The sequence below is a fragment of the Diadema antillarum genome, unplaced genomic scaffold, assembly GCF_040938485.1.
Source record: "Diadema antillarum isolate AM-2024a unplaced genomic scaffold, OU_Dant_1.0 seq00000647_RagTag, whole genome shotgun sequence".
Taxonomy (NCBI): domain Eukaryota; kingdom Metazoa; phylum Echinodermata; class Echinoidea; order Diadematoida; family Diadematidae; genus Diadema; species Diadema antillarum.
The window spans coordinates 7027-67974 of NW_027271561.1; the positions used below are offsets into that span (position 1 = coordinate 7027).

The following is a 60948-nucleotide window of genomic DNA, read 5'->3' on the forward strand; positions in this document are numbered from 1 at the left end:
TGGATGAATAGGAGAGCATGTACTTTAACTTCGACTTTGACCCTTTCATAAGTTTACGCACTTGAGTAATTTTCAAGGTATGGAGAAAAAGTGCAATTTCTGTATTGAACAGTAAATTGTTATCATTTTCATCTGGCCTTTGATTCATAAGAGAATCACTGTCAGGCAGAACATACATAAATATGTACTAAGTTTAAAGATTACTTGAGCCGCTTCCGAGATATGGAAAAAGTAGTAAGTTCAGCACTTTCACTTGATCTTTGACCTTTTGACCTTTGACCTTCTTGGCAAAAAAAAAAATCCCAGAGAATCTCTAGTGGGTAATATACATGCATACATTAAGTTTTAAAAAAATAATCCTGCTGGCATTGCATAAATATAAGGAAAATAGTAAAATTTCGAAGTATTGCCCTTGACCTTTGACCCCTGACCTTTGACCCCATAAACCCCAAATTCCCTAGCTAACTACTGACAGTCAGTACATGCATGTATACTTTGTTCCATAAAGATACTTTGAACAATTTCCAAGATACAGAGAAAAAAGTGAAATTTTAACATTTTACTTGACCTTTTGACCTTTGACCTTTTGACCTCATGACCCCAAACTTTCACCAAAGAATCTTAATTGGGTAATACATGTATACACTAATTTTCAAGGAAATATCTTCAGGCATTGCATAGATATGGGGGAAATAGTGCAATTTTAAGCATTTGACCTTGACCTTTTGACCTTTGACCTTGAGCATGTGCACCCAAAAGTTGATAGGCACAACTTCACCCCCTAATACACATACATGCCAAGTTTCATTAGTCTACCTCAAAAGGTTTTGATAGTTACCCTGTCCACAAAATTCATTACGGACGGACGGAAGGACGGACGGACGGACGGAAGGACGGAAGGACGGACGGACGGACGGAAGGACGGACGGACGGACGGAAGGACGGACGGACGGACGGACGGACGGACGGACGGACGGACGGACAACCCGAAAACATAATGCCTCCGGCACCACTTCGTGGCGGAGGCATAAAAATCATTAAGGTATAATGAAAATTATCAAAAATCAAAACAAATCATAAAAAAAACCTTTACACCACGTCTACAGGCCATGAATTCCCCTCACAGCATAGGCCTATACCGCAGGCCCATTGTCATGTCATTGAATTTCCTCGGTCTGTAGAATTCAATCCGCATCTATAATGCATCCTCGCCAAGTACTAGTACCTTACATGAACATTCCAGCTGGGCTTCTACATTACTGCACAAACATCCCTTCGCCAAATCCATTGTACCTTCAAATTCAGCTTCCTACTGGGTATATCCGTTTGGTCATTGGTGTGAAGTCAGTGAATCTTCTCGTTCAATGACTCAAGGATCGTGTCCAGGTCTAGGTTCGAATCCTAAACCTTCTTGTGGAAAAATCCATCCCAGAATCCACCACGTCATAAGACTATCATGAGTAAGGCTGTCAGTGACATATTATATATAATTATATACATAAAAATGGTTACGCAGTTCGTTATTCCGAAGGGACGTTGATCCGAAAATGGAAAAAAAGAAAAGAAAAAAGGTTCATAATTCCGAATGTTTGTTAGTACGCACCTTCTCTTCATTTTCCGATTGAAAAACCACATTATATATATATATATATATATATATATATATATATATATATTGTTGTTGTTGTTTAACGGGCCTTGAGAATAACGAACATGGTTGAATAATAACTGTGTACTGTGGTGTACTTGGCAGGTCCTTGTCGCCTTTTATTGAACATTGCATTCACAATGTATATCAAGGTAAATGGAAATATGTATATGTGGCCAACATCGTCTTTTTTCTTCTAATGATGTCCTTTAATTTTGCGATGATGTGTCATTGACAGTAAATCTCTTAAAATTCAGCTCTGGAAGTCAAACAGACTTTACATTTGACAGACCTGTCCTCGATGGGTTTGAGCAAAACCTGCCTCACTGAAATTCGGGCTCACTCTCATCAATTTTCACTCTGAATCACACTGTGGAATCTGTGGCAAAAAAGAGAAAAAAACATATAGCTGCTTCATGGCAAAGGTTAATCCACAATTCGCTCACGAATCGTGCGTCAGCACATGAAAACCACATAGCTTCAGCCCTTTGCACTTATATCAAATGCTATGTGAAATGCTCAGTTCAATTAGATAAAACAAACAAACACACTGTGAAGACGTAGGAGTGCAATTCGTGATTTACCATTACTCAAAAGCCAGTATGTAATGCATTAATGACAGGTGTACAATTATGTTATTAGTTTTCGATTTCTTGACTTACAGCACACGTCAGTCTAGTAACTGTAAGCCTGCGATTTACTGTGATGACTGATATTCCAATTGTATCAATTCTTGATGAATGTCTAGCTTAATTAATGACGCATTTTCAGTAAGGCTCGTCGTCTGGAATCCCCTGAAATGAGTTTGCAAGTCTTCAGCTATTGATGAATGCATTTCATTGTACATAAACGTTTCTAGTATTTAGAGTTTTCGTTGTTGTTGTTGTTTTTTGTCTCAGATCCTTACTTTGATAAACACTTTTATTTCTTTTATTCATTGTACACATGGGCCATGCATGGAATCTGAAGGTTTCTTGTAAGATCTATACTGTCCATTCATGTTCTCGCAACGATCAGGTTTTCTTAGCGAAATTCTTTGGAATTAAGATTTTAATATCACTTTTAACGGGGCAGGCTTAAATCTTGTCCGCTCCAAATGCAGTCACAACAAATATAAAAAGACTGGAATACAATACGTTTCTATTTAAAATCACGTCGAAGTAACCATCATACACATCAGTCTTAAGTCTGAGTTTGAAATGAAACTTTTGAGCCGTGGTCCTAAACTGTTCCCACGTTCTGAGGGATAGGTCTGTTCGCAATCCTGTCGTCTGTTCATAAAGGAACGCTGATATTTTTGCCACAAGAAAAGCAAATCTTTCGAAAATTCACCTGAATCTTTAATATCCTTGTCAAGAAATAGTCAGCATTGAAACTGCTTACACAGAGAGATTTTGTGTGTCCAAATCCATGAAAACGTTAATAACCATTTTTGTTTTTGTTTTTCAAGGAAGACGCGAGCCATGTGCTTGCCGTTTCTCTGAATTTCACCGTATTTATAAAATAAAACAGCAAAAATAGTTAATGTGATCTACCTTGTTTCAAATTCCCTGATTTGGGGGGATTAGTCGAGAATCATTAATGACCACAACTGGCATGAACATGGCCTTAAAATGGAAGGAACTGTTTGAACAATTTATCAAAGACGGTAGTGTCTTTGGTAGCTGGCGGTTGAGGGATAAGTGGTTATCGTGTATGGCTTTTACCAATGTTCATGTGAGCCACAAATACATAAATACCTGGTCATGCTCTTCCAACATGTCCAATGCGGTTTCCCGATACGAGTGTTATTCATTGTAGGTTATAAGCTTGTGAACAGATTGCCTGGAAGGGAAACATTTCTCTGAGATTACCATTATTGATGGTAATAGATGGATTTTAAAAAAAGGCAACGAAACAATAGAAAAAATAAATCAAAACAAAATAAATAAAATAAAACAAAATAAATGTCACAGAAATCTAACAAAAGCTGTTTTACGGAAAGTTCAATGTCTCCTGAAGCTGGGGGTGCCCGTCCACGACGAAAAGCGATTAGTTTTGCCAAATTATTTTCAACTGGTTACGGAGCAAAACTGTTTTTTCCTTTATACACCCGTCCACACACACATACTAACAAAAACAAAAACAAAAACAAACGCACAGACATGTATAGGACCTACATACACGCATCTATACATAATTACACACACATGTGTATATTACTTTCGAAATAATACATAACTTTTTACGGGAAACATGATGGAGATATGCTATTGTCTAATTGTCTCGTTCCAAAATAATAAACCGTTTCATTGAAAGAGTTGTACTGTCTCCACTCACATGCAACCACTCCTTACATTGCTGCAACTCCAACATCGAATGAAATGTATATATATTTTTGTATTCACTTGGCAATATCTTAATTGTTAATAATTAACACAATTGGTCCATCACAGCAATTTGATTAGAAATAGTTCACAACACACGCCCTTGTTGGCATCGACATAACTATTCTGGCAAAATGCTGCGAAACGTTCACACACGTTTAAGCTCGATTCAGTTTTGTGTATTCATATATAGCACCATTCTTATTTCTAACCCAGCAATATCTATGAACGTATGGTGCTCAATTTATTCACGAAGGAATATGAAGTTTAATTTAAAAGCAAACAGAAATAACCATGCAAACACAGGTCAAGCTGTAAGTGTGAGCAATGAATAAATATTATCTTGAAGTTGTCTGTCTAAGGGGCAGTTTTGTGCTTTGCAACTCGTGTATGATTGGATAAGGTGTATTAAGCGCCATGGCTACACTAGACACATCCATGCCCATTGCTATTTAACCCGGTTGTCCCGAAGCATGGGAGTCAATATGCCAACTTTTTAGACATCTCACGACAAAACTTCATGTTACTCATCAAGCGTCAGTTGATTGATTTCATCAGGTATCTCTAGAGAGCTTCTATAGAGACAATTACACCTCTCTTCGAGCAAGCAAGTTATATGGTATCATTGCTGGCTGTGCTTCAAAACTGACCCGAAATATTATTACGCGATCTACATGTGACCGCAAATTGTGCCCCGAGGAGTAAATCCAATGCTAAAATTAATCCCACGAGGGGTGAGTCTTTAGATCTGTTGGCAAATTCCTATCTCGACCGCTTCCCCTTGAACTTGTTAACAAGCTGAAGCTATCAACGTCAGCAGCGACAAGTATAATTATTGCTATGTAAGATAAGACACTAGCAGGCAGGATTCATTCACACTTTTTGAATAATTTGTATCAACATTGACATAGCGTATATAGTGTTGCTTGGTGTTAAACCAGTTTTATTTATTTATGATCCGCAGATCGCAATATATAGAAGTATGTAAAGGTATATCATGACTTTATTGTTAATGATTTTTTTTTCTCATCCTGTTCATGTTTATAGTCTCAGAACGTAACTGCGGATGATGAGTAGTCTTTCTTTTTTCTTTTATTTTTTTGATCGAATCGTGGCAGAGAAACAAAAAGTTATAGCGAAAGGTCAAGACAATACATTCCCATTAATTCATTTCACCACAAAGTAAACTGTTCCAAAATTCTTTCTTTCAACAGCGTTTCGATATGACGTCAGTGTAATAACCAAACAGTCGATCCCCTTAAATCATTTTACCACATGCAATGTAAACTGTTCCAAAATGCTTTCTTTGAACAGTGTTTTAATAATCACTTATATGGTAATAACCACTTAACATGTCTACAGGATGTGATTAAGGAATCACTTTCTTGGCATAAGATTCAGCAACTTGTAGTATTTTTCAAAGGCTCTCACTTAACAAATTGCTTAAGTAGCAGATTCCATTATCCCAATCGCTGTCGCACTTTGGAGAATGCGGTTTTACGTTCGTCCGTTCAAGGCGTCACTGGCAACTACTTCGACATTCTGGTGAACAGTTGAATGTCTAGTGAATTTGTAAGATTTGTAAGATTTGTAAGATTTTTATTGACTCTATCGACCCCCTCTCGGGGTATGAGAGTACAAACATATTTACAATATATGAATATAAAAATATAAGTGATAATGTACATGTACATGTGAAAATAACAGATATAAATAAACATGTTTACAAAACAAGGCGTAAAGGACGTTTAACTACTCTACCACTACGTGTACACACATTTAGTTCTACTTTACTTGCTACAAAACTACTGTCTTTCTTCTCTGGTTTTGAAGAAAACTGAAACATAATCATTCTGACAAATTTGGCTAGTTTTTTTCAAATGACAAGCATTAGCTGAAATGAATAGTTTGGCCATATGTAGTAATGCACTTGGTCTATACTGGCCGTCAAGCTACTTGGTAAATACAATAGTCTCGATCTCTTTGTGGAAAAGGGGACAAAACAAAAATTCAATGGGGAGGGGGAGAGCTCTCTGGTCAGACAATTTTTGTAAAATAATTGTCTACAAAGTACCTCAATGATGACGGTGAAATATATAAACGCACAAGACAATTATTTGGTGTATTTTTTCCTTAGTCTCGTACAGGGCTCGGCCTTTTGTTTGACGACTTGCACTTCACCCCTCGGTCGGTAGCGGCCACATGAGAGATTCATATCGTAATGTACACCATCTTCATATCTACCCGATTGGAAGTTGTCTTCATGCCTTATATCGAGATCCACACTGCTAATTCACTCTCAGCAGGAACACACTGAAGCAGCATATAGATAACGTACCGAACAAGAACTTACAACTACATTTCTATGAAACTATAAGACTCTACAAATTGTAGCGCCTGTTTAAATCACAAGATGTATAGAGGATGCGATATCAATGGCAAGTGGTATAGATAATGATAAAGTCACTGGCAGAGCAGCCCTGTATACGTATTGCTCAAGAAACAGCTGTTACCATAAGAGCTGTTTTTACAATGACCAATCGTTTTTCTATTAATTTGTTGTGTTTTTCCTTTTCTTTTGGTATGAGTTGGCCATTATAGCCATGTATGCACGTCGACGCAATCACATGCTGACGTTTGAGCAAAGTCATGACATTTCAATGTGGTACGACTCGGCAAAGGGTATAATGTCGATAACCACTTATCTTTATAAAACAAACGTTCCCTCCTGATGACGCTGAATGAATGAACTTACCTACCGTCTATAAACCTGTGGATTCGAAGCACACTGGTCTTCATCTCAACGCGTTTCACAACCGCCAAGTGGTTCACCAGCGTGATAAATAACAATATCCATCTTGCGTGAATTATTATTTTTTTTTTTAGATATCACAAACTCCAGCGTCATGATTATTGTCGTTTTCTTGTTACACGTGTATTGAATTCGAAGGAATTCATATTCTCATGAAAATGGGTGAGAAAGGTAATTGTCCCCTATTGCCGTCATTGACAGATGGCTTTATGATTTAAAGAGACAAATATACAATGGCTTTCCTACAAAATAGTACAAGAATGAAGATATTTCAATGTCATACCGCATTCCACGAGTAGACATTTTCATATCATCTTTCTTCATTTTTCGGGACTCAACTGTAAAATGATCTATGCGCGTCGACTGCCCGCAACATTGCCGGCACTTTCCAATCTAATTGGTATATCATTTGTAATCATTGGTATCATGTTATTATCAGAGCAGAACTTTGTCTGCCCTCCATTAGAACAACGGCTTCAATTACAGAACGTCCAGTCGTCCCACTATGGCTGGATTTTTTTAAAAGGAAAGAAATATAAACCGAGAAGGAGCTACACCCAACATTGCCCAAAACGAGAAGTATTAAATGCTTGGCTTTATTTCAGGGAAATTGAATTTAATCGAAACCCGACAAACGATACGTGATACGAACATTCCATTGCTTGCCAACTCGTCTTAAATTAAATGGATCACATTTTGTCCAAATTGAAATCTGGCTGTATTTCAGAAATGTACCAGTACAAGCGAATTATGTGAGACCCAGTGCATGAGTTTGTGGTCAAATGGGTAAAGCAGTTGAACTATTTTTTCGAATAGAGCGACTTTTCCCGTATATTATAGAGAGAGAGAATAAAAAGTTGCATGTGCATTGGGATGCAGATATCATAATTGACATTTGAATAGTGAAGTGAAGGATGTTTGAAGATGCCTGAAGAAAGATACCAGTCATTATTGAAATCATAACATTAGTACGTCTAATTCTGCAGTCGAGTAATCAGAGTGTTCGAAGTGGTAGTCACTGGTAGTGGTTGTCATGCAACGAAAACATGGTACAACTTTTACTGACGATAATGATATAGAAAATGAATGATATCGTTAATTGAACGATCTCATAACAATACTGTAAAAGCATCGGTGCTAGTGAATGCATACTTGCAAGTAATTAAGTGGAAAATATAAACATTTCAGCGTTTAGAAGGATATGTTACATGCTATTAAGCTGTTAAAGTTCTATATCGAAGTGATCTGAGCCATGTACAATATCACATCCAGTTGGCACAGACACCAAACTCCTTTGCAGTGCACTAGTACTATTTCAGGCCTTTTCATTCCTTTTTTTTTTTCCTTATTGAGATTATGTAAATTATCGAGTTCATATTCCGCTCAAAGCATAACGTTCCACGAACAGGTTCGTCAGGTATTATGGGTGCATGCGCAACTTTAGGTCCTAACTAATGATGGGATTAAAACGATACGTGTTTCGGTGCGTCTTGGAAATATCAGGTTTGCTCTCGAAATAGCATGGCGTGGGCAGTGGGTTAATTCTGCTGTATTGAACAACAGTAACTACAGCATTAAGCACAAGAGAAAGAAGACAGAGAGGAAAATGTTTGAAGTCATGCGGGGGTGACTCTGAGGTTTGACTCACGCGAGCGTCCTTTCCAACCCCCTTTCTCCCGGAATTTCCCCCCTCCTCTCAACTTCCATGACCCGGGAAAATCAAAATAACGCAAAGAGTGGGAAAACAAAACAAGGGCGGTGTATTTTTGGCCAATCCACAAAGGGACATGAAGTCGAGGTGACGATCATTTCGTAAAACTCATGTCACTGACATTCGTCACTCATTAATGTCAGTCGACGAGGTTTTTGCGTATGTGTGTCAGATTTGAAGTTACCCTGAGGATGTTACCGATTTAGGAATGGTAGTTTAGTGGGGGGGGGGGGGGGTGGGGATGGGGGGAGGTGGAGAGGGGGTAATAATGCTCCTTCCTACCATCACATAACGGGGTCAGCCATCCTCGTTGAGGAAGGGAACGCTAACGGAGGAGTTTCGAGGGATGAGTGATTGATATTGTGTCAAATAATATGATGCAAATGAACATTTTTATGATTAGTCATGATTCTTCATGGCTGTATGTTAATGCCACATGACCCTGAAGCAAGTATTTCATGGTTCAGCTGTTGTTATTTTTTTTTCGGTAGGTAATTTTCTCGATGCAAATATAACATGATATGTAAACTATATGTGTACAGTTGGAATTAACGGACAACTAGACACAAGTAAATTTACACAGACAATTATGACAGGTATAATAGGCAAACAAGACAACCCCCTCCCCCGGAACTTTATCACCTTGATTCTTTATAGGCATACCTGCGTTTCCGGCAGACTGAAACGAGGTAACACCTGGGAAGATATAAATATTCGAAAATGAAGGCAGATCTAACCAATACACAAGAAACTAATAGTGATCGCATCGAAAATAGAAAGAGGCTATCTTGCATTTTGACTATATCGAGACTATAACGGTGAACTATATATGAATGGGCAGAATGCTCTCCGTTAGTCTTTATTATTGTTAACATTGTTTTGTGATATTCTTCTTGTAAATTTTGTTTCTGTTCGTGTACTTGTTGTAGATTTTATTCTGGTGTCTGTTCTTCTTGTTGTTCTTGTTATCACTGTTTTGGGAAAAGTGCTGAGGAACTTTACATAATGTACCTGTATCGAGCTATTGAAGTAGACGAGAAGTATTTAATTAAGAAAGGTGAGGTACCATCATGTATGGGAAGCAATAATATCATACAGCATTACAGGTCACGGAAACATAAAAATGAAAAAGAAGACTGACTACTGATTTGCTAAAAGATTTTGTGTGGCTGACCAAAAAAAAAAAAAAAAAATCAAAGTACGGCACTATATAGTACGCAGATCAACTTTTATTGGAATTGATGATTACAGTTCGTCCGAAAAAAAATGAGGTTCGTATTTTCGAACATTCGTTAATCCGGAAAATAAAATGAAATAAGATTCGTCATTCCGAAGGTTCTTTAATCTTCCGAAAATACGAACCTCATTTCTTTTTTCGGATGAACTGTGGGAGAATTCCATAAGGAAGAATCTTAGTTAGGCGAGAAGACCAATTATGTAGGAAGAACACTTTCTACAGTGAAGTCATTGTCGACAGTTAACATTCTCCGATCATGTCGTGCTTTTGTGGTGAGGGCAGCAACCACTCCAGATGACTTGCAGTGGAAGAGGCGTGGTATTTATAGAGCGAGTTTAGATAATAAGGCCATGGAGTTCACTCTTAGAAGGGTCGTTTAAAGGACAAGTTCACCTTCATAGACATGTGGGTTGACTGAATGCAGCAATATCAGTAGAACACATCAATGAGAGTTAGAGGAGAATCGGACATTCCGCTCAAAAGTTATGAATTTTTAAAGTTTCTGCTCAGTCATGGCTGGATGAGAAGACTACTATAGCTTGTGACGTCATATGAGTACAACTACATAAAGAAAGTATAAAGAAAATTCAAGATAGGCCTATTCTCACTTTTCTCACATAATAAAAGAACACTCGACTTCTCTCTTTCAGAAGTCAGGGGGAATAATATTACCCTAACATAAGTCAGTAACAAGTCGAAGAAATGTGCACTTTATTCAAAAAGTCAAGTTTTGTGAAATTCTCTTTTTATTTTCCTTATATCGTTGTACGCATGTGACATCATACACCGTAGTAGCCTTCTCCTCCAGCAGTGATTGCACAGATATTTTGAAAATTAATAACTTTTGAATGGATTGTCGGATTTTCCCCAAACTTTCACTGATGTGTTCTACTAATATTGTAGCCTTCACTCAATCCACATGTATATGAAGGTGAACTTGTCCTTTAAGTCCAAGATAGACATCAGTTGCGGGCACCGGCCGGGGTATTCCTTGCACACGATTCGATGACAGTCGAATGTTGCTAACGACCGATACCTTTCGCCGTGACTTGATTTTTCATGGGTTTCTTATAGAGTCCTATTCCTGGATGGATATAGCCTCTTTCAATACGATACATGTAAGAGATAAAGTTCACGGGGTTAGATTGCGAAAGCAAGGAACGACAGATGCAATCAGCTAATTTCTGTTTGACATGATAGTACCATGATGTTTTTATGAGAGGTATAGCATTCACCCAGGGTTGAGTCGGGGGCTGATCGCTGTAACGTGCCATCCATGACGCGGTAAATTGCTAAACTTTGAGTTTCAATTTAAGCTAAAAACCTTAAATTTCTTAAACACTATTTGTTCATCGCGTGGGTAAAGAAAATGACGCAGTAATCATGGTAGTGACTCTGGCATAATGATTCATTTTCTTGACACTCTGGCTCTAAATGACCACCTTACAAATCTTACTTTGTGTCTGCCGTGAATACTGTATAATTATCTACAAACACTTTCAAGTACCGAGCTGTAGAGTTTATGATCGTCGTCTCAGAGAGTACTTAACATGTTCTTATACTGACTTCTGAAATGCCCATATAGACTTAATACGCATGCCACTAGGTTGCCGTGTGGAACAGGTTAAAAACTTCGAATGGGGCATCCGATCACCCCTTATTACTATTGTTAGTCTACGTGGATGCCTTGCAAAGACAGAAAGTAGGGGTTGGGTCCGGAAATTGGTTGGAGACCTTTAAAGGCATAATTTACCATTTGCAGATGAAACAAAAAAACCAGTATTAGTGCTTTGAAATAGTTCTAAAATGTGAGTTAGGGATAGAAACAACCACTGTAAAAATTTGAATCGCTAAAATCAATGTTACGTACTGTTAAATATTCAAAATGTGAACAATAGTTATGATAAAAATGTTTCCAGACTAAACCGTATACATTTTCGGTTTATTGGAAAATTCGCAGATATCTCCTCATATATTAGGCTTTATCGCGAAAATTGTATGTGATAGGATGTTTTGTGGTACAACAGACCTACACACTATAAATATCGTATTTTGAAAATTTTTAAAATCACTGTTCCCAAAGGTAAACAGGACCTTTAACTTCAACCCATAACAGTTGAACAAAGTGATACAACACTTTCAGAGCAAGCCGTTGGTTGCAACATATTAGTATGTATTTCCCGACACAGATGATAAGTCCATAACACTCTTCCTTGCGAAACAAATTATCGTGATGTAAACACACATTATTGATGGCGTAACTCATAAGACATCTACATCGGTGCGCCAATGCTCACTTTAAAATTAATGTTTTCCGTTTGGTGTTTTAAAATTTTTTTTTCATTAATTTTTCTCTGTCTTAGTAAATTATATTTCTAACCGTTGGGAGTTTTCCCAGCCTTTCGTTGATCTTTGTAGTCGACTGAGGGCGGTATGCTCTCTTCTCGTCTGCGTTATGACGCCACGCTCGTTTAGATTTCGTAACCTTGTAATTACCGATCCGATGATAATTTAGGGCTTGGTTCAGTTTAAAAAAATGCAGGGAAAAATGTTCTCATTATCTGAACTTAGAGTGAGACAAAATATCAAGCAATCACAAGCACGTTCTTTTTTTTTTCGCTTACTTTCAACTTACGAAGCAAAGTATGTCATCAAAGTTTTTGTTCGTTTCCTATTTATTTTTTGTTTGTTTCAGATTTATTTATTGCAGCAACAACCAAAGGAAATTTTGTGAATGACGCCCTGCGATGTACGTACGCAACAAGTGTCTTCCAGACGAGCAGATTACTTCTTCTGTCGATACCGTATGAGTGATCGACTGGAAACGATCAAATGCGACTCAATCGATCGTCTGACATCCGCGAACAAAGAGAGACGTTTCCGGGATCCACGCGCCGACGCTGGTGCTATCGTCGAACGTCAGTGAGCGCCGGGTCTTGCTAGTCTGATTCTTCAACAGAGCTCGTCCGCTTCGAAGCCAATTAGCTAGAAAATAACTTGACTCGCGGATATTATTGGTTTTATATCTTCATGAAAAGAGAGAAAATTTTCGAGGCACGCCCTTCTTATCGCGATTACGGAGGTCAATTCCTCGGAACAAAGAAGCAAAAAAGTGCACTTGACGTTTAGTTGCCAAGGAAAGGAGTATCATAGGCCGTTTTTGACTGATACTGCTTTATACCAAGTACCTCATCGCCGTCAATGGGCAGAGCAGCAGTCAGATGATGTATCGTAGAACTGTTTTGGTGCTTGTCTAGCCTTCATTCCAGACTCACAACTAGATCCTTTGCTGGACAATAACCACCACGTAGACTTGGATCAAGGAAGCAGCGGAAGTAAAACACGCGGGTGTCGTGATTTATTTCAACATTTTGGAGTGTCTGTTCTTTTATCGTCAAGCTTGTATGCAAGTTAGAGCCGGATGCAGCTCGTACCGGTGAGCCGAGTTAATTACGGGGACGGAGGTGGGAGGCCCTATTTCGGAGGTCAGTACCCCAGGTACGGGGCCAACCGGGTCGACCACAACAGGCCACCGAGTTTGAACTTCGGCGCCTGGGCCAACAACATCGAAGGACTCTGGGGAAGGACCAAGAACAAGTTCAGTAAAGGTAAGTGCGCGGAAACTCACTTGTTACGTAATAATGCTTGTACCTGACATTATGTGAGATGGACAATAAAGACATGCAAAAAATACAATCTTATCTAGTTCCCGTAATTTTGAAACAGCGCTACGGCACGAGCGTTTGACCTGAGCGTCGGCGTGCATGTGCCGTGTGTGGATCTTGCAAAACAATTCTTGTCTTATACAATATTGTTGCTTTTTAACGTGTTTTCTGTGTAAACAACGAACAAATATGGTTTGCCATATATTTGTGTGTACCTGTAGATATCCCGACCTTACCGCATATGTATAACTCAATTGCAGGAGACCACATGCACAACTGACATTTACTAGTACTTTTGTTCAAATAGGAACAATTTGGTGCTTTTTGATGACTTAATTGCATTCGTGGCCTGTATCTGTTTTCGTATACACTCATACAATAACATGTGCATCCACCATCCCCACAGAATGTGCAACGTATACGATCTTAGAAAGTTTCACCCTATATATATTTTGGCCCGAGTTTATGGTTTAAGAGCTCAACAAGAGCCACACACCCCGTTCTTCATTTTGTCTTTTTTTTCCTCCCATTTGGTGTGTGAATTGTCAGCATCTTTAACAGGAAACAATTCTGTATGTGCGGTGACAATGAAATTGTTTCAGGATGGAGTCAATGTTGTCACGATACACATCTATCTTCTCATGGTTCTTTGTTTTTTCGGTGTGTTTTTGTTTGTTTCTGACTTCGATTCTCGTCGCGGCTTCGACGCAGACGACGGAAATTGGCTGTCACAACAACTGCCCCCTATTCGTTAATGAGTCAGAGCATGCGCAGTGTCAGCTGAGCCCCTGGCTTGGCGATGAACTCGGCGTCCAAAACACTGATTGAAAAGTTCCTCTCTCCGATCAAAGCTCTGGTTAAAGGTCTGTGGGAACAAGGCGCGTTAAACTGCAACAAATGGGACGTTGCTGGCAGGAAAGAGGATTAAAGCAGAATGCCTAAATTCTGTAGCGGTAGAACAAGGAATACTGTGTAGACCTACTGTGCAAAAGTAAGCGCGATTGTGCTTGCGCACGTGTGTGTGTGCGTGTGTGTGAGGGTGGGTATATGTGCGTGCGTGTGTGTGTGTGTACATGTGTGATTCCCAGGTGAAGCAAGGTGTAAGCTAGATGGAACATTTGGCATACTAATCAGTTAAAATTGACACGGGATTTTGCAGATCAGCACATTTCATGAGAAAAACAAAACAAAACAAAGACTTTCTCCAAGATCCAGGTCAAGACACATAATCAAGACATTCTTCTTTCCTACACCCTTCAAAACGACCCCCCCCCCCAAAAAAAAAAAAAAAAAAAGAAGAAGAAGAGGAAAACACATGATTCCAACATAATTCTTTAGTGGCAAAATGATAATATTAATCATGATATTATGGAACAATAATGTGATTCAAAGCAAAACATTTATAACAAAATAGGAGACCTGGGACCCGTTTTATCAAAAGATATAATCGATTATAAATTTCCTTATATACCACACAGGCTGCCATAGACTTACCATAGAAATCAACTATATAATCAATTATAACTCTTCATAAAACAGGGCTGATGTGGTATATGCTTGATGAGACTCTGAACTTGTGAACAGGGAAATCCTGACTTTCCAGCTCGGCGGCGCGTACATACTCGGACAAACTCATTGCAGTGGCGGATCCAGAGGGGGGCGCAACCGGCGCACACCCCCTTTATTTTTCATAAAAAACAAAAGAAATAAAAAGAAAAAACAATGAAATGAAACCCGGAAGTGGCACCAGAAATATCAGTCACGCCCCCCCCCCCCCCCTTCACAGAATTCCGGGATCCGCCCCTGCATTGCCTATCCCCATTATGGAAACCTCGTGGAAGAGACGGGAATAATTATGTCTACGGAGATTTCCTTGATCTTTGTTCAAAGGTGAAAGCTTATCAACTGCAGCAGAAGCAACAACAACAACAACAACAACAACAAAATCTTATTTCAAATTATAAAGAAATTATTTTAATCAAGTTATAGATCAGCTTATATAGGGAGAAAACTTGCAAGGCGCTATTCACTTAAGACTGGTATATTGTTAATATCTAGTTTACCCCTCAGGTCATGCCTCATGTTTAGTGAGCTGCAGAAGTTGGCTGATTCCAAAACATGTGTAAAAAAAAAATGTATTGTGTTGCAAACAAGTATTTCCTGTCACTAATCTGGCTGTGGCCTAGTTTTCATTTTCTTTTACACCTAAATTTCGTTCCTTTTTTCTTACATGGAGGGAAATAGAATCTGCTAAATATAGACAAACTTGTAACTAATGATTATAGTATTTTTTGACAAAGAGAATCTTGTGAACGATGGATTCGTCTTTTATTAGTAAAATGGGGCTGCGATAAAAATTATATAAAACAATGATAAGCGACAATCATTAGTAACTGGGTTAATAAGGTTGTGCAGGTGTTTAAATCTCTATTATCTTTGTACATCTGCGCTAAATTCAATTAAAATAAAGATACGCCGAAGATATTGTGATGGTATGGATATATATAGGTACGTGGGAAAATGCAATTCTCTTATCATGCATGTGTACAGGAAGTGTATGTGTGTGTGTGTGTGCATGCATTGTGTGTGGCAACTGACTATTCCTTGCTCTTTGGAAATCAATTGATATGAATTGACCTTAATATGCTAATATTCTTGGCATTTAAAAAAACAAACTGATTTTATTTGGATTTTTATAGTTGCAGCTGAGCCCTGCCAGTGTAGAGCAGAACTCCCGATTTAGACTTTCTGAAAAATATGCTCGGTCCATTGTGTGTGTGTGTGTGTGTGTGTGTGTGTGTGTGTGTATCTTATGTTTTTTCCACACACAAAAAATGTGGTATACGATATGTATAATTGTGCCGTAATCGTAACCACCAAATGATCCGCTTTCCCATCACTCTCTGTCCAACGCTTTCAATAACACCACAATTCCCATAAGCTATACGAAACTTTGATTTTCTCCCATTTTGCTATTCGAGAGATTTTTTTTTTAATCCGTTGATTTGACACACAGTTTCAAATATTTTCTTCTGCAGTGACTTCGTAAAACATGAAATACATATCGAGAGAACTTCTACATATGCAGCGATCATTAACATCAATGGTAATGCCGGTGTACGTGACTATGATATATGTTTGTAGAAAATAATGATATACACAAGAAAAAGTAATAATGATGGTGAGAGTAGCAGTTATAGATAGATAACAGTAAATAGAGATAGACAGACATACAGATACACAGACATACACACAGACACACACACACACCATATATATACATATACATATATATATATGCATATATACATAATCATATATACATATATACATATGCACATATGTGTGTGTGTGTAGAGAGAGAGAAAGATATGGAGAAGTAGTTGAATAGATATATGGATAGAAACATATATAATCACATCTGCACATATACAATTATATCCACACATATCTCGTAATGGAGACAAAGAAATAGAAAGGAGAGAAAGAAGAAGAGATGGAGAGAGAGAGAGAGAGAGAGAGAGAGAGAGAGAGAAGGGATGGCACATGGGATACAAAGGAAAACAAGACAGGAGGGGTAATCGAGAACGAGGAGACTCAAGCAAAATGACAACATAGATTTGGACAGATGAGAACGATCACGTGAATTCGCCAAGCGCAATGTTCAGAAATAATTGTAGTATAATGCGCAGAGATTACCATCCCTCTGATCTTATACACCAGACATGCAAAGGAAACGAATAAGAGAAGAGAAGAGGAGTGAATTAACATCTAAATGTCCATTAGTCTGTAGAGCGCGACAGGAATAAGAAAGAAGAAAGATAGAAGAAAAACATAAATGGTCATTGATTGAAAGAGAGAGAGAGAGAGAGAGAGAGAGAGAGAGAGAGAGAAGGGGATGAAGGTATAAGAGAGTGCAACAGATAAATGCATCCTATAAGAAACATATAGGAAGACAGTCTGATAGACTGACAGACGGACAGACAGACAGATGCAAGAGATACGGGAGGAATTAAAAACCAGACTCGATTGGGATCCGCGAGATATTCATCGCCCTGGCCTCGTGATTGAACCCTAGGACGTCTCAAGGGGGGTCCGCACCGCGGGACCGCACCGCTGCCAAAAATATACACGGCTGACAAATCACATCTCTACGGATCATGACCATTGTGACTATCCAGGCAGTACTTAGTAATCGTAGTGATCGATATCTACTCTAGATCGAGTGCCACCTTCCGCGATACTTATTCTGTTATTATCTAGTCTGGTTTCCAGACCCTTTGTCAACTGCATTCCCTTTCACAAATTGCGCCCTACACTTCGACGAATTGTCTTTGATAAGAATTCATAATTTAAATGCTGTCTTTTTGTGAATCATCACTCGTGGAAATTTATTATCGTAGGCCTACGAAAGTGCTGAAGAGATCACGCGTGCAAGTAATCTTGCGTTGTCTTAAATCTTTATGTTTTGTACCATATTAGTAAGACCTGTATAGTTCACAAACACGCAGACTTGCATTACCAAACGTGATGTCATAGCGGTGTCTTTCGGTACAAATTCATGCTTGGGTGGGACTACACTGCCTCACGCGTACATCACATGTAAGTGAATGCGGTTTTATCATTCCTCATGCCCTACTGTCTACGCCAGAGTCAGTTACACTGTAATGTGCCAGACATGTCGAGGGCGGATTAAGATAATTTTGTGGGAGGGGGAACGTGTTCAGAGTGGGATCAGTTCGGAAAATAACGCTGGCTGCGAGAAAGGGGTTCCGGAAGTGACGTCATACCGGGCCTCTAATTCGGTGTTGACTACGTGCACAGTTCAGCGACAATCATGGCGGATTTTATAATATTGCGAACGCTTTGGAATCTGTCGCTTACTCTCCCTTTAAGTTCTGATGTCAAGCCATCCATAATCATATGATGAGCATTCATGCGCTGTCTATACCGAAGTTAGCTCATTCGACAATTGAACAATGGGGGAAACCAATGACAAGGGGCAGAGAGATACCCATAACAATTTTGGTGGCTCAATATCCAAATGCCGAACGTACAATTAGGACCTAAACTGAGATTGAGTGATTGCAATGGGTTTTTTATTACAGTAATAACGTCGTCGCAGCCAAGGGCCGAATTGTGACAGTTTTACATCAAATGAATTTTAAGAAATGGATTGAAATAGCTCCAAACGAAATTATCAAAATGCACTGTCAGTCATCATGTAACAAAATAAAATGTTTGAAATTACTCTAAAATACGCTTTATGTACTGTGAGGGAGAATCCCCAAAAGAATATCTCTCGTGGTATGTATTTTGCATAAAAAACACCAACAAGGTTATATTGTCTCGCCTCACTATACCCCCTCTCCCTCTCTCCCTATTAGCACGAGCTCTATGATGATGTCCAAATGGAATAAGAACGAGATATGAAACTCGTCACGCTGACGAGTTAGGTGATACGCTTGGGGTCATCAGGTGTCGGTCATCTGTGATCGACAAGAAAAGAATGTGATATAGGCACCTTGAAGTTATATTGAGCGTCCATGCAAAACCGTTTCTCTAACCACTCGGCCACGGGACATCCCCGGAAATGGTAAGGCAAAAAAAGAAATGTATGGATATTACAGGGGGAAAAAGTCAATGCCCACTCAACAATCGTGGCCGCGTGAACATGTATTGCATTGCTAGACGGACATGCGGCCTTGTAACGACTGATGTCGCTATGCCATTTCTGGCAACTTGGGAAAAATACGCGCCGTAGACATAAAGCCTATAATCGGCTGGTTTTGATACCTTGCCTTTAATCACAATTTTTCAGTGTGATGACGTCATCAAAGTACAAAACAATGACATGGTCTTGAAAGACAAATGTTCAAAGTACAACACCTCCGTCGTCGTCATTACATACTATGATCGGTTAGACAAAGTGAGCCTGCAAAATTTTGCAGCAGTCGAAGCAATGTGGTCTCCAACACAAAAAGAGGGATATGGTGTGTGTCTGTGTGTCTGTGTGTGTGTGTATAGGTGCGTTTATATACGAACGTGATTTCTACATGGACGAATATGTAATACAAAATTGAAGAAAAAAAAAGTAAAATAGCTAAGTATTTTGTTTCGTGATCTTGTGGGGTTCGAACCCGTAACCTCACGTCTCTGAGACGTCGCCTTTAACCACTCGGCCATACGTCTCGGCGAGAAAATATGAGGAACGTAAACTTATGTATGTGAAAGCTGAATCGGGAATCGTTTTGTCCACATTCCATTCTCATTTTCAGTTTTCAACTGCAAAATTGTCAACCTGATGATAAGATTTCAAAAAATAAAATGCATGATTACTGAAGCTTATTGTCTCAGCTACAACATACTTAAGTTTCAGAGGAAATGAAGCAAAATCAGCTGAGATAAAGGTGCTTAAACGTTGTCAAGTCAATGCATGGTTTAAAAAAAAATCACCTCCCATAGACATAACACGTAAACTTGTCCGATTTTGCATCTTTACCTTTAATCACAATTTAAGGTATGATGACGTCATCAAATTTCAAAACCATGACTTGGACTTAAAAGGCAAATGTTCAAAGTACAACATATGTGAATTTGGGATAATATTGAGCTTAAACAACAGAGATACGAGCAAATGAATGTCAGAAACAGTACCTCAAAAAAATTAATTCCACTTTTTTGATTTCAGATGATGATATGATGACGTCATAATGTAATTATGGAAATATTAATACTTGAAACGTTATTTCCAATTCATATGTTTTTGTAATATGCAATAAAAACATAGGGTAACCAGACGTTTTAAAGAGCTATGGCGAAATAAACAAAGACATGTTTTTCGCTATATTTGCACAAAGACGCGCACACGAAATTTCAACTTTGACGCCAACGCATTCCTTTGTTATAGGTCAAAATTGATCGGAAATCAATGGATATTGTTACTTAATGTATCAGGAATCCAAATCTGTCAAAAAATGTGCATTTTCAGTTTGCTTACGCGCACTACGCGCGAAAATGTGCGGACGGACGCGAACGCGCGAAACGCTTAAAATTGTCTGAAACTTCGAGATTTCCCATTGGTAAGTTGTTTTGAGCCTTTTAAAAGTTTGACGCGCGCGTACGCGCGCGTAATAATGTCTTAGGTAATTAGCATTAAAATGTATGATAGAGCGTGACCTGAACTTAATGTCCGCCGAAAATGATACAGACATGACCTTTAGATATGAAGTTATGATCGATCATGTAACATGGTCCGAAAATCACAAAATGGCGCCTAGATGACGTCATAGATATGTTACTGTCATGAAAACCTTATTGTGGCTAGATTTTGTCATGAGACATGTTCCCTGAAAATGTCATGTTATTCCGTAATGTCATTCTTGAGATATTGATGACACAAAATTGTCCAGAAAGAAAGAAGAATAAAAAGAAACGAGATATGAAACTCGTCACGCTGACGAGTTAGGTGATACGCTTGGGGTCATCAGGTGTCGGTCATCAGTGATCGACAAAGAAAAGAATGTGATATAGGCACCTTGAAGTTATATTGAGCGTGCATGCAAAACCGTTTCTCTAACCACTCGGCCACGGGACATCCCCGGAAATGGTAAGGCAAAAAAGAAATGTATGGATATTACAGGGGGAAAAAGTCAATGCCCACTCAACAATCGTGGCCGCGTGAACATGTATTGCATTGCTAGACGGAAATGCGGCCTTGTAACGACTGATGTCGCTATGCCATTTCTGGCAACTTGGGAAAAATACGCGCCGTAGACATAAAGCCTATAATCGGCTGGTTTTGATACCTTGCCTTTAATCACAATTTTCAGTGTGATGACGTCATCAAAGTACAAAACAATGACATGGTCTTGAAAGACAAATGTTCAAAGTACAACACCTCAGTCGTCGTCATTACATACTATGATCGGTTTGACAAAGTCAACCTGCAAAATGTTGCTGCAGTCGAAGCAATGTGGTCTCCAACACACAAAAAGAGGGATATGGCGTGTGTCTGTGTGTCTGTGTGTGTGTATAGGTGCGTTTATATACGAACGTGATTTCTACATGGACGAATATGTAATACAAAATTGAAGAAAAAAAGTAAAATAGCTAAGTATTTTGTTTCGTGATCTTGTGGGGTTCGAACCCGCAACCTCACGTCTCTGAGACGTCGCCTTTAACCACTCGGCCATACGTCTCGGCGAGAAAATATGAGGAACGTAAACTTATGTATGTGAAAGCTGAATCGGGAATCGTTTTGTCCACATTCCATTCTCATTTTCAGTTTTAAACTGCAAAATTGTCAACCTGATGATGAGATTTCAAAAAATAAAATGCATGATTACTGAAGCTTATTGTCTCAGCTACAACATACTTAAGTTTCAGAGGAAATGAAGCAAAATCAGCTGAGATAAAGGTGCTTAAACGTTGTCAAGTCAATGCATGGTTTAAAAAAAAATCACCTCCCATAGACATAACACGTAAACTTGTCCGATTTTGCATCTTTACCTTTAATCACAATTTAAGGTATGATGACGTCATCAAATTTCAAAACCATGACTTTTACTTAAAAGGCAAATGTTCAAAGTACAGCATATCTGAATTTGGGATAATATTGAGCTTAAACAACAGAGATACGAGCAAATGAATGTCAGAAACAGTACCTCAAAAAAATTAATTCCACTTTTTTGATTTCAGATGATGATATGATGACGTCATAATGTATTTAGGGAAATATTGATACTTGAAACGTTATTTTCAATTCATATGCTTTTGTAATATGCAATAAAAACATAGGGTCACCTGACGTTTTAAAGAGCTATGGCGAAATAAACAAAGACATGTTTTTCGCTATATTTCCACATAGACGCGAACACGAAATTTCAACTTTGACGCCAGCGCATTCCTTTGTTATAGGTCGAAATTGATCGGAAATCAATGGATATTGTTACTTAATGTATCAGGAATCCAAATCTGTCAAAAAATGTGCATTTTCATGTTGCTTACGCGCACTGCGCGCGGAAATGCGCGGACGGACGCGAACGCGCGGAACGCTTAAAATTGTCTGAAACTTCGAGATTTCCCATTGGGAAGTCGTTTTAAGTATTTAAAAACTTTGACGCGCGCTAATGCGCGCGTAATGATGTCCTGGGTAATTAGCATTAAAAAGTAAGATCGAGCGTGACCTGAACTTTATGTCCAACGAAAATGATACAGAAATGACCTTTAGTTATGAAGTTATGATCGATCATGTAACATGGTCCGAAAATCACAAAATGGCGCCTAGATGACGTCATAGATATGTTACTGTCATGAAAACCTTATTGTGGCTAGATATTGTCATGAGACATGTTGACTGAAAATGTCATGTTATTCCGTCATGTCAATGTTGAGATATTCACGACACAAAATGTGCCAGAAAGAAAGAAGAACGAGATATGAAACTCGTCACGCTGACGAGTTAGGTGATACGCTTGGGGTCATCAGGTGTCGGTCATCTGTGATCGACAAAGAAAAGAATGTGATATAGGCACCTTGAAGTTATATTGAGCGTGCATGCAAACCGTTTCTCTAACCACTCGGCCACGGGACATCCCCGGAAATGGTAAGGCAAAAAAGAAATGTATGGATATTACAGGGGGAAAAAGTCAATGCCCACTCAACAATCGTGGCCGCGTGAACATGTATTGCATTGCTAGACGGAAATGCGGCCTTGTAACAACTGATGTCGCTATGCCATTTCTGGCAACTTGGGAAAAATACGCGCCGTAGACATAAAGCCTATAATCGGCTGGTTTTGATACCTTGCCTTTAATCACAATTTTCAGTGTGATGACGTCATCAAAGTACAAAACAATGACATGGTCTTGAAAGACAAATGTTCAAAGTACAACACCTCCGTCGTCGTCATTACATACTATGATCGGTTAGACAAAGTGAGCTTGCAAAATTTTGCAGCAGTCGAAGCAATGTGGTCTCCAACACAAAAAAGAGGGATATGGTGTGTGTCTGTGTGTGTGTGTATAGGTGCGTTTATATACGAACGTGATTTCTACATGGACGAATATGTAATACAAAATTGAAGAAAAAAAGTAAAATAGCTAAGTATTTTGTTTCGTGATCTTGTGGGGTTCGAACCCGCAACCTCACGTCTCTGAGACGTCGCCTTTAACCACTCGGCCATAAGTCTCGGCGAGAAAATATGAGGAACGTAAACTTATGTATGTGAAAGCTGAATCGGGAATCGTTTTGTCCACATTCCATTTTCATTTTCAGTTTTAAACTGCAAATTGTCAACCTGATGATGAGATTTCAAAAAATAAAATGCATGATTACTGAAGCTTATTGTCTCAGCTACATCATACTTAAGTTTCAGAGGAAATGAAGCAAAATCAGCTGAGATAAAGGTGCTTAAACGTTGTCAAGTCAATGCATGGTTTAAAAAAAAATCACCTCCCATAGACATAACACGTAAACTTGTCCGATTTTGCATCTTTACCTTCAATCACAATTTAAGTTATGATGACGTCATCAAATTTCAAAACCATGACTCGGACTTAAAAGGCAAATGTTCAAAGTACAACATATCTGAATTTGGGATAATATTGAGCTTAAACAACAGAGATACGAGCAAATGAATGGCAGAAACAGTACCTCAAAAAAATTAATTCCACTTTTTTGATTTCAGATGATGATATGATGACGTCATAATGTATTTAGGGAAATATTGATACTTGAAACGTTATTTTCAATTCATATGCTTTTGTAATATGCAATAAAAACATAGGGTCACCTGACGTTTTAAAGAGCTATGGCGAAATAAACAAAGACATGTTTTTCGCTATATTTCCACATAGACGCGCACACGAAATTTCAACTTTGACGCCAGCGCATTCCTTTGTTATAGGTCGAAATTGATCGGAAATCAATGGATATTGTTACTTAATGTATCAGGAATCCAAATCTGTCAAAAAATGTGCATTTTCATGTTGCTTACGCGCACTGCGCGCGGAAATGCGCGGACGGACGCGAACGCGCGGAACGCTTAAAATTGTCTGAAACTTCGAGATTTCCCATTGGGAAGTCGTTTTAAGCATTTAAAAACTTTGACGCGCGCTAATGCGCGCGTAATGATGTCCTGGGTAATTAGCATTAAAAAGTAAGATAGAGAGTGACCTGAACATTATGTCCAACGAAAATGATACAGAAATGACCTTTAGTTATGAAGTTATGATCGATCATGTAACATGGTCCGAAAATCACAAAATGGCGCCTAGATGACGTCATAGATATGTTACTGTCATGTAAACCTTATTGTGGCTAGATATTGTCATGAGACATGTTGACTGAAAATGTCATGTTATTCCGTCATGTCAATGTTGAGATATTCACGACACAAAATGTGCCAGAAAGAAAGAAGAATAACGAGATATGAAACTCGTCACACTGAAGACGAGTTAGGTGATACGCTTGGGGTCATCAGATGTCGGTCATCCGTGATCGACAAAGAAAAGAATGTAATACAGAACCTTGAAGTTCTAATGAGATACTTAGTTGAACTTTTTTGGGCCTACATTATTCAGATCACATTTGTTTTTCTGTCACACAAACTAAGTGGAAATTCTGTGCGTGTGCGACTAAGTCGATTTACGGACTTTTTGAGTACTTACAGTGCATAAACTTAGACCCCGTTTACGGTGCGGGGCTGGGCCGAGCCGCGGCCGAGCTGCAATCAAGGACAACCTCAATTGCGAGGCCGAGCCCCGCAATTTAGTCCGTTTACACTGCCGGGCTCGGCCGCGCTTTTGATTCGAACCTTTCAATATTTTGTCGTAGTGGCGCTCTACCCTTTTAAACAAACGCAATTTGGTATTGTCTGGTTTTCAGATCCTTTGCCAACTGAATTCCGTGGCGACGAAGTCGCCGTTCGGGCAAAGGCCTTTGTCGAAGGAGAAAATCCTTTGCAGGACAAAACCACCTTAAACTATACTAGTTTTCGACGTTGAAGTAGTTAATATCCTGAATAGCGAAATAGTACAGGCGAGGGTTTGGAAGCCAGACTAAAATTGGCCGCGCATTTAGCCCAGTTTGCGCTTACACTGAGAAAAAGGCCGGGCGCGACCGCGGCTCGGCCGCGGCCGAGACCACCTCCAGAGCGTGGCCTAATGCGAGGCCAATTTTGGCCCCGCATTTGGCCTTTTGCGCGTTTACACCGAACGCGGCCGAGCCTCGCACTGTAAACGGGGTCCAAGTGATCCTCGGCACGTACAAATAAAACATGACAATTAAGTGTTTATAACCATCCTGGCTTTAACAGTGGCCTTTTAAAACATGACCTTTGACCATTATTTACATAACCAATATGACTCCCTCTAATCTTGCTATCACAATGATCAGTTCAGAGAGCTCTTACAACTATATACAAGCCTGTGAGATTTACCAGCAGTAAAACCAATGAAGCCTCCGATACAAAACAGGGGATATAGAGCAAGTGAGTCTGTTTACATGAGAATGTGATTTATCCTGGACGAAAGTGATACCTCAATTAAAGAGAAAAGGGCAAAACATCACCTTTAACCATGTAACTATAGGTCTCCTCCAACTAAGAGTACACTTTGAACGTAAGCTTATACGTGAATGATAATTTATGACGATCTCACGTGATCGACACACATTCAAAGGGGACAGTTAGAAGTGGAAGGAGTGCTTAATCGTGTCATTAATTCCTAATCAATGACACCACTACTTTAGGCATATCATAATTTCTCATCTAAAATCAATGGCCTATAGGACTCATGCACCATTACTTGTATCGTGCATAAACTTTGTTTTTTAAGCTTTGAGTGAAACGTGTCATAACATAATTCTGTAATTCCATCAGCAGTGATCGATATAATAAAGAAGAAAGATATATCACCGTATTGAACGCTTAGAACCTAACGGGGGGGGGGGGGGTATTATAGCATGATACTCGGTTCTTTACTGCCCAGATGCCAACAACACCCATCACCCACGGCTACGCATAGAGAAACAGCCATGGCGAAAATAAAACTTTGCTTTCTCGTAGGCAGAATGACACAGAACCCCGTCAAACACACTTTTATTGGCAGGGATGGGCATGAAAAAGTGTATTACTAATACTAAACAGCGTATGCATTCCATTCATGTGGCGCGAGATACCTCTATAGCAACATAAAGCCTGTCTTCAACTCCGTTGGTCGAACAATGGCAACCTGAAATTTCAAAGAGATGAGCGAGACGCTATATACACCTGGCCCAGAGTTAATTTATTCAGTTCTCATTCCTACTTTAAGTTGGGTTATGCTATTGTAATCATTCCCATCTGCAGTATAACAAAACCAAAGTGAGGGAAAAGGGGAGAGAAAAACGAGAGGTGGCAAAAGGAAAACTGCATGCACAACTGCAATCCATGTCATTGCGTGTGACAGGTGAAGCAAATGTATTAGTTGTTATAGCAGTGGTTTATGAGCATAAACTGGCAAATAGACAGACAATGTCAAATATAAAAACCATCAATTTAATGTCAGAGAAGATGGTAAACAAGATGCATTGAAACTGTAACTAAATCGCTGCTCTTCTACTCGATCACGGAACGTCTAACTCTATATTCAACAAAAAACAAATGTTAGGGGAAAGAAACAAATTTAGATATAACATTCTTAAATTAAAAACAAGAAAAAAAAATGTCCACGTCAGGATTAAAAAAAAAAACGCCGCACGAACATGCATTATATTCTAGATGGGAATACGGTCTTGATGCAAAGGTCCAATGATTGTCTCATTACTTTAAAAGCAATCTATGGTTCCCTTACCATCACCAGTACCACACCACAATGACGTCTCTAAAATCAATGGTAGCACATTTATCATTGCATCATGCATTAACTCCCTTTGCCTAAACTACCAGTGGAACGTGTCATATTATATTGCGTATTTCGATCAGTAGTGATTGACTTTAAAGAAGAAAGATGATGCAAAAAATTGAACGCTTACCACATTGCTTATAGGGCTATTCCAGTTTGGTACTGATCTGTTCTATTCTCCCAGATGCCAGCAACATAATATCACCTATGGCTAACTAGTGAAACAGCCATGACGAAAATAAACGACAGAGAACCCCGTCATAATCACTACACTTGGAAAGGTGTTGCCCGAAATTCCTCATTATGAAGCAATATCAAGTCACTTCCTTCCCTGCCTGTCTTTAACTCCGTTATTTGGTCAAACAATAACCTGGAATTCCAAAGAGATAAGCGAGACGCCATGCACCTGGACTAGAGTTAATTAATTCAGTTCCCATTCATGTTAGTTATGTAAACGAACACGTTCCTAAATATCCTGCTACAGTATAACAAGAACAAATGAAGAGAAAAGGAAAGAGAAAACGAATCGTGGCAAGCGGGACACTGTAACAAGGGGAAATTTACAACATTAAGTGTGACAAAATTATTGAAGCAAACCCAATCTCCAAACTCCAATACAAAGCAAGGGAAATAGAGCAGCCGTGTTCACGGGTTACGTACACTTGATAAAATAATACGATAAATGACATCGGAGTAAAGCTGAACTGCCGAAAAAAAAAGAGAGAAAAAAAAAGAAGAAAGAACGGATAAAAGTCCTGCGGGGGTCGAACCTCTCGCCTTCCGGTATGGCGTTATGAAGAACCAGCGCGCTAACAGATTATGCCACATTGCTGTCCTGAAGATCGAGTGCAAAACTTAAATGTAAATACTATTGTGACAGTGTCGACTTGTGATGGCGCTATTCAATTTCTCACAAGTGGCAGCGTGGATTCGATCAATATACAGTTGCAAAGAAAAATTTGGAATCGTTCAGTACAGATTGCATTCTCATTTTCAGTTTTAAATTGCAAAATTGTCAACCTGATGAGGAGATTTGAAAACATAAAATGCATGATTACTAAAGCTTATTGTCTAAACTACAACATATTTATGTTTCAGAGGAAATGGAGCAAAATCAGATGAGGTAAAGGTGCTTAAACGTTGTCAAGTCAATGCATGGTTTAAAAAAAAAAATCACCTCCCATAGACATAACACGTAAACTTGTCTGATTTTGAGTCTTTACCTTTAATCACAATTTCTAGTGTGATGACGTCATCATATTTCAAAACCATCACATGGACTTGAAAGGCAAATGTTCAAACTGCAACATATCTGAATTTGGGATAATATTGAGCTTAAACAACAGAGATACGAGCAAATGAATGTCAGAAACAGTACCTCAAAAAAATCAATTCCACTTTTTTCATCTAAAATGACGATATGATGACGTCATCGCGTTTTCCTGGCAATATTGATACCAGGAATGTTATTTACAATTCATATACTTTTGTAATATGCAATAGAAATATAGGGTCAACGGACGATTTAAAGAGCCATGGCGAAATAAACAAAGACATGTTTTTTCACTATATTTGCAGAAAGACGCGCACGTGGAATTTCAACTTTGACGCCAGTGCATTCCTTTGTTATAGGTCGAAATCGATCGGAAATCAATGGATATTGTTACTCAAAGTATCAGGAATCCAAATCAGTCAAAAAAATTGCATTTTCATGTTGCTTACGGGCTCTGCGCGCGGAATTGCGCGGACGGACGCGCACGCGAGAAAATGTTTGAAACGCTTAAAATTGTCTGAAACTTCGAGATTTCCCATTGGGAAGTCGTTTTGAGCCTTTTAAAATTTTGACGCGCGCTTACGCGCGCGTAATGATGACCTGTGTAACTAGCGTTAAAAAGTAAGATAGAGCGTGACCTGAACTTCATGTCCACCGAAAATGATACAGAAATGACATCTAGTTATGAAGTTATGATCGATCATGTGACAAGGTCCGAAAATCACAAAATGGCGCCTAGATGACGTCATAGATATGTTACTGTCATGAAAACCTTATTGTGGCTAGATTTTGTCATGAGACATGTTGACTGAAAATGTCATGTTATTTCGTTATGTCATTCTTGAGATATTGACGACACAAAATTGTCCAGAAAGAAAGAAGAATAAAAAAAAATAAAGAGAGATTTTGACAATCACAATAGGTGATACGCTGATAGCGTATCACCTAATAAAGAGAGATTTTGACAATCACAATAGGTGATACGCTGATAGCGTATCACCTAAAAAGAAATAAAGAGAGATTTTGACAATCACAATAGGTGATACGCTGATAGCGTATCACCTAAAAAGAGAAATTTTGACAATCACAATAGGTGATACGCTGATAGCGTATCACCTAATAAAAAACGAGATATGAAACTCGTCACGCTGACGAGTTAGGTGATACGCTTGGGGTCATCAGGTGTCGGTCATCTGTGATCGACAAAGAAAAGAATGTGATATAGGCACCTTGAAGTTATATTGAGCGTGCATGCAAAACCGTTTCTCTAACCACTCGGCCACGGGTCATCCACGGAAATGGCAAGGCAAAAAAGAAATGTATGGATATTACAGGGGGAAAAAGTCAATGCCCACTCAACAATCGTGGCCGCGTGTACATGTATTGCATTGCTAGACGGAAATGCGGCCTTGTAACGACTGATGTCGCTATGCCATTTCTGGCAACTTGGGAAAAATACGCGCCGTAGACATAAAGCCTATAATCGGCTGGTTTTGATACCTTGCCTTTAATCACAATTTTCAGTGTGATGACGTCATCAAAGTACAAAACAATGACATGGTCTTGAAAGACAATTGTTCAAAGTACAACACCTCCGTCGTCGTCATTACATACTATGATCGGTTTGACAAAGTCAGCCTGCAAAATTTTGCAGCAGTCGAAGCAATGTGGTCTCCAACACAAAAAAGAGGGATATGGTGTGTGTCTGTGTGTCTGTGTGTGTGTATAGATGCGTTTATATACGAACGTGATTTCTACATGGACGAATATGTAATACAAAATTGAAGAAAAAAAGTAAAATAACTAAGTATTTTGTTTCGTGATCTTGTGGGGTTCGAACCCGCAACCTCACGTCTCTGAGACGTCGCCTTTAACCACTCGGCCATACGTCTCGGCGAGAAAATATGAGGAACGTAAACTTATGTATGTGAAAGCTGAATCGGGAATCGTTTTGTCCACATTCCATTCTCATTTTCAGTTTTAAACTGCAAAATTGTCAACCTGATGATGCGATTCCAAAAAATAAAATGCATGATTACTGAAGCTTATTGTCTCAGCTACAACATACTTAAGTTTCAGAGGAAATGAAGCAAAATCAGCTGAGATAAAGGTGCTTAAACGTTGTCAAGTCAATGCATGGTTTAAAAAAAAAATCACCTCCCATAGACATAACACGTAAACTTGTCCGATTTTGCATCTTTACCTTTAATCACAATTTAAGGTATGATGACATCATCAAATTTCAAAACCATGACTTGGACTTAAAAGGCAAATGTTCAAAGTACAACATATCTGAATTTGGGATAATATTGAGCTTAAACAACAGAGATACGAGCAAATGAAGGTCAGAAACAGTACCTCAAAACAATTAATTCCACTTTTTTGATTTCAGATGATGATATGATGACGTCATAATGTATTTAGGGAAATATTGATACTTGAAACGTTATTTCCAATTCATATGCTTTTGTAATATGCAATAAAAACATAGGGTCACCTGACGTTTTAAAGAGCTATGGCGAAATAAACAAAGACATGTTTTTCGCTATATTTCCACACAGACGCGCACACGAAATTTCAACTTTGACGCCAGCGCATTCCTTTGTTATAGGTCGAAATTGATCGGAAATCAATGGATATTGTTACTTAATGTATCAGGAATCCAAATCTGTCAAAGAATGTGCATTTTCATGTTGCTTACGCGCACTACGCGCGAAAATACGCGGGCAGTCGCCTACGCGCGGAACGCTTAAAATTGTCTGAAACTTCGAGATTTCCCATTGGGACGTTGTTTTGAGCCTTTAAAAAGTTTGACGCGCGCGTACGCGCGCGTAAAGATGTCCTTGGTAATTAGAATTACAAAGTAAGATAGAGCGTGACCTGAACTATATGTCCACCGAAAATGATACAGAAATGTCCTTTAGTTATGAAGTTATGATCGATCATGTAACATGTCCGAAAATCACAAAATGGCGCCTAGATGACGTCATAGATATGTTACTGTCATGAAAACCTTATTGTGGCTAGATATTGTCATGAGACATGTTGACTGAAAATGTCATGTTATCCCGTCATGTCAATGTTGAGATATTCACGACACAAAATGTGCCAGAAAGAAAGAAGAATAAAAAGAAAGAAAGGAAGATTTTGACAAACACAATAGGTGATACGCTAAAAGCGTATCACCTAATAAAGAGAGATTTTGACAATCACAATAGGTGATACGCTGATAGCGTATCACCTAAAAAATCAAACAAAACCAGGAGAGATGCATGCATTAACAAACGCTCAAGCATAACAGAGCTCTGAAAATTATGTTGTCAGTATTAAAACAGGATAGGCCCTATCGTACGTACAAAATCAATATCATCAAGTTTGTAACCCGTACTAAAATGATTAATTTCAGCATGACTGTCTGCGGAAAAAAATGTATGGTAAATCCGGTCACGCACACATTCTCAAGTCTTTGCACGCAGTGGTTTTCCATAGCTTCATTCTCCCATAGACATACCGGTATTGTGTTTTTGAACTCGGATCATTGTTAACAATAGGGCTAAGACAAAAACAGTGGTAGTTTGATTGAAAAAAAAGAACAAACAAACAACAATTTCAGTCTGCATTAGGGAATTTTTCGCGCCTTTTATGGCACATTTTTGTCCTCTTCCTCAATTTTGATCTCACTATTCAATAATGATGAGTTGTTGCTTTGTATAATTGTGTAAGTGTTTGTGTGTTTGCGTGTTTGTGTGTTTGTGTGTGTGTGTGTGTGTGTGTGCTTGTGTGTATCATATGGGGGGGGGCAACCATGCAAAGGAAATGAACTTCGTTTGCACGAAAATTAATCATTTGATATGAAATTTCAGTGGTAGACAATAATAGTATCAAAAAGAGGATCGTATTATCACAAGTATAGAGCACGTGCTCATTGCTACTGAGTAGAAATAGAATGGAGACAAAAGAGAAGCAAGTGCAAGCGCAAACGAGCATAACATTTATTTCAACTGGATGAACACACTTATCTCGTTTCCTATAACAAGGTGAAGAAAAATATTTCAAAATAGCATCATAGGATAGCTGTATAGTGCAAGCAGTCAGAGTGATATCTACAAAACTGACCACCGTCCTAAATCGTTACTATTCTTATTGATTGGTTTTATCAAGTTTCACCAAAAGTGAAAAAATGCGTTTTTTTATTTTACTTCCGGTCACTCATACCTCCAATCATTTTAGGACATTGTTGTTCTTTTATTTTCAGGGGGATTTCACAGACAAGGCTAGAGTGCTCTTTGAAAATGTAGCAATCTCTTATTCCGTATACGTCGTTCAGCAAGATTTGTTTTTCTCTCCGTTGCTATTTCTTTTTTATTAACAGATTTTTTTTTTTTACTCGAAGAAGGTAGAAAAGTTTCCATAGCGATTTAAGAGGCGAAGGTCGACTACTCACTTAAAGATCAAAAACAAAATAAAAACAAAAAAGAAACACTATGACGGGATATAGAAGATAGTGCGCAGATGTCAAGTTCATAGCGTTGCCTTGGTGAAGTGATACTTATTTTATTATGGATGGAAGCGGGATAGGTTTGGTGAAAATTGGGCTATCTCTAAATAGAAACCTGGGTTGGGTAATTTCGACCAGCTAGTTGAACGCATCGTGGCCAAGCCTATATCTTGTCTTTGCGCACGGGGCGGGAACACCTATCCGAGTGCGAGAAGAGATATCAGTACCAACAACCACATTGTGACTTTTTGACGTTAGAGGACGTCCTCTAAAATTGCAAGGGCGACAACTTTGACTGTGTCACACATTGGTCGCACATCATCGTTTTCTGATGTGTTATTTTGTGTGCACAGCTCATACGCATGGTGTTTTCAGGAGAAGCCGTGCTGGTGCATGGACTGAAATGAGACAAACATCCCCCACTACAGGCAATCAAGCAACAACAATAGACAAATACAAAAGAAAAATAAAGTGTGAAGGTTGGTTGATTCCTTTTTTATCCAGGGAAAACTGGTGAAGATTCAAAACATAATTGCCTTTGCAATATTGGTAGAATCAGGGTGGTGGAAAGACAATTAAACAGCATTTGGCACTTCATGAACAGAGTGTCTGCAGGTTTATATTTATTCATAAATGCGCCAATGGATCAATGGCACTCTTTTGACAATCACTGTTCAATCAACTTTGAATCATGGACGAAAATTCCAATCGCAGGACACTAGTTATACATTGACTGGCAAAACATCATATTCAGGACTGATATGATCTAGTCCGTCATCTCTGCCACCATTTACATAATTATTCTATTAAACATACGTGGACAATCAGACACAAAAAGAATCAGCGACTTTAACCCTAACCAGGCCGGGCTTTTTTGGCTGCTTTTCTTTGTTTCCCCACCCCCCCCCCCCAGATCTCTCGGCCGTCGATCGCAATCGTCACGAAAATTGGCACATGTATTACCTGTGGCGCAATCTACCAAATTATAAAAAAAAAAATTGAACACTTTTTTTGTGTTTTATATTAATAATGCTAATACACTTGTTTATGCGTGAAATCATACATTTTGCTCTACATCAGAAAATAAAGGTCCTAGAATCCTAATGTTTGTGTGTAAATATTCTTTGTAGCATTCCTAACAATGTACTTAAAAAGAAATCTGATATCAAGATTAATTTCTTGTGTATTCTATTGTTTTATGAATTTCTTATGTATCTCTTTTTTGTCATTTTTACGCAAAATTTATCACAGAACATATTTCAAGCAAAATTATGCTAAAGTTAATTGATTTCAGTCAATGAAAGGTAAGTGAAAATAATATATCTTTTTGAATAAATAAGGTGAGAAAATTCCATTTGCATAGACTTTGTAAACAAAATCACCTTTTTGAGCCATTTTTGGTCTGACAAGTATGTATAAAAGGTCGTGCAGCGTCGTAACCCGGGTATGCCCGATTTTCACAAAAATGATGTCATAAGATGTGCTAGACTTGAAAGTAAAATGTCAGCGAGCGGCGCTGTCAAAAAAAAAAAAAAAAATGTCTTGCGGCGGAATGGTCTTGGAAAATGTCGGGGGGGGGGGGGGGTGTGATTCTACCCCCGGCCGTTTAGGGGTTAAACATCCGTCAGAATCAAAAGTTGCTGACTGTGCCATGACGTTCTCATTGGGTACAAATTAGCAAGCCTGGCGTCAAAACTACGTATTGTAAGAGATGTAAAACGCATAAAACAGAGTTCTGTAAATACAAAAACGACATGGCCTAATAAAATAGGAAATATAAAATGAATATCTAATTTTAGCTGCCCGATCGGGCCACTAAGAGATTAACCTTTTTTTTAATTTTATTTGGTGGCCCGACATCAATTTTTAGTGGCCCCGGGCCGCCGGGCCACCGCTAATGTCGAGCCTCGTATTTAATACGCTATAAATCATATCATCTCAATTTAATTCAATTCAATTCCAATTCATTTGCATTTATTTTCCGTCCAACATAAGGGTGCAACAAAATGCAGAACGTATATATTTGTACCTATTTGTAAGAGATGCATAATGTAGCGTGGCTCATGAAGTATTATTATGATAAAATATGATAGCATATCTCTGTATCAACTATTACCCATTCATTCTTGATCCTTATAGTTATGTTATTATCCTTAATATTTGTATGTCTAAAGCGAATCGCCCTCCCGTTTCAAATGATAAAACGTGATGCAAATATGATAAACAAGATAAAGAAGGAAAAATATGATTTTGTGACTAAAGCTTTTTTTTTCCTGCCGGTAGCTGCTTCACCACCACAGCTTCTTTACCACCTGTTAAGGTCTGGGTTTTTTTTTTTTTAAGAATCTTTTAGCAAGATAAAAACACACAAACAAACACGTACACTTCCTAATCCTCACAGGAGTGCCAAGAAGAACGTAACCAAAAAGAACTTGTGGGATGCATTTTGATTGTTTTTTTTTCTCCAGTTTTCATAGAAGTAAAAATGATGTCAGAAAGTCATTTTTTCCCGTCACTTCGCGTATTCACTTTATAGGCGTACTTCCACTGAACATGATTCCAATGGTAACATCAGTGCTTATTTTACGAGATTCCCCGAAGCTTGGTCAAAAATTTATGAACACGTCATTATATGAATAGACATGATGTAGGTTCGACCACGGCATGATTGCGTGGAGTAATTCACAAAAGTGTTTCAGAAATTAGAAATATATTGTTTACATTGATTATGTTAATGGTTCTTTTATATGAGCATAAATCGGTGCTGCGATATGTTATCATAAGTTTGGTACAAGCGATTTCCACAGAACCAATGAAATTCATGCTAAATGATAGCCTGACCCTTGTATGCAATGCTGTGTAGTTTCTATCACGTATTGTGTCATTATGTTCATTATTCTTTCTATTGCAAAAGAGTGTCATAGAATTCCTCGTACATGAACAATATCGTCTTGTATATTGCTAAATCATCTACGAGTGCAGGTCGTAAACAAACGTCGAACGATATCTTTTGCTTCCCTGGTGGTCGTAATGTACAAGATTGGCTGTAACCATCCACCAACTCCTCCCAGTATCATTGTGAGATCGATCAGGAATGCGTTTGTCGTGACGTCAGAAAAGAAATAAGGAATCCAACATCCGTAGAATGAGCACGTGATGAGAAGGACAGTGACAATTCCTTTCGAGGGTAGAAATCGATTTCCACCTCCACTCGTGAATCGACGTCGCCTCCGTGGAGCGTCGACCTCCGTGTTCAAAGCCATCGACGGGGTTACATCTGGCACGTCTACGCGTCGAGCGTGACGATGGGCGACGTGCAGGAGGGCGATGTTTACGACGGTCACAACGAGAGCTGCTAGCCCGGCGGGCACGGCGATGCCGAGTCTCTGAAAAACGGTCAACCACACAGGAAAGTCCGTCAAAGCTTTTCGCCCCGAGCATCGATCCGCGAAGAAGCTGTGAAATGGTAGCCCCGGCCACGGCAGCTGGACGACGCAGAACGGCATCCACACGACGAAGACGACTACCAGGAGGACTTTGACGCGAATCGTGGATCGCAGGAGGGCGTGGTACCGCAGCGGCCGAGTTACCAACAGGTATTTTTCTGTGCTCATCAGGCAGAGACAAAACATGGTGGTAATGAGGGAAGTGTAGTTGGTGAACGGAAATATGGCGTTAGATATTTCGCAGACAACGTCCCGGCTCGACTCGTACCAACACACCAGCCAAAGGCACCAAGTGATATGAAGACTCATGTTGGCCAAAGCAAAGACATGGTGCAGGGACCGCGTGGCGTCCCCAATAACTTGCTGTCTCCGTAAGACGACGAGAAAGAGAACTCCCGCCGGAAGAGTCAGTCCAGCGTTAATCAAACACGCGATCGACACCGGGTGCCAATGATCGTCAAGAGGATCGCTGGGAGACGAGCTTGTGGTTGACATGTTAATTTTGAACCAGTACGTGGCTAACTCATACAATCATGTCACCGAGAGTCGTCTCTGCGGGAGGCACAAATTGCTGTTACCATGGTTACAGTGGATTGTTTGTTGGTTGCGTTTCATTCTTACTTTTTCCTAAGAGACGCAGGCGCCAAATCGATAGATTACAATATCTCTTCTTGAAACAACACGTTTACACCTGTACATGCATAAGCAGATGGTAGACGCTATATAATGTGTTGATACATCAAGATGATTAAGGCATATTCCACAGTGCAGGCTGATTTTCAATAGTCAACAGCGTTTCAGGGATAAACGAACTCCATCCCATCAAGTACAGATGCTGATAGGAAAACAAAAGGCTAATCATGTTGCCCTTCGCTTATTCCACACATCATGCCACTCTCGATTATCAATTATTGTTTGCGATAATGGTCCTCCTCGTCGTGATTACGCACGCTGTATGGATACATATTATCCTGCAGAGCATTATCGGCAAATCGACAGAAGCGTCACTATTTATCTAAAAGTGAGTGCGAGCCCCATCTTCTCACTGGATATATATTATTGTTGAGAGAAAGGTAGCAATCATGGTGATGTAACGGCAGACCAGGGAGGCAAAAGGGAAAAGTGGAGTGGGGGGGGGGGGCATGGGTATAGAGGAAGACTAGGAGAGAGAGACATTTGTGTTGAGCGCATATATGATCTGGCTGCGAGAGGTGATCGGGAATTCTCATAAATTCCGGGGAAAATAGCCCCCCGTGAAAAAAAAGGAAGAAAAAGGACGCATGCGTACTGTGCGTGCACGATTTCTCGTAACGTGCAATATCGAAGGTGATCGATAATTCACCATCTCAGCATGACCTTAGATAATGATATGTCTCTCTATTTATAATACATAGAATTCTATGATCATAATCATGTATAAAACGTCTTTGTTGCGTATTTGCCAATCAAATTCCGCGGATACTAGATGATTGTTATTGGGCGTTAACGACAAACCATGCCGATCGTTTGCTCGATTACTTTTCGATTTCTATGTAGTGTGATCGAAGTGGAAGCATTGATGGTTCTTCTCTCGTCATTTTCTTGTCCGTTTGTCTAAACTGAAACCTTTGCTGTATTTTGCTGTTATCATCATACATTGCGACATCCACTTGGGTTCACTAATACCTCCTTGGTTCGATTCCTCTTTACACGTTGATTCTTTCTTCTTTTCGTGTTTCTTTTGTCTTCATTATGTACTGGATTTACATGGGTCGTTGTTTTTGTTGAGGTGGTGTAACTAAAACAACAGTAAAGTGTTCAGGAATCAAACGCTGCATTCAATAAAAAAAAAATGCTGAGCTGTATAATTGTTTCAATAGTAGTATGATATGATACAGTGCTGTCCATCGCTTAGGTTAACCCCAACAGTAAACTTGAACAAAGAAAAAGGCATAAGTTTAAAAGAAGATCGGAAATGAAATGAAATGTCGTGTTTTCACTGGTCATGAATATTTGTCAAAACTACATTCTACAAAGAATAGATGATGACGTCATTCCTTTGAAATCTCTCATAATGAGTTTGTACACAAACTATTACGACACTGATGTTCTTTCCTGCGTGATTACAGTGAGATCCAACGTAATTCTATCTGCTGTCTTTCCTCAGCTACTGGAACATAACAATGAATATTCAATTCATACGTATAATTTCTATTTCAATTACTTTAAAAAAAAAGTGTTAAAGAAAATGCGAGACAATTTCTGAGAGATGATCATTGAATAGAAATTGGATTAGTCTATTTGTTCGACGTTTACTCTATCTATTCAAGTCTTTTTCTCTCTTTTTTTTTGCATAATTTGTGGCGTTGCACTCCAATTAGCCGCAAATCACAACGACATAACATAGTCTTTATGTATCTCCGTTCATAACAACATGCAAACACATAGTTATATAAGTCCGTCGATTGCCAATTGTGTAATCCAATAATGATTTCTATAATATCTGCAGCATACGGGCAATCATGTAATCTTGTCTAATGGACATAATAATGATATGGTCATATGACTAGTGAAAGGTATAAAAATATAATGCTTTTTTTATCTCCACAATATAGAAAAGAGAAGCATTATCGAGTATATAAAATGATCGAAACATATTAAGTAATGGTGATCTTTGTTAGTCCTACTTTAAGGAATTCTTCTTTGAATTTTATTTCTCATCCACTGACATCCCGTCGCCCGATTATCTGTCGACAAAAATCTACATTTCATGAATTTAATCGAAGCAAAATCGCCCTATCGCTTTTTTTTTATTTATTCCCCTCCCCCCTCTCTCTCTCATTCAGCTTACATTTTTCAAGTGAACAAATTTTAGCCATCCTTGCATGGAATTTGACTTACATTACTAACTGAAAAGCCCTATCAAATAGTCATAAAATCTCGACCTAGATATCGTGAATGCATCGGAAATCTGAATAAAGCTCATCATATTTCATTGATTAGCTGTCACTGGCTTCGAGCTGCTTTTATGTTTTGATGCCCGTAAAAATCTTGCTTTCTACTGCACTGTATGATTGCGAAGCGCAGACAAAAAAATAATTCAAGGCTATTAAGATTCTGTGCAGACTTTTGAATGAACGTCGAAATACATAAGTTAATGTGCCTCATTTACCATTCAAGCGACAGTTGAACTTTACTTGTCAGTGCTTTTTACTTGTTAAGCGGTATCTTACGTGCATGGCATCTTTAGTCACTTTTAATTTCTTGAAATGACTGGTCCCTGCATGCCCATTGATGAATACGTTTGATTCCACTTCTAGTTTTAGGTGTTGTTTCCCTCAAAGTATAAGATCTCGTACTGGCCAGTGGTATTTCTGGCTGAGGGAATTAGTCGCTACAGTTGGCACTATCATTTGGTATAGGGCACAAATACACACACATGCACTGAAGCAAATATGTAAATATATAATTATATATATGGTTATTTCTATGGCTGGTTATTTCCTAACTACAACTCATTTCCCCTAAAATTCGTCTTTGTTAACTAATTACTATACAAAAAAATATGATGCAAAGGAAAAGTGTATGTTGATTTTACGTTAAAAAAAAGTTAGTGAAGATCTGTATGTAGGTTAAAGCTAGTCGTACAAGGCCATAGCACCATACTATCATTAAAGGGGACCTCCGGATGATTTTCAGACTTTTACATTTGAACAACTATAAATTAGTAAAACTGTGTACAGAGTTTCAGAATTTCTAGTGATTGGGATGAGGAATGAGAATGTTTTCAAAATTTATAACAAATTGCAATGAACAAGGATGATGGCATGGCAGCCTCACCATAAGAATGCATGAGTTGGGGCTCATGGAAGCAGAACAAAAGAAGAAGGCATGCTTAGATTCTTCACGGGAGAACTTGTTGAGCAAGTGGTATTGTAATGGAATTGCACTGCTACGTTTCTGAAATATATGAGGCTCTGATGTCATCAACACTGTTCAGTGTAATTTGTTGAAGATTTTCAATTTATGGGTTTCTCTGCTCAAGAACCACGACAAATTCCACGAATCTATACATGGAGCTATTGATTTATGTACTACATGATGTGAAATTATGAAAATCGTCCGGAATGTCCCTTTAAAGTGCCATGATCAATTGCTTCTCACAAAACTGTTTCAAGAAAGCCTGTGCAACTTAATGTCATGAATCCCTCATTTTAGGTCCGATACTGATGCAACCTCTACAAAGAGGGTGCATCCATAGGGACATTATGCACTATGTGTTATGCGCTATAAGCACTGTCAATTGATTATTATTATCATTATTATTATTATAATTATTATCATTATTATTATTATTAATATTATTATTATTATTATTATTATTATTATTATTATTATTATCACCAAGATAGTATTATTATTACTATTATCATTACAAAGTCACTTGTTTAATCTTATTGTATTCATTAAATGAAATCTTGAAAATGACTTTGTGGGCCCATAGAGTTCGTCACTCCCAGGGTCCTCTCTTCTGCACGAAAATATTAGCAGCTGGTTATTACTGACTGCTGTAACCACTAAAAATGATACCTATAGCGCTCACATGGAAAAGAATCACGAACCCGACATGATTAACTGTTGTCGACTTTCATTACCGCGAACACAGCGGCGATTACTTTTGAGACCAATGGCTTTGAAGTCATTTCGAGGTTTTAACTAAACATGGGATAGACCTATATAAGATTCCCGACATGTCTGTCCCCCCCCCCCCCCCCCCCCCCTGTCATTTTTGTCTCGCTCTGGGTTGTCTGTGTGCAGTGTATCATTGCTGTTGTTTTTGGTTGGCTTTATACCACGGCTTTGGAAGAAGAAGACGAGAAATGTCCACGTGCAGTTTAGGGGGCTTATAGGTAGGCCTAGCAATGTTACACGGAAGACATTTTTCACTTTTTTGCCTTGTTTTTTTATATACTCAGTTGAAATGTAACTTTTGCTAAATACTATTTCCTCCCTTCCGCAATTGTTGAATTAAGGTAAGTACACGAAGTTTTCATACCTGGCATATTTCCCTTTTTCAATCATCGGTGAAGACTGGTAACTCATGGACCTGAGAGGGCGCATTATACAAAATTCACAAAAATTCCCGTGACCCGGGATTCCCGGGAGTTACCGGAGCTAAGGCCCAGACATTTGACAGGTCGCTGGCAGTCAACGACTGAGCGCTTTTTGGTCGTGCTTATTCTTGTGATGTGTAATGGAAGTACCATCGAAGTAGGATATAATTAGCAAAGTATGATGTGCGTGCGCATGAAATGCGCTACTCGTTTTTAGTTTAAGTTAAAGGCTAAGTACTCAAAGGGTCCTACTGTCAAAGTCTGCGCGTGATGAGGACAGAAAATGACGTTCTAAATAGGGCGGATAGAGGATTACGCAAAATGGCGGTTAAGCGTGCGCGCAGGGGACACTTAATGTTGTATGTGTTTGCGGATAGCATCATGAATTATGTAATTATGTCTTCCTTAAGAGATGAATGCAACAAACACACTCTCATATGATGATTTCACAGCAATCTGCTGAGTATCAAAGCTCCCAAGTCTCAATCTAGCTATGCACCACTAGTTACCTGCTGTATCCAGTCATATCAACACCATAGGAGTGGAAATTTTGCACAGTTGATATTTGGCGCTTTGACGAGTAAGACAATTTTCGCCTGACATTAATTTCACTGACTGCTCACAATAACATGACAAATAGTAGCATGTTTTTATATCTACAAATTGAAGTAAGCAAAGCCTTTTCCCCGCAAATTTTGCGCTAGCGTCACATTGCACAAACAATGCAGAAACCTTCACGCAAAGCATTTTATGTACTACTTGAACTGGCGCCATTAGCTGAGATGAGGGTGTACTTTTAGGACCCCTCAGTCTACTCAGGAGATGTGTCACTGTTTCCAGTCGAGATAGTATTTTGGTTTTTACAGCTAAAATATGAAATCGGAAGATAAGGGTGACGAAAAATAAGAAACTCAACAGAACTACCTTCACTTTCATAGCTTAATGAAAACGCTCTTGACTTTATATACCTCTTTAAGAGAGAAGGGGAAATGATATAACCCTAACATCTTTTGTCATTAACAAGTCGAGGGAATGTGTACTTTTCATTCAAACACTTAAATTTTGTTGATTTTTTTAATACAAAGTATTTTTAACATCGTTCTTCATATGTTGTCACAAACTGTAGTCTTCTCATCCAGCGATGGCTGCATAAGAACTTAACAAAGTCATAAATTTCGAATGGTTGTCCAATTTCCTCATACTTTCACTAATGTGTTCCACTAATATTGCTGCATTCACTCTATCCACGAGCATATTTGTGGATTATTATTCCCCGTTAAGGGGGGGGGGGGAGCAATTGCCGTGAATGACGATTCTTTTTTTCTTAAGTTAGTGATTACCAATAGGTGAAATACCAGATGGCGCATAAATCATCGAAAACGTGTCGGATGAAACAGAACTTACAGGAGAGGAAAGGGACCGCTCATTTGGTGGAAAGGTTGACAAAAATAATTACTATTGAGCTCTAATTTCGACTCCGAAAGGAACTCACGTTCTGCTCTAATGCCCTTACCTCCGATTATCTTTCAAATTACATCACAGTTAGGTTACACTTGATGATCCTGACCTCAACAAGTGCAAATCCCTTGAAAATGTTCAATTGTCCGCATATAAAATCGTTACATTTCGGATCCATTTTCACGAGACGCCCAGCTGCTAGCTGCAAGGTGATAATCGGTGATCATTAAGGGATCTTCGTCCCGACGTGGCCCTCTGCACACGGGGTAGCTGGCGGGGCCACGGGAACTTGTACTGTGGCTCATGGTATTATACAGAGTTCCTCTTCAACCTTTTGAGTATACAGCTATTAAAGTGCAGACGAGGGTTACAGAGTATTTATTGCACGAGGAATTCGTCAGAAGTTTCTCGAATCACCTGTTAAGTTCAAAAGGGGCCACTGATCAGTTGCAAGCGTGGGACAAAAATAGAACTTCTGATCTTACCAAGGATTCTATATATCTTATGGGGTGAAAAGTTCGTGCAAATGCCGGTCTCAGCTCAAGGAATAAAAATTAATCAAGATAAGGACATCGGCCTTTATGTTTCAGGTGGCCCTGCAAGATCCATGATAATGATTAACACCTTGTCGGGGATTCGTTCTGGCCTTTCTTTGCGTTTTATCATAGAATACACGAACTCTATTTTACATTGGTTTATTAGTAGCAGGGTTCTGGTTCAAAGTCTGCCTCCTTCAGTTGTCCTTTTATTGAGTGAAAATGCTTAAGCAATTGACAAGGATATAAAGGTCGAATAAGCAAACTACGAACACCAACAACAACAGCAGCAGCAGTAAACTGTTTAAAAATGCAGATAAAACAGCTTTGATTGTAATTATTTTTGATCGTTAATTAATACGTAGTGTACTTGTTTCAAAGGAGGTCTCGAATTCATAGCATCATGAATGATATCTGCGTTTTTCTTTGCACTCTCATTCAAGCGTTTATTGCAACCACCTTTTTTGTTTGTTTTTACGCTTGCTTTACTTTACCGCATTTCCTTGTGAGAGAATTAAGATAGAAGAAAATGAATAGCCAATTACCTTTTTGCTTTTATTAGAGGAATTTCACTTATTATGAGGGTCCTTATGCTGCAGTCCTGTTCTGAGTACCGATTGTTGTCTCCTTGTCCTGTCTTAACCCTTTGCATGCATTGAATGTTGAATGGCACAGAAATAACACTGGCGTTGTACACATCGTCAAAAAGTCACTGGCATGGAAAGGGTTAATTGATGCATCGTTGTGTAATGATGACAGATGACGTCAGTTTCGTATAACGTTTGGCTAGCTGAATCATTCCACACGTTTATCCATGAGTACCAAGAAAGGGTATGTGAAGAGTCAACGGTCAATGACACTACAAGTTTGGGGCTGTTACCGTAAGAGGGGTTAAAAGAAAGACTTCATATTGGAAGTCGAGGGGAGCCATGGTAAAGGAACGAAGGAAGCTGAGGGGGAGAAAGGGAGGGGGAAGGGAGGGGGAGAGAGGGGTTGGGGAGGGGCACAACTTCTACCCCCTCTCCCCCTTTTCCTGCCTCGATGAACCTGTTGGCCATCCTTCCGGCATTTATCTTTCATGTGGCACCTTGCGCTTCTCCAACGCCAATTATGCAAGTCGAGAAATGTGCGATTAGCGATTAATGCAGGCATCGTCCACCATTCTGCTTCTCCTCACCGCCATTACGCAATCGTCTCCGACGGAAACGTCACTGCCATCTTAAAGCACGCGCATTTCGTTCTCCAAAGCCATTCTAGATACTCCCCTTACCGCCGAACGCTTAATTTTTGTGCACTTGAAATACTGGCACGTAGAAACAATATACAAAGAGCCATTTATGTGTGTCAATTACTGCCGGAATGTAACAGCCAGTGAAAACACTTGGAGGATATATTGACACTTGGATCTTATCATCATTAAGATTGTTTTTAGTGTTTGTGAGTGAAATCTTCCATCGATAAAGAAGATCGACAATACAAAGGTGCAGGGATGAGCAGCTTGTATGGGCCACCGCGGAAGGGTTTATCGGTAACGCTGCAGTCTGCGCGCAAGAGCAGGAATGTGCGGCCGAGCGTCGTCGCGCATTTTGCGAAGCCCAAACTTCGCGAGAGGCGCTCGGATTCTTTCCTCTGCGTAGGCAACAGGAGGGCACTGGAGAAATGCCTTAGCGAGCGACCGCTGCAACTCCTCCGCTACCAGGAAGCGAGCAGGGTCACCGACGAGGAATGCGTCCGGGTCGTGCGGCCCGAATCGATTATCTCCTTGAGCTTCCACCAGTCGCCTTGTAAGTACACACCAATGCGGGGATATCCCTATACACCATCTATCCATTGCAGTTAATGTACACCTTCACAAAACAGTCAATCTATACGTAAAACGCATATTCTGTTCACCGTCTATTCGCATATTTGGCGTCCATCTTCTGCGAGACGACAGGTGAAAAATACATAATACTGCGTCTAGTTTTGTCCCATTCTTGTCCCGCTATATTTCTCATAACTTTCTATCTAAAAAAAATGCTTATATTTATCCGAGGGTCATCTTGACATGCATTAACCATGCCCTGTTTGAGAAGATTGACATTCGTTTTGACGAGCAGTCAGGTGTTTGTTTCATCCTGCAAAACTTGTTTGCGTGTTTGTTCATTTCCATCTGAGAGATCTATTCCGTCTTATTTAAACAGGGTAGTCCCCTCAGTTTCACAACTGCTTTCCAGGGGAGCCCTGTGTACATATACATGATAAAAACATTGGATTACAATAACCTTCATTAAAAAAAAAAATCATATACAAGTATAACACATATACACAAAACAATACAAGCTTTAAAAGATACTTTAGACCATGGAGACTGACTTAAAACGTATTCTGAGTTCGGCATAGACAAAATGTATTATTAAAAAAAAACTGTGTAATAGAAATTACTGTAATGACATACCAAAAAAAAAAAAAACTGAGTTTAAAATACCATAAAAGGGGCTAATGGATCCAAAGAAGAAAAAATAATAAAAGAAGAAAAAATAATAAAAAACCCCAATACAAATAATTAAAAAAAATACAAAATTGTTAAAACATTCAATAGATAACCATTATACCATAATAAATACTTGTTTAAAACGTATAACTCAACTGACGGCATAATTTTTTAAATCTTTCAAAAGAGGGGCAAGTTTGTAAGAATACTGGTAAGGTGTTGAATATTGCACTTCCCTGGTAAGAAAAAGATGTTCGCATGTATTCTGTCCGTGGTGTAGGCACAAAGAGGGGGCTGTTGACTGCGTATCTGGTGTGGTAGTACACTGGTCTAATGGCAATGAGTGGTTTTAGATATAAGCCGGTGTCACAGTCGATTCGTTCCGGGTTCCGGGGGAACCGATATACCGGCCGAATCCAGTCGATTAGTTCCGCGGAACGAATATACCGCACAATAGGCAGTACGCACAAACGTTCCGCAACCGCCGATCCTATCCGGGTTGTGCGAGTAGGCCTCATTAAAAACAAAATAATATCTGTTTATTGTGGATGTCTATACCAAACCCAAAAATCTAAGAAAGCCATTTTTTCATTTTATAAATGATATCAAGGACAAACCTATTTTTACGTTCTGATAATTTCCCTTTAAATGAATCATATTATAGCCTCGTACAAGTGGCGCGAAGAAATGAATTACTGTAGGGCCTACACTGTATTAGCTAAATAGCATGCACAAATACGTACGAGTCAATCATCTGGAGCAGACAGTGTGCGATTAGCCTTTATTTATAGACAAAACTTCAAAGAACAGTTCAACGAGGTCCTACATTTATAAGAGACTGCTTGAAGTGGGAAGGAAGAGAGAGGGAGGTGTTGCTGGCAGGGTACAGGAAGGATAAACATTTTTTTTTTTTCCGGTGAGCTTTGTTTTGATAAGAAAATTATTGTTCAGCTGTACTTCAAAACAAAAAAGAATGTTGGTCTAATACTCTGCAAACAAATTGTTAATGTGAATGCAGGGGACTAAAATGGAGCTGTGCATGTGGATTTCATTTCATTTATTTATTTTATTCTCATTTTTCTTTCAAAACAGCATAAGCAAATATACATTACAAAGTATGACATTCAATGGTAATTAACAAACTAATAAAGATATGCACACATACTGGAATTATGTTATGTTTGCAGAGTAAAAATGAGAACTAAGAGGTCCACTAAAAAGCACTGCTTGTAGATTTTAGACCACTTTAAAATATCTTCAAAAATACTTGTTATACTTCCAAATACGTAATTATGTAATGCAAAAAATAAGACAAAATGAAACAAACAACAGAGACACAACAACGTGACATGACTAGACTTGAGGGGAATATACGAATGAAAGGAATAGAGCAAAAACAAAATTAAAGGAAGAAGGAGAGAAAGAGAGAGAGAGAGAGAGAATGCCTACATGCTGAAAAGGATAGACGGAAGAGGAGATTTATTGATTGATTACTCAAATTGTCCACTCTGGTTATACATTGGATATCGCCCAAAATTAACATTCAATACGTCACAGGTACACCACAATCAGACATGTCAGAGTACAAAATGAAACTCACCCACATTAACATACGGTAACGTATGCACCATAATAACATAATACATTAACCCAACATTTACAACTACATGTATACAAAAACTATTAATATACAGCTGTATATCACTTTCATATAAATATTCCACTCAGAGATTTATTTGATAATATCCTTTCATACATCATCAGTATACACCAAACAATATTATATCACCTTCATATCCCAATATATTTGTATAATTCACTCCAAACAATTCCAATATGAATATGATAATTACCATGGCAGCGCCTTATCAAAATAACACCAAATGTGTTTTGCATACACCTGTAAATCATTACATATTCCAAATTTGAAATTACATAACTCAAATACTATGGGAATAAAAAACAAAAAAAAAATCACTCAATATCACCATATACCCCAGATTTCATCATAATTAATTCAGAGCTGTAGAAAAGTTCGCGACGTAAACTTTAAGACGAACCGCCCGACCGCCCGACCGCCCGACCAACCACACACGATTCCTGTATACCTCCTTATACTCTTTGGATATGCGGGAGTATAATAATAATGATGATATAAATACACCACAAACTAATCATTACAACTTATCTAATTACTCTGGCATTATACGTGTGAATGGAATCCGGGACAAAAGCACTTCTTAAACGGGTACGCTTAGTGCGAGGAGGACAGAGTCTGATACCTGCATGATCTGTTCAGGCAATAGTAACCGTACAGACGGTGTGTTAAATCGGTCATTATCTTGTTTACCTTGACCATCATTCTTTCCACGTGTAAATTCTGTACCACTGGCAATTCCAACCCAATGATATTTTGCCACTTTCGCGGTCTATCGATTCTATAGCCTTGTCCTTTTGTGTAAGATTGCCATAAAAACAAATCAAGTTATACATGACAATAGACTGGAGAAAGGAATTGTAGAAAAGAACCATCAGTGTTCTATATCCAGCCTTAGTTTGCTCAATAATTATTGCCTGATGATTGAGGATGTATTTCGGACGGCAGTTGGTGACTGCATGCAGCTGTGGAAAAATTATGGTAATGAAATGCCTGATTTCATTACTTTATAATGTGATTTTTTCAGTGCGTTGGGGAGTTACCAATAATGAATCTTAATTTGCTGTAACCTACATAGATATTGAATGAAAAATGAATATCTCAGCCAGAATTTAACACACACAAAAAAATAACGCTTAAGAGTATAATGATGGAGATTTTTTTTTTTTTACAGAACTTCAGGAATTTCAAATTTTAGAGCCGGTGTATATAAATGTATTCTGGGCTAAAGGTTCTCAAAAGGGTTAGATGAAACTCAGACCGCCTAGGTGTATGGGATGATCATGAAACCATTGATTTCGTGGAAACATTGAATTAAAACTATTGGGGAGAACGTTTGTGTTGTAGATGAACATGAATTGACCCCAGTTGAAAACGAAACAAATCTTTATTTTTTTAAATCTTGTATTTTTGATGAATAATGAATCCGAGTAGCGAAACCCCACAGATAATACGAAGTAGGGCCTACTTTTTGCAATAACAATAATTTATCTAATAAAATTTGATGGGCGCTGCCCCATGCTAAAATTTCGTATTTGAGATAAGGTAATTTTATTAAAGAAAACACAATGTTAACAAAGAAGACGTTGGAATGCGATACCAATATTACGTGTAATCATTTTACTTATTTTAATAACATGAGGCCTCCACGAAAGTTTTTCATCTACTCTGATACCAAGAAATTTTACATAGGATACACGATCTAATCGAGTATCATCAAAATGATTTCGTTGGCGATTATATTATTGGTCGTTATATCGCACTAAAATGATTAGACTCTGTGCCCTGAAAATAGACATTAAAATGAAGGTGGACTATTTGAGCTCATAGTATGTTTGATATGAAGCTCCTTGTATTACAGTAGTTAACATGAAGCATGCCGAACATCCCAATTACAGTAACTCATTCGGTTATTCTGTTCAAAATAATTCAAATCAGAGAGAGGTTGGCATGACCAACGTCACATCGTGCAGAACTCTACAGAGCAGAGTTCTGTGACTGTACCATGGCCACCATGACGACGAATTTAGAGATAAGGGAGGGGAAAAAAAAGGAATCGCTTTGTAGTCCGGGTTTCAAATTGGCAACTTTGTTCGGTTGGCTGGTCAGAGAGATTTGGAGAAGTTCATTGGCTGTAGAGGGAGACTGGAAGAGTACATTTTACTGAAGGGGTGTTTCTCCATTACCACTTTGTATACATTGTACGGTAGAGACCCGGATCGAATCGGCGGTGGGGGATCTTATCGGCGGTGAGGCAAAAATCCCGCCCATTGGATCTGGGGGATCTGATATACTGGCTAAAGTCCGCCGATAAGTTCCGGCGGAACTTATCGACTGGCCGGAACGGATCGCCTGTGACACCGGCACTCTGTCATTTATAATCTTGGCTGGATGGCTGAATAGCCCATATTCAGCTACGTTAAGCTGGTCTTCCATACATGGGTCCAAATTAACTGTCACTTTTTCGAAGCAAATGGCGTCTATCTTTAACCTTTCACATCCATACCTTCACATTTACAGTACAAAACCAGAGACTCTGTTATTACCGTAGGACCACGCAGCAAATACATTTATGCAAAATTGGAAACATCACAGTATCTTTAATTCTATATACAACATGTACTTTGAAAAGCAGCTTACTGTCTCTAACATTTTTATGTGATTCGAACATCTTTTCCAGTCAAGTAATATTTCTCTTGGTTACTGTCTATTCCTATCTGTAATGATTACGTAACAACATTTTAGAAAAAAGGGAATCATAATTCGAGGTAGGAATTCCCACAAATCCTCGAACCCAGAACCAAATGGTTCCAGGTCGAATAACTCATAGGATGATTTTTCCTAGGTTTGTATTCATGTATAAGCTCTACGGGACACTACAGTTTTTCAATTATGAATGTCTCCGTACTGAAAATATATGCGTGTATTTTAATTTTCAGAGACAAGCAGTACCATCTTCTCTGTGAGTGTTCGTGTGTCTTTTTTAGTGTACTGTTTTTATCTTACCTTTAATTCCAGTGTTCTATACACAGCTTTACTTTTAACATAACTATAAAGAGTGACTGCGAGAGAACCAGCTCTTCCAGAACTCTTTTTTTTTCAGTCACCAGAGTCGTCATGGTCGTAGTTTGATGCTTATTGTATTGGAGTTATTATTGACTTACGACCACTATCGTGCCATCGCTTAGAAATAACAAAAGCGCAATGGATATACGATTGGACATCTCATCTCATCACTGCCATCAGTAGTCGTTTCATAACAGAACGAAAAATGATCGCATCAATTACAGCAGTTGCTATGGAAACAGCTTCGGAGTATATGCATTTCGTGTGACAGTCGTTCAGATCACAAGCTTTAAGCGTCTCATCTGTTTGAACGCGAGGTAAAAATAAATCATGATCTTCGGCTACAAGTATTTACACTATTCGATAACACACACTTGACCCTGGTTGCCAACTTTCAGTGATGCGCGTAAATGCTTTCAAATGCACGAGTGTAAATAGGTGCGCATGCATGCATAAACTAACATAAACGACTTTTAAGTGTTCACTGTCCACCTTGTTCCTCCCCACCCCCCCCCCTTTTTTTTTGGAGGGGGCAGGGGAAAGGGGGGGGGGGGGCAAGGGAGAAGGAAAATTCGTTGTATGTTCTGAACATAACTCATTCCCCCATGAAATCCACCTGTCAGTGTGCAAGCAGTGATTGCATTCGAAGCCTGAAGACAGTTGTCCTACATACCCGTATGCCCTATGATAGCTGCAGTCACCTGCGCTAACCCGGATGTCTTGCAGATCTTTGAGATTTGCCTGCTTTTGGTGAGGAGGGCCTGTCAGGGTTGTTGGAAGCTCGTGGACTCACATGCCTCCAAACGTGACCATAAGAGCACCTGTGATTGGCACATAATATAGCCCTCGACCATCTTATGACTGTAAAGCTTATAACACACCTAATAATATATATGTTTATATTATATATATGTATGTATATCATATAATAGATGTTATATACTATATATTACATGTTATATATTATATATCATATATTATATATTATATATTATATATTATATATCATATATTATATATTATGCATAACAAATTCACTTGTTCCTTCTTATAACGTTTTAAGCTCTAGAATTCAGTCTCCATGCATTGGTTGTTGCTCTGTTGGTTAAACCACATAGTGTATACGCAAGTTTGATAATAGTTGTTGGGAAAGAAAATATTGATAAAGGCATGTATTATAAAATGTGTACATATAGTTAAATTGTGTAAAGTGATAACATAGTTCTCATGTGAATGCAGAACAGTCAATTTTGGCTAAAAATTGTGAAAGGACATCATGACGATACCATTACCAATACGGGTAATGGCGAAAATGCGAAATACTAAGCATAAAGGTTCGGCGGAAGTACTCGGTTTCAGAGCTTACCTGGTCGTGGTTGCTACGTGATGTTTTACATTCTGTTGCGGCATGAATGAGATGGGTCTGTAATGAAAAGACTAAAACTATGAGTCTATGCAAATTTATGCGAAGAAGACCCATTTTTCTCCCCTGGTAACAGTCCCCTCAAAGTGAAATAGGCCTACAGTTGGTCAAGCCCAATCCTAGCAAGGCCAAGTCCACATAGCAACAGTTTGCTCATTGGATAACACCTTAGGCAAACATGCAAATTAGCCCAAGGCTGGTAGGAGATGCCAACTCCTCACCATAGCCACATCACTAAGACAAAGGAAAGTCCAACGGCCAACATCATCTTTCATGTTTTGGAACTTTTACACCAAGAATTTGTGGAAACCAAGAGGCCAAACAATTGGTGAGTCAAACACTGAATTTAATATATGTCATCTTCATTACTGATGTTAATTGTAGCATTATGTTGAGTGTAATTAATGAGAATTAGTCCTCATAAAGTTGGTAAGATTTCATCGGAACATAAGAAAGTTTGCATTAGTTATGTGTGCACGGACGGTCAGTGCACTCTGTGTGTGTAAACATTATGCCTGCACTGTGTTGGTATATACTCTCCAGTGAAGAGAGAGAGAGAGAGAGAGGCGGAAGGAGAATAGGCCAGTGCAGGGCTTTGTTTGTTGCTTAAGTTAGGGTTAATACTGCATAATTGTACATGTGAATAGTAGAATACACTATTATGTTCATTGTAGATATATACCAATCTTATATCGCATGTTTATGAGAGTTTGAAGTAGTTATACGAAGTTTCAAAGTTTGTCTGTAGCTTTCTATGAACCTAACTGTGTATGTCAGTGTATATGTATGCGTAGTGAAATTAGGTACATGTATTCAGGAAGGAGTACACACAGGGGTTCGTTGTTCGGTGCACTGCGTTGTGGTAGAAAGTCCAAGAAAGATACTGTTGCCATAGGAACAGTTCTCCTCCGCAGTGAGGGTTGTTCGCACAGTAGCTTAATCGGGATTAAAGTTAGTCTCGTTTTTAGGTGCGTGTTAAGTTTAGGATTAAGCACTTGATTGCAAGGTGCATAGTTAATTGTAAGTAACATTGTATATATTAGTGTTATATACCTCAGACATGTATCAATGCTGTGATACTATTTCATTTATTAGTTGTAATTAGTAACTTCATGGTTAATATGTACGTTACATATTAAGCGATTGTAAACATCAAGTTATGTTAGTACAAGATGTTGTAAATAGTGTATATTACACGCTGAACTTGCATTAATTATGTTTAACTTCTTTATTGCATTTCAGCGAACCACTCCACGCCAATACATTACACTCCATTACACTCCACGCTTCATTCCATGTATGACATCCAACAAGCACGTGTATATTCCATGTTTCATACGATGATCAACGTTTACGTTCAACGACGATTAAACGGATTGGAACTGCACTTATTGTTGTGACTGTTGGTTTATTGAAGGAGTGCGTTCGAATCAACCTCCCTGTAGCTTATTTACGTTGGAGAAGCTACATTAGTTCGCAATTGGGGACTCTAGTTTGTGAATTCTTGTTCATAAGCTCGCGAATTGTGTTTACTTCGCGTGAAGAGAGAACTGAACTCGCAATATGACAACCAATACAGAGCGACTTCCACAAACTGACGACCAAGGTGATGATGATGTCACGACCCTCAAGCAGTCGTGCCGTGCTTATGCTGGCAGCCTTACAAGAAAGTTCAAGGAACTGGAAAGCTGTATGTTAAGCACGGACAATTATGAGGCCGTTGTAAATAAGGCTGGCCAGTTATATGACACTTTCAAATCGTATAAAGAACGCTTTGGGGAGTATCATGCACGGCTAACTGGCCAGGAAGCAGAATCCGCGCTGGAGGAATTCCAATCCAGGCGGAGGAACAAGGAAGAGTTTGACGTCAGGCTGGCGAGCTGGATGGGGAAGGCCAAGGAGAGCGTGCGGGAGACGACGCAACTGGACGAAGGCGGGGACGACGATGACGACAACGCATCGCTGCAGTCTTCCGCAACCAGGAGCAGTAGGTCATCTCGGCGCTCAACAAGCACCACATCCAGTGTCAGACTGAGGGATGCTAAGATCAAGACCGAAGTCGCCAAACTTAAGCTCGAACAAATGAAAAGGACACAAGAACTCAAGATTGCTCAAATGAAGCTTGAGCAAGAACTTGCCGCTGTAGAGGTGGCAAATGAAATGCAACAGGCGCAAGTAGAGGCTCAGTTACTTCAAGAAGAAATTGAAGGTAATTGCGCCAGTGAGGTGAGTGCCTCCATAGTACGTAGTGTACGTAACGTAGATGTAAAGAAGAAATTAAATCCCAATGCCCCTGTTTGGAATGCAAATGATCAATCAAATGCCCGTGTAAATGTTGATGTAAGCCCAACCCCTGTAAACGCTAACGTGAATAACTCTACATTGCCTGATATTTTCTCAGCTGTTGATCTGGCCATGAACATGCCCAAGTCTGACCTGACACAATTTGATGGCAATCCATTGGAATATTGTAGTTTCATTAACAAGTTCGAGGCTACTATTGAGTGTAAACCAGTTAATGATGAAATGAAATTGATGTATCTAATACAGTTCTGTGCAGGGAAGGCCAGAGATAGCATTGAGAATTGCACATTTCTAGGTCCAGAGGGGTACAGAAAGGCCAGAGAAATCCTTCACGACCAGTTCGGGCAGCCCTTCCTGGTGACCACTGCCCACATGAGGAAAGTGCTGAGTCGTCAGCAAATAAGACCCAACGATGGAGCTGCTCTGTGGGACCTTACCAGGGCCATGCGGCGATGCGAGATGGTCTTGTCGCACATGGGATTTCGGGCTGATATGGACAGCTCGGATAACCTGCTGCGGATCCAACAGCTCCTTCCTATGCACATGCAAGCAGAGTGGGCAAAACGAGCACACACCATGATGAAGCAGCGGGTGTCACCGACCTTCTCGATGATGACTAATTACATTGAAGAATGTGCCCAACTCTCCTCTAACATGTTTGGTCAGAACATAGGCAAGGGCAAGACGACTACCCCCAAGGATGGCAAGAAGTTCGCGAGTAGTGTCAAACGAACAACGCTAACCACGCAAGGGCAATCACCAAAACAAACATCCCAGTGGAGGTGCACATGCTGTTCTCAGTCACACAGCTTGACATCATGCCAGCGCTTCAAGCAAATGTCCCGCAATGAAAGGTTGAAGGTGATACGACAGGCAAGGCTGTGTGACAACTGCTTCAAGCCAGGCCACCTGGCCAGGGAGTGCAGGCAGGACAGCAACTGTAAGGTCGAAGGCTGTAAGTGGAAGCACCACACCCTCCTTCATTTCCACGCCGCAAAGAGCAGTCATGAAGGGCCACAAGGGCAGAAATCGAGCACAACGACGAATCAAGGTGCCAAATCAGCAGAAGAGTGTTCGATAACTGGGGCCGGTAACCAACCAAAGCAAGCTGATGAATCAAAGGGTAACAATTACTCAAACAGCGGCAAGTCCACACATCTTAAAGTGTGCTTACGGGTTGTGCCGGTCAGAATCCATGCCGGTGTCAAGATGGTGGAGACATGGGCACTGCTTGATGAGGGAAGCGACGTGTCCCTATGCGATGCAAGCCTGGTTGACGAGCTTGGACTCAAGGGGAAAAGGAGAAAGTTTGAGTTGATGACAGTCAACGGAGCTCACACCCAGAAAGATGGCCTCGAAGTGGGCTTCACCGTCCAAGGTCTTGATGGCAAAGAAGAAATTGATCCCCCACGTGTCTGGACAGTGGATACGTTACCCATCTCAAACAGCCTTATCCCCAACAAAGAAAGTATCAGGAGATGGGATCATCTGAGGGGAATAACCTTCCCTTCCATTGACCAAAGAGAGATCAAGCTCCTAATCGGTGGGGACACCCCAGAAGCATTCTGGGTTATGGAGCAAAGAAGGGGTAAGAGGAAGGAACCCTACGCCATACGGTGCCCCCTAGGATGGACGCTGATGGGACCAACATCAACAGGGGAACGATCTTCAGCAAGCGTCAACTTCACCTCTCTTGAAGATCCTCTCCAGAATCAACTCAAGCGGTTCTGGGAGTCAGATTATGGAGGATACTTGGTTGACGAGAAGACAGCCGACTCTGTTGAAGACCGACGAGCACTGCAGATCATGAAGGAAAGTGCTACTATCATTGACGGTCATTACGAGGTTGGTCTGCCATGGCGCCACTATCCCCCAAGTTTGCCAAATAACCGACATCTGGCACAAGCAAGACTTCGGTACCTAAAGAAAAAACTTGAAAAGGACGACATGCTCCACTCGAAGTACACAGCAACCGTCGAAGACTACGTTACGAAGGGGTACGCAGAAAAGGTGCCGACTCAGAAACAAGAAAACCAGCAGTCAGGGAAGAACACTGAGGAACGTACATCGGGTATATGGTACCTCCCACATCATGCAGTGGTTCATCCACAGAAGCCTGAAAAGGTCAGGGTTGTCTTTGACTGTGCAGCAAAATGCCAGGGTACCTCTCTCAATGACGAACTCTTACAAGGACCGGACCTCACAAACAACCTGGTGGGAGTACTGCTGCGATTCAGACAAGAACCGATTGCAGTGGTGAGCGACGTGGAAGCCATGTTCCACCAAGTGAAGGTCCCTAAACGAGACTGCGACACATTACGTTTCCTCTGGTGGGAAAATGGAGATCTTTCATCAGAACCAGAGGAGTACAGGATGAAGGTGCACCTGTTTGGTGCAACGTCCTCACCCAGCTGTGCTGGATTTGCACTTCAAAAGACTGCTGAAGACCACCAGGGAGAGTACGACCAGACTGTAGTCGACACAGTACGGAAAAACTTCTACGTCGACGACTGTTTGAAGTCGGTGAAGGACAAAGAGGCAGCCATGAAACTGGTGGAAGACCTGAAGAAGCTGCTACAAGAGGGTGGTTTCCGGCTCACCAAGTGGCTGAGCAACGACCGTGACGTTCTGGCGGCGATACCCGAATCCGACAGGGCAGCATCAGTGACAAGTCTTGAACTTGATGAGTTGCCTGAAGAGCGCACGCTGGGCATCCTGTGGAATGTTGAAATAGATGCCTTTGGATTCAAGGTCAGTATGAAGGAGAAGCCTGCAACAAGACGTGGCATCCTTTCCATTACGAGCTCCCTCTACGACCCGCTAGGATTCGTAGCACCCTTTGTCCTCACAGCTAAAGTGCTGATTCAGCGACTATGTAGACGAGGCCTATCATGGGATGATCCAATCTCTGAAGAGGAACAAAGGGAATGGAGGAACTGGATGCAGGATCTCCCCAAACTGACTGGCCTCAAGATACCAAGATGTGTCAAGCCGGGAGATTTCCAGGAAATCGCATCAGCACAGCTTCATCACTTCTGTGATGCATCAGAACTAGGCTATGCATCGGTAGCTTATCTACGTCTGACAGACGTGACAGGGAAGGTGCACTGTTCTTTCCTCATGGGGAAATCCAGACTGGCACCTTCGAAGTCTGTTTCCATCCCAAGACTAGAGTTGATGGCAGCTGTCCTGGCAGTGACCGTGGATCGATTCATCAAGGACGAATTGGAAATCGAGGTCACAGACACAACATACTGGACTGACTCGACGTCGGTGTTACAGTACATCCGGAATGAGAGCAGACGATTTAAGACCTTCGTGGCAAATCGTGTTGCTAAAATTCACAACGCGTCCACACCATCACAATGGCGTCACGTGGACACAGCATCCAATCCAGCTGATGATGGATCCCGTGGCATGACAGCAACGGAGATGGTGAAAAATCCACGTTGGCTGAAGGGTCCGAACTTCCTGTGGCAAGAGGAAGAAAATTGGCCAACCCCTCCAGAAGTTCTGCAGGACATCCCACAAGATGATGTGGAGGTGAAGAAGGCTAACGTGAATGCAGTGACGTCAACTGACAGCCTAGAGGAGCTGTTAACCAGGTTCTCTTCATGGAACAAACTCAAGAGGGCTTTCGCATGGATACTGCGTTACAAGGCATTTCTGCGACACAAGGGTGATGCAGGAAGTGTGAGAACGGGACACTTCACAGCAAAGGAGCTAGAAGACGCAGAGCTGGAAATAATCAAGCGAGTGCAGAGAAAAGCATTTCCAGCAGAAATATCAAGTGAAGGAAAGAAAGGAACACCACCAAAGTCAAGCACACTAGACAAATTAAACCCCATCAAAGTGGAAGGAGTGCTGAGAGTTGGAGGAAGACTAGGGAAATCCCCGCTCTCAGATGATCTGAAACACCCACTGATTCTTCCTCATGATCACCACGTGACTGCCTTGCTCGTCTCCCACTACCACCACGATGTTGGACACTCGGGCGCCGGCATGACGTGGACTGCACTCAGAGAAAAGTACTGGGTAATCCGAGGTGGTGCTACCGTTCGCAAGGTATTGGGAAATTGTCTGCAGTGCAAGAAGAGAAGCTCACAGCGAGGACAACAACTCATGGCTAACCTTCCTACAGAACGGGTCACTCCAGATAAGCCTCCTTTCACCTACACAGGAGTTGACTTCTTCGGGCCATTCCGAGTAAAGAGAGGTCGCAGTGAGGTGAAAAGATACGGATGTGTGTTCACCTGCCTTGCTTCAAGAGCAGTACATCTGGAGGTAGCACACTCCTTGGATACCGATTCCTTTGTGTTCGCTCTGAGACGATTCATCAGCCGTAGGGGATACCCCGCTAAGATATTCAGTGACAATGGAACAAACTTCAGAAGCGGACACAAGGAATTGAAAGAAAGTCTTGCGTCGCTGAACAGCAGTAGGATTGGAAGATTCCTAAGCCAAAGGGGAATGGAATGGCAATTCAACCCTCCAGGAGCAAGCCATATGGGGGGAGTTTGGGAGCGTGTAATACGTTCTGTCCGTAAGATTCTTGAAGGCCTCCTGAACCAGCAGCTCATCACAGACGAGGCGTTGATGACGTTCATGACTGAGGTAGAGGCCATCCTAAATGCCAGACCCTTGACGCAACTGAATACCGACCCACATGACGACGAACCTCTTACACCCAATCACCTACTCCTGCTGAGGAAGAGTCCATCCCTGCCCCCTGGAATATTTACCAAGGATGACTGTTACACCCGACGGAGATGGCGTCAGGTGCAGTACCTCGCAGACCAGTTTTGGAAACGTTGGGTCAAAGAATATCTACCTCTCCTCCAACAGAGGCAGAAATGGACAAAATCCAAACGAAACTTCATGCAAGATGATCTAGTCCTGGTCGCAGATGACTGTGCGCCTCGTGGGCAGTGGCCTTTAGGTAGGATTGTGGCCACGTACCCTGATAAGCTTGGTAGGGTCAGGCAAGTTGATGTACGGGTGGGTCTGAAAAGCTTCAGGAGACCCATCTCAAAGTTGTGCCTTTTGGAGGCACGAGGAGATTCGTAAATTGACATAAGCATCAATAAACATATGGTACATCTGTTATGTTTATCAAGTTGTTCATGCAACATTGTGTGATGTACAATTTGTAAAATAATGCTGAAGCATGTGTTAAGTAGTAATAGGACAATTACATCCTTCGTTGTGTAATTAAGATGATTTGGTCTTGGTTGTGGCCGACAACCTTCCACGTGGACAATGGTCATTGGGGAGGGTTGTTGAGGTTTTCCCCAGGAAGGGATGGTGGAGTGAGACAGGTGGAGGTGAGAGTTGGCCACAAGCACTTTAGGAGACCTGTAGTAAAACTGTGCCTGCTACAAGAATTATCAAAGAATTGACCGCTTACAGTAATTGATCTAGTGAATGGAAGTATATGATTGACACAGAGTCATTGTGTTATGAATTATAGTACTTGAGATCGTTATATTTCTGTATGTTCTTGTATGTTACAAGGTTAATTGAGTTTCATTCACGCTGTGAACGAGGTATGAATTTAATGAATGAATGCAATCAGATTTAATATGTATGCCGCTAAGTAAATTTTGGAATGATCTAAATTGATAGTTAGCTCATTGGGGCCGGTATGTTGCGGCATGAATGAGATGGGTCTGTAATGAAAAGACTAAAACTATGAGTCTATGCAAATTTATGCAAAGAAGACCCATTTTTCTCCCCTGGTAACAGTCCCCTCAAAGTGAAATAGGCCTACAGTTGGTCAAGCCCAATCCTAGCAAGGCCAAGTCCACATAGCAACAGTTTGCTCATTGGATAACACCTTAGGCAAACATGCAAATTAGCCCAAGGCTGGTAGGAGATGCCAACTCCTCACCATAGCCACATCACTAAGACAAAGGAAAGTCCAACGGCCAACATCATCTTTCATGTTTTGGAACTTTTACACCAAGAATTTGTGGAAACCAAGAGGCCAAACAATTGGTGAGTCAAACACTGAATTTAATATATGTCATCTTCATTACTGATGTTAATTGTAGCATTATGTTGAGTGTAATTAATGAGAATTAGTCCTCATAAAGTTGGTAAGATTTCATCGGAACATAAGAAAGTTTGCATTAGTTATGTGTGCACGGACGGTCAGTGCACTCTGTGTGTGTAAACATTATGCCTGCACTGTGTTGGTATATACTCTCCAGTGAAGAGAGAGAGAGAGAGAGGCGGAAGGAGAATAGGCCAGTGCAGGGCTTTGTTTGTTGCTTAAGTTAGGGTTAATACTGCATAATTGTACATGTGAATAGTAGAATACACTATTATGTTCATTGTAGATATATACCAATCTTATATCGCATGTTTATGAGAGTTTGAAGTAGTTATATGAAG

General features: G+C 39.9%; 1 protein-coding gene across 1 annotated transcript; it reads left to right on the plus strand.

Moving 5' to 3' along the window:
* The first annotated feature begins 53811 nt into the window (after positions 1 to 53811).
* On the plus strand, positions 53812 to 59619 carry LOC139736430 (uncharacterized). Its single transcript, XM_071647182.1, has one exon. It carries the CDS (start codon positions 53812 to 53814, stop codon positions 59617 to 59619), a length of 5808 nt encoding a protein of 1935 aa, XP_071503283.1.
* Positions 59620 to 60948: the final 1329 nt, after the last annotated feature.

Bases quoted from the DNA above. Each gene is read 5' to 3' on its own strand.
- LOC139736430 (XM_071647182.1), top strand. From the start codon at position 53,812: ATGACAACCAATACAGAGCGACTTCCACAAACTGACGACCAAGGTGAT.